Source organism: Hemitrygon akajei, chromosome 7 (genome assembly GCF_048418815.1).
Source record: "Hemitrygon akajei chromosome 7, sHemAka1.3, whole genome shotgun sequence".
In the NCBI taxonomy this organism is placed as follows: domain Eukaryota; kingdom Metazoa; phylum Chordata; class Chondrichthyes; order Myliobatiformes; family Dasyatidae; genus Hemitrygon; species Hemitrygon akajei.
The window spans coordinates 55,693,736-55,765,824 of NC_133130.1; the positions used below are offsets into that span (position 1 = coordinate 55,693,736).

Genomic DNA, 72,089 nt, shown 5'->3' on the forward strand with positions numbered 1-72,089 from the left:
GTATATAAAGTACAGCTTCTGCATTGTGGCTTTATATGAAATGTACCTAAATGGAGCAAAAACAGCAAATGATTAATTATGAGATAAACAATTCTTGGTATAAACTAATTTTTGTATTGGACAATATGGTATATATTAAATACCAACAACAAAATTTAGAGGATTGTAGAAGTTCCAGACTAATAGAACGTTATCTATTTCTGCATTTGCCTACAAAGAGGTTATCAGACACCACCAGTAATGGCCAGATGCTGGAAGACACTTAATTCTTCTGAGGGAGGAGGTGTTAAAATGCCAATCATTCCAAAATGATTTAGAATGCTTGTAATGACCAGGATTAGGAATGTTTGCTGCTGAGGTCTGGGAGCCTGTTTTGTCAAACCTCTTTATTTGGAACAGTGACGTGATGCATGACTTCCAAAAAAATGTTGTGGTGTTTGGTAAGAATATGACAGAAAGATTATGAATCTGGCAGTGCATATTTATGAAACATTGATATTTGAGGTTAAGATATTAAAGAGAGGAGGGTTGGGGAAAAGTTTTTGAGAGATCGTTCCTGACCGCAGTACACCCAAAATAGTCAACGAAAGCCAAATAAAGAGTGAACTCTAAAATTGGACAGGAATTTCAGGTTGAACCAAATCCATTGTTACCCCTATATCCTTCCTATCTCCCCTTCTTCATTTCACCAAATAAACATCATCTTCATTATATGCTGTGTCATATAACCTAGGCTATCCTGGCCTCATGACCATGATAGTTCTTGGCAAATGTTTCTGCCAAAGTGGTTTTCCATTATCTTCATCTAGGCAGCGTCTTTACAGCTGGGTGATCCCAGCCATTATCAATACTCTTCATTGTCTGCTTGGTGTCAGTGGTTGCATAGCCAGGACTTGTGATATGCAGCAGCTGCTCATACGACCATCCATCACCTGCTCCCATGGCTTCACCTGACTCTGATCGGGGAGCTAAGCAGGTGCTACACCTTGCCTGAGGGTGAGCCACAGGTTAGTGGAGGGAAAGAGTGCCTTACATGTCCGTTGGCGAAAAAGCATCTCCACCCAAATAATATGAGTGTCAGATATGATGAGGAACGGCAAAGTCCCAACTCGCGTATTGATATTCTGCTTAGAATCTGTGTAACACCAGCTGGTAATCATTATTTTGTTCTTCACATCCTGAATGATCTCAACTGAGGTTTCTATACATCAAACTTCCAATGTGGAATGTCGGTTTATCATTTCTGCTGTAAAAACAGATAATGGAAGGAACAAAGAGAATATTATTGTCATGTTTGCTGAATGACTGACTTCGCAATTCCTAAGATTAATTGTTCTCTGAGATAGAAACTGTCTTTCAAAATGTATGAGTAAGTACAATCAGCATAGAATTGAACACTCAATTTGTGAGATTCATTGTGCTTTGCAAGCAACTGAATTCTCAGCTCATGGAATTAATTGTGCCCTGTGGAAAAACTGGGTAGTTCTCAACTCTTATGATTCACTGTTGCTCAGTTTCAACTTATGGGACTCTTCTACCTATAAAGAGCTTGGCAGTTTGCAGCTGATGAAATGGAATATACAGTTGCTATTTGTAGTATACTTAAAGTGACCTGTAACCAATCCTGTGGTACCAATAAGCTCTGACTTCGAGAAGTCTCAGGAAGGCACCAGGGTTTCGGAACAAGGATGCATACTTTATTATGGACTAACGTCAACTAACATGTATGGTTATGTCATGCACATGGTGATACCAAATGACTGCAAGAAAATTTCCTTGGGCAATGGGACCCTAGTAAGGAGAGTTCAGTCTATTCCTGGGTAATAGAGTGGGGCAAATGACTGAGGTAACAGTAGGAGAGCACCTTGAGACCTGTGACCACAGTTCTATTAGTAGTGAAATAGTTATGGAAAGAGTCAGACTGGTCCATAGGTTCAAATTCTAAATTGGGGCAAAGTGAATCTTGACAGTATGAAACAAGAGCTTGTAAAAGTTGAGTGGGGATCATTGTTTGGGGAAAGGGAAGACAGGTAAGTGGGAGGATTTTTAAGGTGTGATTGTGCGAGCTCAAGGTGTGCATTCTCTTGTTAGAGTGAAGCATAAGGCTGATAGGAATAGGGAACCCTCAATGTCAAGGGATATTGAGGCCCTGGCCAGGTAAAAGCTCAAAGTACAGGCATCTAGGATCAAGTCAATTCCTGGAAGAATAGAAGGGATGTAGAAGTGTATTTCAGAAGGAAATCAGGAGGACAAAAGGTCACCTGTCATGAAGATCAATTCTACAGTCATTCTAATACCTATGTATCTAACATTAATTCACTTCTAATATTCCTCTCTGAGAACTGGAAAACTCTCATTGCCTTTCTGATAACCATCAACATAAACTCTCTAAAATGGTTGCATTGGCCATGGCAGTAGCAGGTCTGGTAAATCCCCATGACTAGATACAAAGTGTTCTAAATGCATATCAATACCTGGCTAATATTACAGGTTAATGTAGTCGGTGGAAACATAGATAATTCACAACCATTGACATTCAGCAGGGATTCACTTTAAGAGGCTGGTCTGACATGATGATATAATCAGGTAAAGTTTTGTTACCACACTTCATGTTCAGTCTTTGGAGTTCAATAAATGATATGTTACATTTTTTTCTTAAACATAAATCACCACATGTGGGGGTGGGGGTTGGCAGAGGACCATCAAGGTCCACATGAACATGGTCAAACCATCGCTCAGAGATCTCAAAAGGAGCCTGAACATGGTGGTTAAGTTTTGCCCGCTGGCTCTCCATACAGGCTGCACTCCAATCTCACAAGTCCTTTTTAAGGCCATGCCACACAAACTTTAGTGTGATTAGTTTCTGTGAGAGCCTTCGGCCACAATGCAAGAGGCCATGTATGGAGTTAAAAACAGTCCGCCTCCATTTGGTGAGCACTTTTGGACAAGGAAGACCAGTTGAGACATTGCACAGGAGAGAAACTACAGCTTACCCGAACTTAATGTCAGGCAACCACAGGCCGTGACTGCTGTTTGACAAGCTTGGACTCTGATATCCTGATGCCCTGGCACTGTCAAAGGTACAAGGCGGTTGGCACTTCCTAGCATTCGTACCAAAGCAAGCGTGGTAAAAACACAACTATGCACTGCTGCCTGGCTGGGTGTAGACAATCAGCCATTTTAGCAAGCTCCCTAAAGTTCTTCACGGATGCATTAGCAAGGGCTATGCGAACTTGATCAGGCATTTACTGCATGAAGAGTTCTTCACAAATAAAACAAGGATGGTGATATCACAGGAAAGAAAGCATGTGGTCCATTAGCTCTGATGGCTTAACATAGCTGATGCCAGGACTGGAGAGCTTAGATCCCAGTAGTCTATAAATCTATAAAAGGTGAGTTTTTAGTGATTGGTATTTATCATGTTCAGGCGGGTGCTCTAGTAGACTCACCACTCAGCCAGCCATGAAATTGTTGAGTGACGCGACCACATGGAAATATTTGATGTTGTCAGCGATGATTTCTCACAGTGCAAATTGGGCCTCGGCTTGTATAAACCAAGCAATGGCATTTTGCTCCCAAAACTCTGGCAGTTTCAAAGCGACTGCATTGGCCAACACATTCAATAACTCTGGAATCGTCCTAGAGCATCGGGGACACCAATAAGGGTTTTCGTTTGAGGAATGTTTGATGGCTCTGGGTCTGTACTCGCTGGAATTCAGAACGATGAGGGGGGATCTCATTGAAACCTTTCGAATGTTGAAAGGCCTAGATAGAGTAGATGTTGAAAGGATGTTTCCCATGGTGGGAGAGTCTAGGACAAGAGGGCACAGCCTTAGGATAGAGGGGCACCTTTTCAAAACAGAGATGCAGGGATATTTCTTTAGCCAAAGGCTGGTGCATTTGTTCCCACATGCAGCTGTGGAGGCCAGGTTGTTGGGTGTATTTAAGGCAGAGATTGATAGGTTCTTAATCGAATATGGCAGCAAAGGTTATGGGGAGAAGGCTGGGAACTGGGGTTGAGGAGAATAAAAAGGATCAGCCATGATTGAATGGGGGAGAAGACTGTTTGGGCCAAATGGACTAATTCTGCTCCTATGTCTTATCGTCTAAGTATTGGTGTGACCCTCTCCCATCAGCCCTGCTGGGGCTCAGAACAGCTCTAAAAGACGACCTACATTTGCCCGCAGCTGAGTTGGTATACAGGCAGCTGTTACAAGTGCCAGGTGATTCTACTCCTGATGCTACGACCGCATGCTAGGCCCCTCAGCAGCATTCCACCCTCCTCAGTAAATTCAATTCCTTTGCACCTATTCCTACCTTCCAACATGGCATACAGTACTCCTAGGTTCCTGTTGACCTACATTATGTCTTTTTTTTCTCGTCCGCCACGATGCACACCGACATCCTCTTAGGCCCCCTTACCATGGACCACTCTGCGTATTTGAATGGAGAGAAGAGTTTTATCATAGGTAAGAGGGGGTAAACCTGAATGTCTTATGGTCGATCGCCTGAAACCAGCCCATCAAGATTTGAAGGATTCTGCTACCTTGCCCCTGCCATCACAAAATGACAGTGAAAATGTCAGCACACCTTAGGATGAGCCAAAGGCACCTGCTGATCTTCCATCCATTGAACATAGGGCCCCAACCAGGCGGCTGGTCCAAGACTTGTACAGGCTCACAATGCTGGTTTCAGTGAATTCTGGGGTGGGGGGGGGAGGTCACTGTGTAGGGTAATGGAATTGGTGGAAACATTCAGAATTCCCAATTAGCGACACTGAGTTGGGATTCACTTTAAGAGGCTGGTCTGGCGCGATGACGATAATGTTCTGTTACCTTGCTTCATGTTCAGTTTTTAGAATTTAATAAATGTTCAATAAATGCCTCACATCATTTTATTTGCAAAAACCTACTATATAAGGAACATGCCATAATAGTTTCATGTTGAAAATAACAGATTGTTTAGTTGTGGAACTTGACTATATTGTGAATGCTCAGATTATCGTGGCACGAAGTCTCTCATTATGGTAATAAGAACACTTAAGATTGTTGTCTGATTAGCCACTAAGAAGGTTACATCAATAATAATTTATGCTTAGGAAGAGTTTCTTTTTTGAGGTGAAGAACTCAATGTGTAAGTATTAATAAGGGTTAGAACTTCAGAGGTAAGTCTTTATACTATACTCTAAGGACACATAACTATAATTTTTGTAATAGTATTCCTAGTGCTTCTAAAGTTCCTACCATACACTTCTCAAATTTGGCCTCTCAAAGGGTTTCCGGCTAATCTAATCAACCAGGGCATAGTCTTGATACAACCTTTTTCACTATATATGACATTCTGTGTTGTTTTCAAACATTAATCATACTCCTTAGATTATCATCAAAGTCATTGATAAATATTACAAACAGCATAGGTCCCAGTACCAATCCTTGCTCACCCATCCATCACTACCCTCTTCAGCCTGTCAACCAGCCAAGTTTGGATCCAGTTCACTGGCACACCACAGATGCCTTAAGGATTAATCTCTGCACCAACTGAGCATGGGGGACCTTGCCAAAAGTCTCGATAGGCAATATCATCCTGCCTTCATCAACTTTCTTGCTTAATTTCTCAAAAAACAATGATTTATGAGACATAGTCTCCCTTGCACTAAGCCAAGTTGCCTCCTAATCAGTTTTCTGCCTTTCCAAGTGAAGAAACTCCTCAGAATCTTCTCCAGGAATTCCCCCACCATTGATGTAGGACTCACCTGTCTATGGATTAAAGATTTATCCTTAGTGCTCTCTTTCTCATGGTTAAGTTTAATTCTGAAATGAATATGAATGGTAAAGTGAAGTTTATTGAAATGAACAACTTAGCTTAAGAAACCTTCTCACTAATTTAGTGAGATGTAAGTATTTTGGCTGAGAAAGAGCCATGTGGAGTTAATTAACAATATTTAAGATCAATAATGTTTCTTTTTACGGATTCTTATATTGTTAATAAACTGGAATTTAATAAATTTTTCTGAAAGAAAATTGGAACAACACTCTGCATGGAAGAAGAGCATCTGTTCATCAACGAACACTATAATAATCAAGATATATTTTTTTCTGGCACGAAGTGAGTCCATTTACTATGAATTATGACTACAGCTAGCTTGCATTTACACTTACTTGGAACAGATGTCCAGCAAGATAAATACAAGTAAGTGAACGTGAGAAAGAAAATTCCATAACATTTTAAAGCCTCTCTTTACCAGCATAGATTTGTACTCTTTCGTTAGACTATGATTAATTGAATCATTAAGCCCAAAATATTTAAGTAGATTAAAAATGAATTAGATAGTCCTAGTTTCTCTACCTCTTTAAAAGTATTCCACAGATTTACTGATCTTTTGAACTAGATTTTGTCCGCGTTTCAGATAAAACTCTTTATTTTCCTTGCCTGCAATTTTATTTCAGCATTTCACCAACTATTTCCCAACTGACAGTAATAGTTTATTTCCAGCTAGTATCTGTCCTTTTACTCTGCAATCACTTGGGCTGAATTAGACTTCAGATCCACTAATACTTGAATCACAGGACAACTTCTTCTAGTTTCTTTAATATCAGCTTTCACCCTTCAGTGGGGTCAGCCCAGATAAATATCCTTACTAACTTAAATTTTATTTTTTCCAGCACTATCCAGCATTGACTTCTTAAGCTTTGCCTCCTCCAAAACACAATCATATTGTATATATCCTCTTCCATTCCAACACCATTTTCAGCATGACATGAAATCAATTTCCTTATAAATCCTTTCACATCCCGTCCCTTTCACTCCCCTACAAATCATCTCCAGATTTTTAGCCAAGATCTTGTCCTTCAGTTTTTCAACTTTGGCTCCCATGTTCCATATCCTAATCTACTCCAATATGTAGTGGAACTTTTCAATTCACCCTGCATTGTTAGTTCCCTTTCTGTCTCTCGAAAGTAATTCTTCAACTGTCCTTTCAGAAATTTATATACAGTGGTGCTAGAAAGTTTGTGAACCCTGTAGAATTTTCTCTATTTCTGCATAAATATGACCTAAAATATGATCAGGATTTCATGCAAATCCTAAAATTAGATAAAGAGAACCCAATTAAATAAATAACACAAAATATTGTACTACTTCATTTACTTATTGAGAAATGTTACATGTATTTGTTGAAAAAAGTATGTGAACCTCTGGGGTAATGCCTGCTACAAAAGCTATTTGGAGTCGGGTGTTCCAATCAATGAGATGAGCTTGCAGGGGTGGGTTGTAGAAGTGCCCTGCCCTGTAAAAAAGACACACAAAATCAAGTTACTGACAGAGCCTGCTCTTTTCAAGAATGACCTGTTTATGTGTACCATGTCTTGATCAAAACAACCTTCACAGGACCTTAGAAGAAGAAATGTAGAGATGCATCAAGCTGGAAAAGGCTACAAAAGCATTTCTAAAGACCTGAGTGTTCATCAGTCCACAGTAAGATAAATTGTTTACAAATGGAAGAAACTCAGTACTGTTGTTACTCTCCCTAGGAGTGGGCATCCTGCAAAAATCATACCAAGAGCTCAACGTGCAATGCTGAAAGAGGTGAAAAAGAACCCAAGGGTAACAGCAAAAGACCTGCAGAAATCTCTAGAACTTGCTAAAGTCTCTGTTCATGTGTCCACTGTAAGAAAACTGCTGAAAAGGAATGGTGTTCATGGAAAGACATCACAGAGGAAACCACTGTTCTGCAAAACTAACAAACATTGCTGCGTGTCTCGAGTGCAAAAGACCACCTGGATGTTCTACAACACTTCTGGGACAATGTTCTGTAGACAGATAAGACAAAAGTTAAATTTTTTGGCAGAAATGCACATTGCTCTGTTTGGAGGGAAAAGGGCACTACACACCAACACCAAAACCTTATCTCAACTGTGAAGCATGCTGGAATAAGCGACATGGTTTGGGGCTGCTTTGTTGCCTCAGGATAGGACAGCTTGCCTTGTTGAGGGAACAATGAATTCAAAATTGTATCAAGACATTTTACAGGAGGATGTCAGGGTAGCAGTCGGTCACCTGAAGCTCAATAGAAGTTGGATAACGCAACAAGACAATGATCTGAAAGACAAGAGTAAATCAACAACAGAATGGTTTAAAAAGAAGAAAATTTGTGTTTTGGAATGGCCATCAAAGTCCTGACTGTATTCCTATAGAAATGTTGTGAGTGTAAAAAGCAGTACATGCAAAGAAGCCCAGCAACATCTCAGAGTTGAAGCAGTTTTGTAGGGAGGAAAGGCCTAAAATTCCTCCAAGCTCAATGTGCAGGACTGGTCAACAGTTACTGGAAATGTTTGGCTGAAGTTATTTCTGTATAAGGGGGTCACACCAGTTATTCAAAGCAAAGGCTCACATACATTTTTCAACAAATACATGTAATATTGCATAATTGTTCTCAATAAATGAACAAGTACATTCTGTGCTGGTTATTTAATTGGGTTCTCTTTATCTAGTTTTAGGACTTACATGAAGATCTGATCACATTTTAGGTCATATTTATGCAGAAAGAGAAAATTCTACAAGGTTCACAAACTTTCTAGCACCACTGTATTCCTCATCTGTATTTTCATATCTGAAAAATCTTTTGACAATATCAACAAAGGCAAGATGCAAATCAATGCTTTATTTGATATTTTTGACCATTTTGAATACATTTTATAAGTTGCATTAGTAACACCGTTGTGACAATATTAAAAACAAGATTAAATAGGATATGCTACTTGCAATCATTGGAATTGGTTTATTATTGTCACATGTATGGCCATATGCTGAAAAGCTCATCACACATGGTGTTCATACAGATCAAATCATTACATAGCGCACTGAGGCAGAACAAGATTAAACAACAACAATGCAAAATAAAGTATAACAGCTGTAGAACGTGCAGTGCAGGTAAACAAAGTGCGATATCATGATGAGATAGAATGTGAGGTCAAGATTCCATTTGTCATACTACAGGAATAGGTTGGAAGCTGTGTTTCAGCCTGGTGGTACGTGCTTTCAGGTTTTTGAATTTTTTGCCTGGTGGGAGACAGGAGAAGAGAAAATGTCTGGGGGTGGGGGTGCATTTGGGATTCTTTGATTATGCTGGCTGCTTTCCTGAGGCAATGAAAAGCAGACAGAGTTCATGGAGGGGAGGCTGGTTTACATGATGTGCTGAGTTGTGTCCACAAGTTACTGCCTTTTTTTGTTGGTACGTGCAGTGCAGTTACAATGTAAGTTGTTATGCATCCACAAAGGATGGACAACAATCTAAAGTTCAAAGTAAAATTTATTATCAGAGTACATACACGTTACCACAGACAATCCTGTGATGCTTTTTCTTTATGGGCATACTCAGCCATCTATAGAACAGTAACTGTAAACAGGATCAGTGAACAACAAACTGCAAATGTAAATAATTAGCAATGTAACAAAACTATGACATAACAAGATAAAGAGACCTTAAAGTATGATCATTGACTGTCAGAACACCAGAAATATAACGAATGCCATTATCCATTTCTGTTCAAGAGCCTGATGGTTGAGGGGTAGTAACTGCTGCATGGATAAACATTGATGAGGGTTGAAAGGGCTATGCCAAATTCCTTTAGTCTCTTGTGTAAGTAGAGGTATTGGTGAGCTTTCTAGGCCTTGGCACTTCTGTGGTTGGACCACGACATGTTATTGGTGACTTCCACTCTTTGGAACTTAAAGTTCTCTACCCTCTCAACCTCAACATCATTGATGTAGACAGGAGCATGTGCAGACAGTGGCTGGCCAATTTCATGAATGCGTTACCAAAATACTGCAAGCCAGTCTCCTTTCCCACCAGGGATCCCTCAGGTCATTTTTATATAACCAAAGATGCAACTGATCCTTCACTTCCTTTTTGGGAGACTACAGTCAGTCAGTATATCCTCTTTGCTCACGTTCAACACAAGCACACCTCAAAGATGCATGCTTAGTTCACCTCTCAACTCTCTCCATACTCATGACTGCTGTGTGGATAGGTACAGCTCAAACACTATCTTTAAATTTGCTGACGATACTATTTTTGTTGGCAGAACTTCAGATGGCAACAAAGTGGCATATAAGAACAAGATAGATTGGCAGATTGGTGTCACAGCAACAACCTTGCACTTAACTGCTGGCTGAGTATATAATCCCCTGTAGCCTCTTTTGATCCTTTTGAAATTGGCAAACTTTGAAGAAAGTGAGAGGTGCTGCCATACCTTCATTGTACTGGCACTTACCTGCTGGATCCAGGACAGGTCCTTCGTATTCTACTTATTTTTTAAATATAGATAATCATGATGTTGTTGCTGCTGGGCTAAATAGCTGGATAATCTTGGGATTTGCTTAGTAATTATAAATTATGAATCCACAATGCTCTGAATATATGTCAGAACAGGATGTATTGCCAACATCCTGCACAAACCCCGTAGAGGAACTAGTTGTACAGATGTCTTCCAGCAGTGGCTGCGGTAGCCAAATTCAAGAAATAAATATCACATTTTAAATGGTTTGGTTTTCTGTTTGAAACATTTAAATCAAGTCAGACCCTTCTGCTTTAAAATAAAATCACAGCTCAAAGACAATTATTGTCTTGCATATTTAATCACATTTCAAATTATATACAAGATTGTAAAGCTCCACTCTATTTCATTTTACTAGCTCTCAATGACAGAGATACTCGTGTTTTCACATAGATACTGCAGATGCCAGAAATCAGGTTAATGCACAAAAACTAACACCACGCAGCTTTCTGCTCTTTTAAAAAAAAGTTTCTTTGCAATAGTTTGTTTAAACAGTAAAGACAATCTGCTTATCTCGAAATCTCGAATTGGTTCAAATCTAGGCTAGCCAGATATGCAAAGCCCTTCTCTTTATTTATTATGGATGAAGTTTGGCTGATCTGAAACAACTCCTGTGGAAAGAAATGTAGTTTCTAACTTTTTCCATCCCTCCCAGATGTTGTCTCTTTTAATTTTGTCTCAGCAGCTCCATGTTAAACATGTCTCAAATTCTTTAGTTCTGACTAGTGGTTGTTGCTGATACCAAGATCTTGAAGTTTACTTCTGCCATGCCAACACTCGTAAACGTGATGGGACCAAGCTCTGTCAAAAATATACTGTCTATTTTTATGATGTCTGTCCCAATTACTACCATAAATAATGCAGAAACAACTTCTGGATTGCTGGCAATCATCGGCATTTATGTGATAATTTCTGAGAGCTTTTTTTTTGCAGAAAATCAACTGTCAGCATGTCTATTGTAGATTAAATAGATGTTGTAGTTACTGTGTATATTTCCGTTTTATTTTTAGTTAGTGACACAGTAGAGCAGGCCCCTCAAGCCATACTGACCGACATACCCAATTAACCCTAACCTAATCACTGGGAAAATTGACAATGACCAATTAATCTACCCCATACATCTTTGGACTGCGGAGCACCCACAGAAAACTAACATATTGAGGGGAAGAAATAGACTCTTCACAATGACCTCAGAATTCAATTCCAAACTCCAAAATGCCCCACTACACCACCAGTCAGATCTCCCACGTATCCCCTTACATCACATTGGATTTGGTCCAAGTGCAATTTATTGATAAAGGTAATTTGCATGTAATTTGTTTTTTTTTTAGTTGTAACAAAAAGAGCAAATTCATATTGATCTCTCTCCATCTGTAATCATGCCATTCCAAAACCCAGATTTCACATCAAAACTGGAGATTTCAAATGCATGTAAATTGCCTCTACAATTCTTACCACAAAGTGAAAAATCAACACCCAAAAATAATAGTTCTTCCATACTCTGTGCTATTGTTTCTGGGGATAAAGCTTGAAATAAACTTGACATTAAAAAGTCAAATTATGGCATGTTTAATCAGAGTATTGCAATGAATGAAATCTACAAGGTCTACAACTAGTGCAAGTGAAAAACAAGCAAATGTGGGTGTTCTTATCTGTTGAATTACAAGATACATATTTTAACAACTATACTGCCTTTCTTAAAATACTTGTAAACTATAATTTGTTTTGTTTTAAAACATGGTGCTATCATATTGAACTATCAGATCCAAGGAGCATCCCCAAGATATATGCAAGCAGTATCTTTCAACTCTTGGAAGCATTAAGGAAGATGCAGTAAATAATTTTTCCCCATGGAGATCATACTCCTACATTAATTTCTGTCCATTTGCATCACTTTAAATATCAGCTATTCATATGTTGTAAAAACAGCAAAAATAAATTAAAATGTTGATTTCAATGCCTTCAGAAGCATTTTGGTACAATTTCTCATAAAAACATTTTAAGCCCATATAGGCTCTCCAGTTGTAATTGCCTTTTATTGCCAATTATAATCAATTTCTTCAGATTTTTTCCCAACCCATATTGCCACATACCCTTGCACAATGACGCTCATTTTTTTGTACAATATGAATGCACCACAAATAACTCATTGTAATCAAAGAAATGGGCTGTCCTGTGGGATTAATAACCTGACATGGGAACATCCATCAACAAGTTATAAAACTCTGGAAAATGAAATAACTGTACTAATGAGAAGGTTAGAAAAATTATGGCAGATGCATTTTTTTTTTAAACTAAAATGTTGTTGATTGAGAATTGCTGTGTGGGACATGCTCTTTGGAATAAAATCTCACTGAGAGACTGCTCCTGTGCAATAGTCAACCCTTCTGCGAAACTTCATTATCTCCTCTGAATTCAATGGAAATTGAAACCAAACTGTTTCTATAACAGGCTGTCACAAGCATGGATAATAATTTAGAAATCAGCCCTTAACCTGCAATATATCAACAACAGTGCTTTTGTATGCCATACTTCCTACAAGTTCCACATTTGCAACTTAGCTCTTAATTCACATTCATATCAACATATCCCAATGACATCACTTCGGAATATTAAAACACTAATCAGGGAATCTAATCAGGAGTCTACTTCATGCTGTCAGCAGCTAAATTGTGAACACTTTGCTCAATGAATTGACCTTCTATTCTAATCCACTAGCGTTCTTAGAAAATAAATCCAGCCATCCTTCCCAGTTCACCTCATTTATGATTTCAACTCCAAGACACTTAACATCCCTAGGAAATGACCCAGTAAACTGTTTCATGTATCAAATTACTAAAAAGTAGAGATTTAAAAGAAAGTCTACACTGAATGATTCCACTTTCATTATAGTGTTGCCTTACAATCAGGGATTAATATCCTGAACTTGTAACCACAAATCACTAAGTGTTATTTTGGATCAAGCCTGTGTTAAATAGAATGACTGGCTTTGGGCACACCGTGTAGAGAAACATTGAGAAAAATTTAGTATGTACAACATGATAACACTTCTTATAACTTTCCATATTTGTTTTCCCGATGAGAGCAGTTTGATGGTTTGGCTTTATTGGGCTTGCCTTGGTTTATATGGGTCGAACATACCATAGTTTCATTTTGCTAATAATTAAGCCTATAATCCTCAATTACTTAACAAAAATATTCACCACCACAATGTTGCTAGGTTCCAAGGGTTAAAATATTAGCAAATGCATTGGTCACTTAATAAGTAATTCATTGTTTTTTGAGAACAGCACACTTTGTATGACTGAGCATCCCTTGAACAAGCTGGCCTTGATATTAATGCTACACCTCTAGCTCTAAAGTTCAAGCAGAGAAAAAAATAATTCATTTAACAGACTGTGACAAAATTCTTTAAACCATTTCTCATTCTTCTATAATCAAGGATTCCAATTATAATTTTTGCATTCTTTAATAATTTCATCCTTGTTGCCTGGCAAACTTCTGCTAAGTCCTTTAAAGTAAGTGAAAGGTCTGATACCCTGAACTACATCGATCACTTCAAATATGCAGATAGTGTCCAATCAAATATCTGCATAGCTTGTAGCAAAGAACTTCTCACTTTGTATTTTCAAGCTCTAGTTATTAAAGATAACATTCAATTAGTTAAGTGCTGACAATAAGTACTCACTTTTTAAACAACTAGTTTAGGTCAAAACTGGAGATGCTTTAATTCATTGAAGCTGCAGGACTCCCATTTCTGACTATTAAAGTAGCAGCCATTTTTCAAAATGCAGACTGATCATTTCAGAGCAGCACCAGCATTTTATTAACAAAAAAAGTCTCTCTTGTAGATTCAACATTACATTGTCGTATCATTTATAGGTATATTACAATACAAAGTTTTTAATTCCACCACATATTTAAACTTACAGCACAATATTTCCAAATACTTAGACCATTGGCACTTTTGTACAACACTGGCACCTTGAAAAATATTCAGAGTGTGCTTCAGAGTGGAAATAATCAGTGGAAAATCTCTCAGCCTTCCTACATCCATCAGCCTCCCTTCAGCATTTCCACTCCATATTATCCCTGGCTCTTTTTTTCCCCCCTTTTATTTCAGCTCCGAGAAGGATCCCAAAGAAAAACAGTTAAGTCAGTTCCAAGTGTTCTTTCCTTGGAAAAATTAGTCAAGCTTTGTTGAAATTGGAATTAAACAAAAATAATCTGACGGCCGACACAGCAGTTCTAATCAGCAGGCAGGCTTATTCAAGTCAACATCCGCTCAGCTGCCGCAGACTGTGATCTTTTACATATTGCTTCATTTTCTTCAATTTTGCTTTCTGAATTTTACGTCCCAGTTGGTATATGGTGATGAAATATTTGCAACCTGAATGGGAATCAAAAACAGCAGCAAAGCTTAGACATATTGGGTTGAGTTTAGCCACTACTGTTGAACTGTCAACACTTATTTGCTCAGCGATTCAGTGCGCGGTCATATATACGCTAGAGTCCTGAAGTTACTGACACTTTCCGGCTGGTCAGTCTGTCAGCGCGCTCCACTGTCAGACTCCGCACGAAGCTAAATGGCACAGCACATGCTTGCTGAGGTGTGTGTGTGCGTGCACATGTCTCATTCACAAAATAAAGAACCCTGCAGGTCAGGCAGCATTGGTGGGAATGATTTCACGTTCCAGGTCAAAGACCAATCAGCTCATGTTTCAGAATAATTAGTACAGTTGACCAAAAAAAACTTTAGCAACTATGAAGGGTGGGAGCCACAGGGATAAATGAAAGTTACAAGTGGGCCACGAGCAAAAGGTGGTTGCGAACCATTGGACTAGTGGATTCCAACATTACTCTGCAGTTGTGAATCTGTCACTCACCTGGGGCTACCTGCATGGCAGCAGCAAATATTCAAAGCTGCTCTACACAGTTCTCTCATTGGTTGAAGCAGCAGTCAAAACTTGACTAGTCAATTTAGGTTTGTAGCAAGCACCCCCAATAAATAAATAAATCAATCAATCACTTCCAGACAGACTATCCTAGTAAAATACAATTGGATCTTTCATTCAAAGATCTCGGCTCATTTAGTGGAATGCCTTCATTTTAAAAAAAATATCGATCTGCCTTCTGTAATATCTTTCTTCTCAAAATAAACTACTTCCTCAGACTGTTGCTATCATAAAGGGAGTACTGACTTTAAAAGAAAAACAGATTTTTAATTTTTAAAATCCCATGGTCACTCATTCAGATATCAAATAACATCAAAGTCTGTAATCTTACTGAAAAACACATTCCTGGTGATGTTGAACTCAAATATAGTGAAGTACAACAAGTTGTTGCCATTCCAAGAACAGAATCCCAAAGAATCCAGAGAAGAAAATTCCAAAGGATTAGTGTACTTCTGTTAGTTTACACATTGAACTCCCTTTAGAACACAAAAAAATGTCTATATAGGTGATGCTGTACAACTGAAAACAAATTTTCACAAAAACATATGCAATTAGACTATTACACAACTCTACATTTCGAATTGTTTTAAGTAACCTTTTAAAAAACTAACGTGGCTCAGTGAAGCTTTGATTTACCTTTGCCCATTAGGATTCCTGCAATTAGTGCTTTCCTGTAAGCATTGGTATCATTTTCTTCAAAATCCTTATGTGCACGATACTGGGTGAAATGAAAGGCAGGCCACCAATCTTGTCGTGACTCCCACTGCTCTTTAATCCAGTCTGAGTAACCCCTAAAAAAAAGCCACCTTAATTGTAACCAAAAAGCAGTACATTTAAATTATTTTAAAATTTCAGTGTTTCTTTCACAATACTAAAATGAACGAGAGCCAAAGAGAACTGCCGAAAGCAAACAACAATTCTTTTAATTTTTCCTTCAGCAAGCAACTAATGTCTGCAGATTGATAAAAATTACTAAACATTATTATTCTGAAGATTGATAGGTTATGCCTACTAGAAAGCATGAAGCCAACAGGTCTTTAGCCAAGAAACACAAAGTCAGTAAGATACTTTCAAGCTTCAACCTAACAGATGTAAATGAGAAACAGACATAACTGCAGAAAGGGTTATCTTTTCGTCTGCAAGAATATGACAAACAAGATCAATTGCCAATTATACTAACCCTTGCACAATATCGCAAGATCTTTCATATTGTTCTTTTAACAGGAAAGATTAAGTTTATTTTTCAAAGCAGCTGGCAAGTTTCACAGCACTGAAGCTGTAGAATGCACTTGGCCAAAGCTGCAACAGTAGTCACCTCAAATGTGTAATTTAATTAACACTAATAAAATGGTTACAATCATGCTCTTACTTATCTGGTCACATTTACAATAGTTAACTCTCTACAAAATTTATTCCTTGTAATAATTCATCCATCAGATTGAATGTCCTGTGTAGTTCATCTAAAATTCCTAACAATCACCCTATTTCTTTTCTGACCCTCTCCATCCACTGTTTACATAGATGTGCTGAAAGCCAAGGATTGCAACAGCATATTACACAAGGATTTCAATTTTTGATTATACAGGTTGGGTACCCCTTACTAAAATTCCAAAACTGAAAAACCTTCAAAATCTGACTTTTTTTTTTGCAAGCTGGCATGACATGACAAATAGAAAATTCCAGAAGGCACTATAGATCAGACAGTTCTGAGAAGTGACCTCACATATCTAATGAACAATAGTTACTGACAAATAGAAAAACACTGCATAAGGTGGAAAATGAAGATCTCGACTGTGTATTGAAAGAGTGGATCGTCAGCATTGGAGAAAAATAACGCTACTTAACAGTATGCTGATCATGAGACAAGCACATCTCTCGTGACAAAATGAAAATTGAAGGCAATTGTGAATATTCAGGTAGGTTGCAGAAATTGAACAAAAGGCACAGCATTAAAAAAAATTTTTAAGATTTGTGGTGATAAAGTGCCTGCTGACCATGAAGCAGCAGAGAAATTCATTGTCGAGTTTGCCAAGATCGCTGCTGATGAAAATCTAACATGCTGAAAGGCTGCATCAGTATGTATTTGTGATGAACTAGTGTAAGACAAAGTCTGCTTAACAGTAGCATGTAAATTCAGAGTCAGAAATGATGGCAATCACAAGTTATTTCATTATATATTCCAAAATGAGAAAAAATCCAAAATCCAAAACCCTTCCCAGCCCAAGCATTTCAGATAAGGGTTACTTAACCTATATAAAACTCCTTTGGATGCTGAATCCCATACTATGCTTACCCACAAATTGCACTTGATACTTAATTTGAAGTATCAGATGCTGGATACAACACGATGGAAGGTGACTCGAGAACAGAAATATATTTGACGTACAGCAAGTTTTACCACAGATGGCAGCCAGGTTTTAGGGTGGCCAGCATTGTTATTAATAATAGCATCGGAAGTTCAGGAAGGAGTGAATCGTCTCAAAGTCAGCCTTCATGTTATTACCTAAAGGACAGAATTCACCCAGCAGGATTAAGTTCAAAACACTAATGAACCATCTACAAAGATCTAGCATTTCAAGATTTCACACTTTTTAAGAAACAGATACAAGGTCATTTGCAGCAATCAGGAAGTTTGTGTTTTCGATCTAATATTACTCTCTTAAGGCTCACAGCAGTGTAATTTGTACGGCAATTTGCTAACCGAGAGAAGGCTGTTGACTGAAGTGAAAAATACTTGATGCTTTGCAAATGTACATACTGGGCTACAGCTTTCTTCATTTGCTTCAGTAAACATTTCCATGTGTTGCGGTCTTCTTTCCATGTGGGGAAATCCAGCAGACAGAAGAGCACACTGAGGGCTTCCTTATGATGACAGCTTTTTTCTGCAAAGGACAAAACTACATGAAGTAGGCTTGTGGCTGCACCCATGTTAGATTTCATTTAACAAGTCACATTTGGTATTGACCACTACTCGCTCTCTGACTCAGGTGATCAGGGGTTCAAGTCCCAGTCAGTGCAGAGCAGCACACTGGCACAGCCTCACAGATCCAACAGCCCATGCCTAATCCTGATGTCTGCTGCTGTCTTTGTGGAGTTTGCATGTTCCCCCTGTGTATTTTGCCCCAGGAACTCCAGTTTCCTTCCACTTGTCAAAGGAGTGAGTTGGTTAACAAATTGTCAACTACAAATTTGCCCTGGAATGGGTGAGTGGGACAAAATCGGGGAGCAGTTGATGGATACAAGAGAAAAAAGTAGGGCAATGGGTTGATGCGATTTCTCTGAGCCAGTATGGTCTTGATGGGCTGAATTCCTCCCTCTCCAACATCACAAGTATGAACAAGACATTAAAATTGAGCTATTTTACAAAACACTGAATTACAATATATTCAAATAAGTTTCCTTAAAATATGAATGGACATCAGGGAATCAAGAGTTATGAAAAACTGCGTAAAAGCAGAAAATTATGTTAATATGTCAAAAATCAGATTTGTCGTCTTCAAGAGGTTCTATGCACAGGTTCTCTTACTATTCCACACTTTTTGCTGGGTGCTCTGGTCGTCTCCCTTCACCCAGACAGCAGCATCTGAAGTAGGCCATCCTGCTTTTGGTTCATTTACTATTTGTGGGACCCAACTGTACAAATGCCAGTTGTTATCCCTGGTAAATAACACTGACTGCATTTGAAAAATTACCCCCTGGCTGCATAATACAATGCAGGATCTAGTGAATTTTATAAAAACAGACCATTTCTGTACACAGAACATTTGAACAGTGATCAATATTATAAGCTAAACCTAATTCCATTTGCACCATCCTGAAAAATTGCTTCAGCTAATCCCACTTTGGCAGATAATGCTCTGGTGGTGTTTATAACCATGAAGAGAGAAAAGATACGACATCTACTTACTTGACTTCAGGAGCAGTGAATTAAATTCCAACATGAGTTCATGAGAAGGAACCAGATGATGCAAAACCTGGAGAGTCAACAAAAAACATTCAGCAAACCTGTCAGTTTCGGCTTGTCATTAGGACTGAGAAATGATGAGAAATCGAACAGGTTTAGGTTGCAGGGAAGGGGAATGATGGACAAATTAAAAAGAACAAATGAATTGGTAATGGCTTTGAGAGAATAAATGATTACTTCTCAATGAACATAGAACTCTATAGTCAATACGTTTCACAGAAATGGCCAAATCCAATGAATGATCAGGAAAGACAATAAACTGCTGGCTATTCACTCAAGTAAATCATCCAGGTCCTTGGGTAAGGGATGTTCAGACAGAAAAGAAATGGAGATATTGTGGGCTGGGTCATTCCCAGTTCTGCTCACCGCCTGAACTCACCAGCACCATTATTCCCACGACAGTACTTAACTTTGTGATTCCATGGGATCAATTGCCTCTAGGCCTGGATTCCTTGGCTGCCTTGTAAAGCCGAGTGGAGGGAGAGCCACAATATGGCCTGAATCGTACAGATTCTGAGGCCTTGAGTCCAGAACCCACTGATATTTTTTTAAATTTATGGCTGGTTACCCAATTAAATGCCTTTCAGGACATCCAATCTCTCAGGATCTTTGTTGTTGTATTCAGTAATGATTCCAGTAATAGTGTTCTAAACACGACATAGATACTAGAAATCTTGAGCAATACACATGAAATGCTGGAGGAACTCAGCAAGGCAGGTAGAATAGATCGAGGGGAATAAACAACCAACATTGAGGCAGAGAGACAGGAACTGAGAGGTGTCTCTGCCACATCTGTTCTCAGGATGAGTCTTCCCATTGAAGAACACAAGATGTCCTCATTTTTTTTAATTTCCCACCACAATTGATGCTGCCCTCTCCCACATCCCTCCCATTTCCCACATATTCATCCTCACCCCATTCTCCTACTGTCACAATAAGGATAGGGTTCCCTTTTTCCTTGCCTCCCTCCCCCAGAGTCTCCACACCCAGCACATCATTCTCCATAACTTGAGCCATCTCCAATAGGATCCTACCAGCAACCACATCTTTCCTTACATGATCCAGTTTCAGTAGGGACTGTTCTCCCAGTGAATCGCTTGATCTGTCATCCCTTCCCACTGATCTCCCTCCTCACACTTATCCCAGCAAACATGACAATTGCTGCACTTGCCCCTCCCTCACCACTCCACCTCACAGTCTGTCAGGGGCATCTGATGCTAACGGTGTAACCTCCTCTATGTTGTGAGACCCAATGCATATTGGGACTCCACTTTGTTGTGCACGTTCACTCAGTCTGCTACAAAAGGAAACTACCCAATTCATTTCAACTTCCCCTCTGACATGCCTATCCACGTCTTCCTTTACTGCCATGAAAAGGCCAAACTCAGGTTGGAGGAGCAACACCTCACATTCTATCTGGATAGCCTCCAAGCTGATGGCACAAACATCAATTTCTCTAACGTCTGGTAATTTCTCCCCCTCCCTCCTTCTCTTTCCATTTCCATTCTGATTACCTTTTCACCCATTCTCTTCTCCTCACCTGCCCATCACCTCCCTCTGGTTTCCCTCTTCCTTCCCTTTCTTCCTTGATCCATATCCTCTCCAATTAGATTCATTCTTCTTCAGCTCTTTACCTCTTCCACCTATCACCTCCCAGCATTCTGGATTCTGTCTCCCCTTCTTTTCCAGTCCTAATGAAGGTCTGAGCCCGAGAAGACAACCGTTTATTCCACTCCCTAGACGCTGTCTGATCTGATGAGTTCCTCCAGTACTCTGTGTGTGTTGCCCAGCAACAGAGTTGCATAAAGGTTCTGGCATCTGACCTGCACGTTGACGCTGATCTGTAAGGTGCGACGGGTAAGCACTAAGTTTGGACATTAGTGACCAGCGCATTCTTGTTAACTGATGGTTCTTTAAGGAACTGCCAACTACATCCTGGCCCAATTAATCCAGCTGGCTTCAAATGCTGGCCTTCTAACACTGGCATAAGGAGACACAATAGTAAACCTCCAAAACTGAACAGGTGAACTATTTTAAATAAATCCTAATTGTTAAAACAAAGGTAGCTTTACTGACCTGTTTTAACTTGTATGCACAAGTACATTCAGTCAGTGCTTGCAGTCTAAATTGGTCTAGTGTCAATCTAAACCATTAAGTGGAGACCCCCACCAATTCACAATCCTAGGACTTAAATTTTGCAGAATTTCTTGTTCTGCATAAATTTATCATTCCACATAACAAGAGTAAAGAACTACAAATAATTATCTCTGTCCTGTCCTCTACTGCTGAAGGGATGTAGTGGCCAGTAGCTCTGAATGCACGCAGAAGAGGCTAAAGACAGTGCTTAAATGTTCACAGGCAAGTTCTGTACATGGATGAACAAGAGACAGCAAGTACATCAGCACGACTCAACACAAAACCTGTGACAAACAGAAAGCATTGTTTCTATGCCAGAAGAGAACAAGCTCAGAGTATAATCTAGGAGGTAAATCACTGCTAATATTGAATTACAGCAAAGAGCTTGGATACACGATTCTTACCCTCAGTACTTTCATCAGCTTCTTAGGTGAGCTATTGTGTCTCTTCAGGAACTCGTATAAATATACATGAGCATTTGGATTTGGAGGGAACCTGCTGTCATAAGCATAATCATTCAGCACTTTCAGGGCTTCCTCAAATCCATCATAGAAGTCAAGCAGCTGAAATAGAAAGCAACATGTTATTGAGTGTTTATGAATAATGCAGTTTCTGTAGATATTCAATTCCAAGTAAAGATACATCAGCTAAATGTCAGCTCATGAACATTTCAAAATTGTTCTTGACAAGGTAACATTCACCTAACCAGTTGAATAATCTGCTTCTGCTTGTGATGTAAAAGTGTTGCATATTTGGAAGGGAGACAGTCTACACTGAATATTCGATATCTCATATGATAAGAACGATCAAGGTTGGCAATCTGTTAAAAAGATGGAGAGCACAGACTCACCAGAATGTTCAAATGAATATTGCAAAATCAGGGATACTTTTTTTCATGATTTTCAAACACTTCAACAAAACTAAATTACTCTTGGTTAGTGCAAACATTTGTCTACCCGAAGTGGTGCTGCAGTAGTTGGTTAAATGTGATCAGCTTTCTGAACTTGGCATCCAAAGGGCTCATCAGCCCAGTGGAAGGTACACGGTCCGTCAGATCACAATGAAGCTGGCCAAACACCTGCCGGCGTTGCACTTATTGTCACGTGTACGCACAGGTGCAATGAGAAAAATTAATCTCAGCAGCATCACAGGCACAACATCAGATACACAACAATCACAAGAATAAGCCGAAGTTATGCACACATTTTTTTTTACAAGAAACAATTAGAATAAATAAACATAATATCTATTGTACTGAAAAGTAAACATCATGTTGCTGTACTGAGATAGTGATTAAGGTTGTGCAGATTGAACCAAATAATTCAATGGAAATGGTTAATTAGAAGTCAGTCAATATGGCTTGTTCTTTGGCTCAACAGTACACTAAAACAAAACAAAAATGTCTTTAAAAACGCAAACACGAGGAAATCTGCAGATGCTGGAAATTCAAGCAACACACACAAAATGCTGGTGGAGCACAGCAGGCCAGGCAGCATCTATAGGAAGAACAACAGTTGACGTTTCTGGCTGAGACATCGACTGTACTTCTTCCTATAGATGCTGCCTGGCCTGCTGCGTTCCACCAGCATTTTGCGTGTGTTACAAAAATGTCTTCCCCATTTTCTATTTTGCTAATCTGACATAGAAGAAAGATGGACAAATTTATTGATAATGAAAATCTAAAACAACTACAGTCGGCCCACCTTATCTGCAGGGGACTGGTTCCGGGACCCCCGCGGAAACCAAAAAACGCGGATGCTCAAGTCCCTTAGTTAACCTGTCTCAGCACGGGTGAACTTTAGGATGCGGGGAGCTCCGGACCTGCTGCCCACGGCTGCTGCTGAATCTGCAGTGTTTCCGTTGACGGAAAATGATTACGATTGAAAATAAAGTGGAAATGATAAAGGGATCAGAAAAAGGTGAAACGCCATCGGTCATTGGAAAAGCGTTAGGCTACAGTCAGTGAACAATTTTAAAGGATAAAGTGAGAATAATGGAGCATGTGAAACACCCTGCCCAATAAAAGCTGCAATTATTACTAAGCAACACAGTGGTTTAATTATTGAAATACCTACGTTTCTTAAGTGTTTTATATGCACAGAAAGGTAAAATATATACTATATACTAAGACAAATGTTTGACTGACGCTAAATAATACTGGATATACCTGTTCCAACTTACATATAAATCCGACTTAAAGACTGCCTGTACTTTAAATCATCTTTAGATTACTTATAGTACCTAATACAATGTAAATGCTATGGAAATAGTTGTTATACTGTATTCTTTTGGGAAAATTGACAAGAAAAAAAAGTCTGTACATGCTCAAACAACGAGTGCTGGAGAGAGAACTTCCGGGTTTTCCCGATCCGCGGTTGGTTGAATCTGTGCATGCGGAACCCACAGATAAGGAGGGCCGACTGTATAGATGCTGGAAATCCAAATTAAAACCAGAATGCTGCGAAGACTCAGCAATCACAGAGCTTCTTTAAAAAAGAAACAGTTAATGTTACAGGTCCAAGACCCTTCATCAATTCAAGAGAGAATTCAGGGAGTTAGGTAGGAAACTGAAAAGCAGGACCTTTAGGGTAGTAATCGGAGGATTGCTGCTTGTGCCACATGCTAGCGAGTGCAAGAATAGCATGATCAGGTGTATTAACGTGTGGCTGAGAGACTGGTGTAGGGGGCAGGGTTTCAGATTCCTAAATCATTGAGGCCTCTTCTGGGGGAGGTACGACCTGTACAAAAAGGATGGGTTACACCTGAACCCAAAAGGGTCCAATATCCTAGTGGGCACATTTAATAGAGCTGTTAGGGAGGGTTTAAAATAATTTGGTGGGGTATGGGAACCAGAGTGATAGGGTTGAGGAAGGGGAAAAAAAGAAATAAATCAAAGATAGCGTGCAACAGAGATTATAGAAAGAACAGGCAGGATATGAGGCTTAAAAAACAAAGCAGTGGGATGAGTTACAGGCCAATAGAGGCATGGTGCAGTTAAAACAGAAAGCAACAAATACTGGACAGAGTGTTGTATCTGAATGCATGCAGCATAAGGAATAAAATGGACGATTTTGAAATTCAGCTGCAGATTGGCAAATATGATGTTGTGGCCATCTCTGAAACTTGGCTAAAGGACGGCTGCCATTAGGAGCTGAACATCCAAAGATATATGGTGTATCAGAAAGATGAGTTAGTAGGCAGACGGGGCAGTGTGGCCCTGTGTATAAGAAATTATATTAAATCATTGGAAAGTGATGACATACGATTGCAAGGTGTAGAGTCTCTATGGGTTGAGTTAAGAAATGACAAGGGTAAAAGGACCCTAATGGCAGTTGTATACAGGCCTCCAAACAGCAGCCAGGATGTGGATTACAAATTACCGCAGGATATAGAAAAGGCATATCAGAAAGGCAACGTCATGATAATCATTGGGGATTTTAACATGGAAGTGGATTGGGAAAACCAGGCCAGAACTGGACCTCAAGAGAGAGGATCTGTAGAACGTCTAAGGGATGGGTTTTTAGAACAGCTGATTGCTGAGACCACTAGGGGATTGGCTATGCAGGATTGGGTGTTGGGCAGTGATCTGGAGGTGATAAGGGAGCTTAAGTTTAAGGAACCCTTAGGGAACAGTGATCACAATATGTTTGAGTTCACTTTGAAATTTGAGAAGGGAAACAGTAAAATCTAATGTGTTAGTATTTCAGTGGAATAAAGGAAATTACAATGGCATGAGGGGAACTGGCCGAAGTTAACTGGGCAGCAGAACAGCAATGGCTGGAATTTCTGAGAAAAATGAGGGAAGTGCTTGACAGATATATTCCAAATACGAAGAAATTTTCAAAGGGAAGAAGGACACTACCGTGGCTGACAAGTGAAGTCAGAGTCAAAGTAAAAACAAAAGAGAGGGCATACAAGGAAGCCAGAGCTAGTGCAAAGACAGAGGATTGGGAAGCTTTTAAAAACTTGCAGGAGGAAACTAAGAAGGTCATTAGGAAGGAAAACATGAATTATGAAAGGAAGCTGGTGACTAATATCAAAGAAGAAACTAAAAACCTTTGGAAGTATATAAAGGGTAAAATAGAGTTGAGGGTAGATATAGGACCAATAGAAAATGATGCTGGAGATATTATAATGGGAGACGCAGAGATGGCAGAGGAACTGAATGCATATTTTGCATCAGTCTTCACAGTGGAAGACATCTGCAGTACACTGGACATTTAAGAGTGTCAGGGAAGTGAAGTCCGTGCAGTGAAAATTACGACTGAGAAGGTGGTCAGGAGGGTTAATGTCTGAAGGTGGATAAATCTCCTGTACCTGATGGAATGCACCCTCGGGTTCTGAAGGAAGTAGCTGGAGAGACTGAGGAGGCATTAACAATGATCTTTCAAGAATTGACAGATTCTGGCATTGTACCGAATGACTGGAAAATTGCAAATGTTACTCCGCTATTTAAGAAGGATGGGAGGCAGCAGAAAGGAAACTATAGCCCTGTTGGCCTGACATCAGTGGTTGGAAAGTTGTTGGAATCGATTGCTGGGGATGAGATTACGGAATACCTGGAGGCACATGACAAGATAGGCCAAAGCCAGCATGGTTTCCTGAAAGGAAAATCCTGCCTGACTAACCTACTGCAATTCTTTGAGGAAATTACTAGCAGGGTAGACAAGGGAGATGCAGTAGACATGGTGTGCTTGGATTTTCACAAGGCCTTTGACAAGGTGCCACACATGAGGCTGCTTAGCAAGATAACAGCCCATGGAATGACAGGGAAGTTACTAGCACGGGTGGAGCATTGGCTGGTCGGCAGCAAACAGAGAGTGGGAATAAAGGGATCCTATTCTGGCTGGCTGCCAGTTACCAGTGGAGTTCAACAGGGGTCAGTGTTGGGACTGCTGCTTTTTACCATGTATGTCAATGATTTGGACTTTGGGATTAATGGATTTGTGGCTAAATTTGCCGATGATACAAAGATAGGTAGTGGAGCTAGTAGTGTCGAGGAAACAGAGCCTGCAGAGAGACTTAGATAGTTTAAGGGAATGGGCAAAGAAGCAGCAAATGAAATACAATGTTGGAAAGTGTATGGTTATGCACTTCGGTGAAAGAAATAAATGGGCAGACTATTTAGATGGGGAGAGAATTCACAATGCAGAGATGCAAAGGGAATTGGGAGTCCTGGTGCAAAATAGCACAAAGGTTAACCTCAGGTTGAGTCAGTTGTGAAGAAGACGAATGCACTGTTGGTATTTATTTCTGGAGGTATAGAACATAAGAGCAGGGATGTGATGTTGAGGCTCTATAAGGCACTCATGAGACCACATTTGGGAGTATTGTGTGCAGCTTTGGGCTCCTTATTTTATAAAGGATATACTGACATCGGAGAGAATTCAGAGAAGGTTCACAAGAATGATTCCAGGAATGAAAGGGTTACCGTATGAGGAACATCTGGCAGCTCTTGAGCTGTATTCCCTGGAGTTCAGGAGAATTGGGGGGTGGGGGGGGAAATCGCATAGAAACATTCCGAACGTTCAAAGGCCTGAACAGATTAGATATGGCAAAGTTATTTCCCATGGTATCAGAGTTTAGGATGAGAGGGCATGATTTCAGGATTGAAGGACGTCCATTTAGAACTGAGATGCAGAGAAATTACTTCAGTCAGAGGGTGGTAAATCTGTGGAATTAGTTGCCATGAGTGGCTGTGGAGACCAAGTCATTGGGTGCATTTAAGGCAGAGATAGATAGGTTCTTGATTAGCCAGGGCATCAAAGGGTAGGGGGTGAAGGCAGGGGAGTGGGGATGACTGGAAGAATTGGATCAGCCCACATTTGAATGGCGGAGCAGACTCAATGGGCTAAATAGCCTACTTCTGCTCCTACATCTTATGGTCTATGGAAGAAAAAAATCAGAAAAATCACTTGGCTTTCGAAGGTTTCACACTTGACTGTTTTAGCATATGGCAGGAGCGCCATCTGGTGGTCACACGCCAAAGTTTGTGTTCAAAAATTGAGTCAACATTCAAATTGCTCTCCTTCAATTTAACTAAATTTAATTGATACAGATTCACATTTTGTCCTATCCTTGTACCTACATTCACTTTATTTCAAGTGGTGTCAGTAAAACATTTTTATTAAGCACCAGTAAGTTGACTAGTATATGGCTGAAGCCAAAAACATACTTGCATTTATTTAAGCAACACACACAAAATGCTGGTGGAACACAGCACGCCAGGCAGCATCTATAGGAAGAAGTTCAGTCGACGTTTCGGGCCGAGACCCTTCGTCAGGACTAACTGAAATAAAAGATAGCAAGTGATTTGAAAGTAGGAGGGGGAGGGGGAAATCCAAAATGATAGGAGAAGACTGGAGGGGTGGGGTGAAGCCAAGAGCTGGAAAGGTGATTGGCAAAAGGGATACAGAGCTGGAGAAGGGAAAAGATCATGGGATGGGAGGCCACTGAGAAGTTTAAATTTTCTCTTCGACGGGAGTTCAGTGAAACCCTCTCTTGCTGCTCCCCATCTATAATTTCTTCGGCCCTTCAACTTTTCTTCCTATAGATGCTGCCTGACCTGCTGCATTCCACCAGCATTTTGTGTGTGTTGCTTGAATTTTCAGCATCTGCAGATTTCCTCATGCTTGCATTTATTTAACACATTTTCTGACCCCAGGATGGCTCAAAAGATTTCACACTGACACTTTCTTTTTGTGACCTATAGAAATGTGATAGCCAATTTGCACACAGCAATACCCAAAACATTCAAAATGTTTGGTGTCTAACAGAACCAAGCTACTTAGAACAGACTGTCTGCTGGAGGAACTCAGTGGACTGAGCAGCATCAGTTGGAGAGGGAGAGGAGTGGGAACAATTTTTAATGTTTTAGATCAAAATTCATCAGATTGTTTGCTACAACAGACTCTACCATTTACCATCTCATGTGTCTCCAAGTTTATTCATTTCAAAATTTGTATTGAACCTTGATAGAAAGCAACACTGAGAAAATAGTAAAATCCTTACAATATTGTTAAGATTTTATGAAGTTATGGCTACAACATGCTGAAACTTACATTGATGTAGCTGAGTATAAAGGGATCCCACACACCAGGGCTTTGGACAGCATCATGCAGGCCGATTGAAGCTTGTCGGAAATACTTGTGCATTTCTTGAGCTGTACTTGAATCAACTGCATCATTAGCTAGGTTCAGAGTAGACAAAATTATTTATTGGGCTGGGGAGGAGGGAGTGAACAACTAGGATTTATATAGCACTTTAAACGCAAACATTACTTTCCAGATAAAACACACTGGGCCTTTGGATGAGGTGCACATGTTTGAGGAAAGGAGAAGCATTTAGAGATGGATACCTATGCAACTCAGTGAGAATGGTGTGAGGATGGGAGAAGGCATTAGTACAAATCTTAATAGACAAGTGTAAATGAGCTGTACAAAAAGACCTAGGAGGAGAGCACGGTCAATGCGTCAGAGTTGAGGAACGGACAAGCAAGATGTTGAGTTGTTATTAAATATTACCCGTAACACTGATCAGGACTGGTACACTACACTGACAAGTATGGGTTATTTCACTTCCAGTGAACAACATAATACCATAAACACATCAGAAGAAAGACAAGACATTTTGTTTCAGGTGGTAAAATTCAAAATTCTCAAATGGGGCAGGCAACATTTTCTCATTTAAGTAATCACAAGAGCCAGTGAGCCTTATGGGACTCCAGAATTTAACTCAGTTTTGCGTTATTTGCTAACTGACATGCAAGAACCGTTGACTGCAGCAAGCAACAGCCTCTGCAGTGCTGCTCTAGAACCAGGGAAACAGCAACTGTCCCACCTCTGGTTCAGGCCATGTATAAGCGATTGCTAAATCCCTAGATTGGTTTATTATTGTCACATGTACTGAAATGCAGTGAAAAGCTTGTACGATGTTCACCTTGTATCCTCTGCGTGATGGGAGGTGGGGGAGGGGGGTAGGGGAAGAAGAGGTGGATTTTTATTATTATACTGGGTGCTTTGCCAAGGTAGCTAAAGCTAGAGTTATAGACAGAGCCTGGGTGTGGAGAGGGGTGCGTTTTCCATGACAGGTTTAGCGGTGTCCACCAATTTGCAGTTTGTTTCAGTCACAGGCCGGGCTGTTGCATTGCAAGCTGGTGCACTGAACAGAGTTCGTGAGGCTCCAAGGTGGACATGCAAAGTTTCCTTGGCCTCCTGAGGAAGTAGAGGCATTGAGAAGTTTTCTTGGCCATGACCAGGCCAGGCTACTGGTGATGTTGACTCCAATGATCATGGAGTTCTCAGCCTTCTCAAGTTCAGCACTGTTGATGTAAACAGGAGCAAGTGCACTGCCCCATTCCTGACGTCAAAGATGAACTCTTTTGCTTTGCTGACATTGAGGGAAAGGTTGTTGTCATGATACCTTGTCACTAGATCCCCATCTTCCTCCTGCACTCTGACTCAGTAATTGAGATATGGCCACTACAGTGGTGTTATCTGCAAACTTAATTGCCAACCAGCATTCAACCTGGATAGCTACAGTACCTACAAGCAACCAGAATTCTAGGATTAGAGCACAAAACTGCACACTTAATTCTCTCAAACATGAATGTTTGTAAAAATTCAATGGCTAGGCAGATATAGAAACGTAGAAAACATAGAAAATAGGTGCAGGAGTAGGCCATTTGGCCCTTCGAGCCTGCACCGCCATTCAGCATGATCATGGCTGATCATCCAACTCAGAACCCTGTACCTGCTTTCTCTCCATACCCCCTGATCCCTTTAGCCACAAGGGCCATATCTAACTTCCTCTTAAATATAGCCAATGAACCGGCCTCAACTGTTTCCTGTGGCAGAGAATTCCACAGATTCACCACTCTCTGTGTGAAGAAGTTTTTCCTCATCTCGGTCCTAAAAGGCTTCCCCTTTATCCTTAAATTGTGACCCCTCGTTCTGGGCTTCCCCAACATCGGAAACAATCTTCCTGCATCTAGCCTGTCCAATCCCTTTAGAATTTTATACGTTTCAATAAGATCCCCCCTCAATCTTCTAAATTCCACTGAGTATAAGCCTAGTCGATCCAGTCTTTCTTCATATGAAAGTCCTGCCATCCCAGGAATCAATCTGGTGAACCTTCTCTGTACTCCCTCTATGGCAAGAATGTCTTTCCTCAGATTAGGGGACCAAAACTGCACACAATACTCCAGGTGTGGTCTCACCAAGGCCATGTACAACTGAAGCCTTGTACAAATATGTATTTGTTGCCAATGCAAACTTCAACTACAGGATGTCTTGTTACCCCATTATATCCAAACAGAACAAAGCAGGGCCCGCAATCATCACTTACCCCTTTCATGAACAACACGATTCTTTTTAGCCCATGTGTAGTAATCAAGCAAGGCCCTGTAGCCTTGGATGAGCTTAAGTATTTCTTGCTGAGTTGCTGATTTTTCTCCATATCGCCATGTTTCAGCGACAGACAATTCCCTGTAGGCTTCATCCATCTTTCCGTTACACAGCAGGTGAATTGCATGCTCCAAGCAGGCCTTAGAACAGAATGTAAAGGAGCATTTACAGATGGTAAAGCAGGACAGGCTTGTCACCCAAATACACACCAATGTATTGGATGTCTCAATGCAGTCCATCCCAGCCAAACCAGGTTCATTTAATGCCCAAGTATAGATTTAGTTAATGCTCACATTAAATAAATACAACTGAAATAAGTCTCAAAAGATAGTGTCCATGAGTCTAATTCCCAAAAAAAGACATCAAGAAAGACTTCTCCCATGCACTGTAAAAATACTAAACAAAAACATTTGTATGAAGCAAAACCATTTTGTGGCACATACCATATAGGAAATAGTGTGCCAGGGGGTCTAATGATTTCATATTCACAGACACAACTATAACAGCAGTATTTGTGCAACCAAGAAATATGTTGTATTAATCTGAATGTTCTTGTTACCTTTAAGTAATATTTCACTCCAATGATTTTCATTTTCTTAGTGAATGATTCAATGTCGCCCCCAGAGCTGTTTGGATGATGCTGAAGGATTGTGGCTCCCATCCTCCAAATTGCCTAAAATATCATCAGGGAGTACTTCAATTACATACAAGCCTACAAATAAAATTCTCACTTAACACGACAATCTTAATTTCAAAAACCAAAATCTTTAACAATAGGAATTTCAAAAGACTGTCAGTGTAACGCGCTGTAATGGCTTCTCTGTAATGTTTCACTGCTAAGGCTAATGAAATGGCTTCTCTGTGATGTTCACTGCTGAGGTAACGGTTTCTCTGTATCAGCAATGTTTGGGTTATGGCTGGAGATAACAGGACTGTGGTATGCATGTTTGCCAATCAGGATCCTGTTGCCCTGTCTTGCGAATGCGGAAGGAGATCTTTCCTGGGCTTTTGCCAGGGAGAGATGAGGAGAGAAGACGTGAATGGAGAGATCTGGTAGACCACCGGATGGGGTGGACTTGGAGCGAGGGTCCAAAGGGCAGTGACAAGCGGAGGAGGTCGATGGTGAACGATCGACTTATCGGTGAGCTCCAACTTCGCGCAACAGACTGTTTAATAAGATTGGGCCCTTTTTTTCCCTTTCTTTTCATTTCTTTACTAACCATCTAGTCAAAGTAAGAGTTATAAAGCTTAATCATTTAATCACATATTGCGTACTATTTATTATTTCGGGGTACTGATTTGTAATGGGGCACATCATACAGCATCCACCCCAACAAGATTTCTTAAGGTTTGGCCGGGCTGGGCCAGGGGTTATCACCCCCTATACTAAGCCGCTTGCCAAAGCCAGAGTTTCATCAGTGTAAGACAGAACAGTACTACAGGCCCTTCAGCCGACAAAGTCCACACCAGCCTTGTCTTGTGCCTAGTCCCATCTATCTGTACCCAGGCTACAGCTCTCTATATTTCTCTCTTCTCCATATATCTATCCAAACTTCTCTCAAAAGTTACAACTGAATGTTACCAATCCCACCGGCAGTTTGCTCCATGCTCACACCATCCTCTGAGTGAAATTCCCCAGAACTATTTCACCAGATTGCAATTTCAAATTCCTGCTTGATTTATTTTTTTATATAAACACAGACCAGGTAGAACACCAGCTTACATTTTATTGAAATATTAAACTGCATAAACAATACTTTGTATCAACCATAAATTAGTATAGGTATGAATGGTCAATCATCATTTCCAATCATCATCAATAGAACAAAAATTTCAAAAAGATTCCCCATTAGTAAGACTACTTTCAATCCACAAGATGAACACATTACAGAAGGGGTGCAAGTTAGAAAACTAATACAGAGTGCCAGATTATCAATTTTCCTTGAGATCAGTATGGTTACCATACCCTAATGTGATTTTCCCACAGAAATGCTCATCACAATTGTCATCAAGAGGCATGAACTGCAAATCATATGCAAAAATAATCTTAGTCACCTCGGCACCACTACACCACACTACATATCCCATCTTATAATCAAAGTCAAATCAAGCCAGATTTGCAGCAAACATCGATAGAATGGTGCTGTGCCACTCTACTGACAATCCAGCAATGCATGAATGTCTAATCTTATCCGAGAACATGAACTTACTATTTTTTTAATAATTTAAAATTAACTCAAAGGGGCCAAGAGATTGTTGGATTGCAGCAAAAATCCTACTAACTTGCCAGTGATCATTCCAGAAAGAAAATGACTGCCCTAACTTCGCAAACACGAGGAAATCTGCAGATGCTGGAAATTCAAGCCACACACACAAAATGCTGGTGGAACGCAGCAGGCCAGGCAGCATCTATAGGGAGAAACACTGTTGACGTTTTGGGCCGAGACCCTTTGACAGGACTAACTGAAAGAAAAGATAGTAAGAGATTTGAAAGTAAGAGGGGGAGGGGGAAATCCAAAATGATAGAAGACAGGAGGGGGTGGGGTGAAGCTAACAGCTGGAAAGGTGATTGGCGAAAGGCATACAGAGCTGGAGAAGGGGAAGGATCACACATTTTAATTCCATGTCCCATTCCCATTCTGATATGTCAATCCATGGCCTCCTCTACTGTCAAGATGAAGCCCACACTCAGGTTGGAGGAACAACACCTTATATTCTGACTGGGTAGCCTCCAACCTAATAGAGGCCGATAATGAACACTGACTTCTCTAACTTCTGTTACTGCCTTTCTCACCGTCTTACCCCATCCCTGATTTATTTATTCTCCCCCCCCACCTTTTTTTTGCTCTCTCTGCCTGTTCTCCATCTCCCTCTGGTGCTCCCCTCCCCCCTTTCTTTCTCCCTAGGCCTCCCGTCCCATGATCCTTTCCCTTCGCCAGCTCTGTATCCCTTTTGCCAATCACCTTTCCAGCTCTTAGCTTCACCCCACCCCCTCCAGTCTTCTCCTATCATTTTGGATTTCCCCCTCCACCTCCTACTTTCAAATCTTTTAGTACTTTTTTCTTTCAGTTAGTCCTGACGAAGGGTCTTGGCTCGAAACGTCGACAGTACTTCTCCCTATAGATGCTGCCTGGCCTGCTGCATTCCACCAACATTTTGTGTGTGTTGACCGCTCAAACTTTTCTGCTTTACACGTGACTTTAGACCATCACTTATGCCTTAAATTGTTTGGTAAGCTGTTCAATTACAGGAGGCAGACAACAACACTTTGAAATGGCTGTAGCTAATTGGGTTGTGCACGTTCCACAATGTCCCTGGTGCTCTTTACCTTACAAGCAGATCGTTGATTTCTAGGAGAGGTGTCCTCTAACATCTGGAAGTAGTTGGTCATCAGTTCTGCCGCCGTCTGCCAGTCATGATGCGATACAGCTTTGTGAATCCGTCTCAGACAGATTCTGGCTGTTCTTTGGAAGCCACTTTGTTTTCCATCTTTGATATCTATATGTTGGACATTTAGTTTTAAAAACTGTAGCATCCTTGTGAAAGGTTAACACAGAGCTTAGAACAGCAGGGCCACATTATTTTATTGCAGGAACAAACAATATTCTTCCAGCTACTATCAAATATATTTTATAAAGTAGCTTATTACAAAAAGCTGTTATTTATCGCAGTTATTTCTTTTTAGGTCTCCAGATACTTCTGACATGTTCTGTCTTAACTATAGTTTGCATTCAGAATTGAAAAGGTAAAACACCACTGCACAGAGATCATACAATAACCCTTTTGTTGCGTTAGCCCCTCATCTTTTACACAGAAAACAGAACAACTCTGACCACAAAAAGCAATCACATCTGTTAAGTGTTAGAACTGTGGCATTCACTTGCTTAGAATATTTTCAGTCACATCGTATTAAATATGGAAAACAGAAAACATCTTTCATTGCAGCTCCTCCCCAGGTTAGTAACGGCTGACTTATGTGCAACCCATACGTTACAAGAATGATTGGGCACCTGCGGGATGGATTTGCTGACTTCTGCAATTTCTGCCTTATAGCAATACTGTTCTACTGAGAAATTGGAAAGGCTGAGTTAAACATCTTGGCAACAGGTTGCTAAACCTTGGGCTGGCCTCTGCATTTAAACAAATTTTCAGGAGTTGCATACGCTACTTATGAACTATTTGGAAGTCTGCTGTAAAATGCAGACAAAAAGCCTGGTTGATGATCTTCACCAAAATGTTGGAAATTTTCCAAGTTTTTAACCTTATACTACCTACTTACTTTATTGGTTAGCAAAGCAGTTTGTGGTTTTTACCTAGCTGGTCAGCTAAACGATAACTAATATAGGTTGTCCTCAAGATTGTTTAGATTTTTTCCATAGATGCTGCCTGGCCAGCTGAGTTCCTCCAGCATTCTGTGTGTGTTGCTTAAATTTCCAGCATCTGCAGATTTTCTCATGTTTCCAATTCTTGGAGCTGCATTCATTCAAGCAAGCAAAGAGAATTCCATCAGACTCCCGACTCGAGCCTTGCACATGGTAAGCAACTTTAGGAAATCAGTGAGAGGCTTTGTCACTGAAAAATCATAGAGGATTCAGGTCTGTTTTGTGAACCACAGACACCATTTGCCCCTATCAAAAGCAGCCCATGTCTAGCAAAGTTTGCATTATTTATACTTCAAAATGTCTATCATGGAAAAACTAGTTTATCACATTCAGAAAATTGTTTTGAACAATTTTTCCATATCCCTTTAATCACAGGTACTGATGTTTACTGATACTCCTACGCATAGCCCCTTCTACTTAAGTGGACATGTAATAAAATTATTAAGAGACAATATATAAATAGCTTACTGAGATGGTCATACTTTGAAATTGAAGTACACTTGTCGGCAGGTGCAAACGGATTTCTGGAAGGCAAATGCTAGTCCAAGCTTGTTCCACATTAAGGGGATGATCATTTTCTGCCATTAACTGTTCTATCTCATCATCCATCTTCAAGTTATCAATGTGAAGCTAAAATAACCTGGAAATTAGACGCAGTATTTAAGGAGGCAAGACCTCAATGTCATAATATAAAGACAATAATATTCAGCATAAAGCAGGATTAAATTTTTTCCTGAATTCACATTCAAATGACCCAGTGGAATATTTACTGTAACATAAACAAATGTTCATATCGATTAGTCTATAGATTGAGATCAGTTTTGGGAGGAAGAAAACACTATGCAAAAATGTACATAACTATTTAAGTTAGTATGCATCACTGAAACCTCAACACCCTCACACTTCTCCCAAATATGATGTTCAATCCAAAAGTGCCCCTTACGGTGGCATTCTGGCTTGTGTGCTGAGGACTCCCCACACCCAATGAATAGCAAGGCCGTACTACTAAATGCAAATCAAAAGCCTAGCTGTTCTAGCAGTGTTACTTGGGCTCCTAGGTAGCATCAGATACCTAGAAGGGTATTCCTGGAAGGGCAGGAAGACCTGCTTATCCAAGCTCTTCAATTCATTGAGTGTCTACCCGCAAGTCCAAGTTAGGGGCTGATAATGAATGCTGGCATTGTTTACAGAATAGTGGTGCAACTGGCGAAGAATTAATAATTCTGGGTTCACAGCTTATTCAATAAAACAGCAACAAAATATTTGCATGGTTATTTAGAATGAAAATTAAATGAGAAGAGCAAAAACTGCCCTTCAGTTTTGTTCCATTTCCTTTTGTGCTTCCAGTGAGCTGAAGGGAAGCACCAATGACTAATGGTGTTCCGCTTGGTACTGGGACCACTTCTTTTCACGTTATATAATGTCAGCAACAGAATTGACGGCTTTGTGGCCAAGTGTTGAAGAAGCAGGACTTAGACAAACTTAGTGGGCGAGTCTAGGATCAGAGGGCACAGCCTCAAAGTAAAGGGACGTGCATTTAGAACAGAGTTGAGGAGTAATTTCTTTAGCCAGAGGATGCCGAATCTGTGGAATTCATCGTCACAGACAGCTGTGGAGCCACATCATTGAGTCCCTGTTACAGTCCACAAGAGGGGTCGAGCAGAGCAATGCCTTCCACACGAGAGAGCCTGCTGGAAATGTAAAACCAGTTCCCTGGGTACAAATTGAACCTACTAACTTCAAAATAGGCTGAAACCATCAGGTACCACAACGCAAATGCAAAAACACTGCAAGTAGTAATGTAATCCATCAATAGACTTGAAAAAAGATCGTCACCCTAAAGGTTAACTTGGTTCTTCTCAGATTGCCCCTTTATTTTTGTTTGGGAAAGGAATATTACGTACTCAAAAAGAGTGGGAGGACAGTTACGTGAAGCTAAAACGCCGACGTTAACTAAACGTCCAGGCGCTGTTAATTTGTAAAGAACTTTCACAACCTCAAGTTAACCCAAAGCGTCACACAACCGCTGTATTAACAAATATCTTTCCATTTAACACTTTGCAGAGCGCTATTTGCAAAAGATTCAGAATAAAAGCGAAATCTCAACTGTACTTTCCAATGGGTTAACCTAAGTAAATGCTCGAAGAACTTACCGTATGTTAAAGCAGCGCTGAATCGAAGAGGATGTTTTGTAATCTACGAATTCCTCGCTAACTCGAGAATAACTAGACCGAAATGTTCTCTCCTCTCTAGCCTGCAGAGTTCCGACGCAAGTCGCGATTACTTCCGGGATCACGGTGCGCACTCGATTGTTGCTCTAAACTTTAGCGAGCATTTGGACCCAAAATCCTTTTCTTTGCTCATTAAGTAAAGCTAATGGTAACGCTAGCATTCATTCAATTATTTTACCGCCCCCCCCAGTTCGTTACCTCCAAAGAGTAAACGAATTATGGGATCAGGGTTTATTTAAGGTTTTGCCTTTTCGTACTTTGGCTGCATTGTCGCCATCTCATGTCTAAAGCATGTATCATAGCTCTTACAGGGATAAAGACACGTCCTGATAAAGGATCTCGGCCCGAAAAGTCGACTGTTTATTTCCCTACAGAGATACTGCCGAGTTCCCCAGCATTTTGTTTGTGTTGCTAAAGATTAGACTTATTTATTAGGCAGAGATTCGACCAGAAATGTTAACAACATCTTTCCTCTCGTAGATACTCTCATCAGTTGAGTTCCTCCAACAGTTAGGTGCTGAAGATTAGGCAGTCGTGAGAAAGGGGTATTTTAAATTGCACCAAAGAAAAGCCCCATGAAACACACGGGATGGATCCTGGCTTATTTACAAGAAAGAAAAACAGAATTTCTCTAAAAAAAAGTAAGGTTATTTTAAAGGTTTTTCACTTATATAGCAGCTAGTATGAAAATGTCCTTCATTCAGTGCAATTCTTTCGAAGTGCAGTGACTACTACAACACTTAGCAAAGGCAAACAACTGATTGTGCAACTCCCCATCAGTACCATCCCTTTCTTCCCTTCCACTGCTCTTGTATACCCCATAAACTCTTTGGAGAAACCCAAAAGTATTTATTGCTTCCAAATCTTGCTTCCAGTTTGCCATCATAGAAAGCTTACCATTTCTCTCAGTGCACTCATCTCCAATAAGTCCACCTCTGATTTCTTGTATTCTTCATTAAAACCTCTCCAGACTTTCTACTTCTGTCTACAAATCTGGAAAGAAAACTTTCTCACAACTCAGTTATAGGACACATTAGATTTTCTGAATGGCAAGTCTCAAATATCATGAGGAATTGTTGCTGTTCTTTCACCTTTATTTCTTGACCCTGGTGAAATATGTAATCTCTAACCTTCAGCATTCCTCTTACAGTAATCTCCATCTTCATTTCCTTAAATCCAAGGGATGCAATATCCTTTGCTGTTTTCTCCTCTATACCACTGCAGTGGAAAGTAACATGCCTGGTGAAATGACTTTCCCTAAGCTCTGTTAATCCTCCCTCCCTCTTTAATCCATAGAGTCACACAGCACTTGAAACAAGCACTTTGGTTCAACTGGTCCATACTAACCACTGTGCCCATCCAAGATGGTCCTATTTGTCAGTATACCCAGTCCTATATGCTAAGAGAGACAGATTATTTTTGGCAACTCTATCCAGGTTCCTCATACTTCTTTACCACTTAATTATTACAGTGTAGAAATTTGTCAATAAGACAAGTGAGAGTCATTTCAGGCAACACACACAAAATGCTGGTGGAACGCAGCAGGCCAGGCAGCATCTATAGGGAGAAGCGCTGTCGACGTTTCAGGCCGAGACCCTGACAATATTTAATTAATGTATTTTACTTTGTTTATTTATGCATAATTCATCTGTAGATTTTATCCTTACTTTCCTATGTTAGTGTATGTTATATGTGTGGTATGTGTACTACTGTGCTGGTTCGGAGAAACTTTGTCTCATTTGAGGATGTACGTGTATATCATTAAATGTCAATAAACTTGACTTGACCCAAAGTCCTTTGCGTCGACAAGCCAGCAGTTCTTCAGATCTACTAGCATTCCGTTGGCGCTCAGGAGATCTGTGCCAAGTAGAACTCTAGCAACTTCAGTCAAGACAACATCCCAAGTGTAGCGTCATCCCCTGAAACAGAGAGTCACACGCCATGCCCCAGAAGTCCAGATCCTGCCGCTGTGGGTGGTCCTGAGTGAGGGCCCATCACTCTCTGCCTTCCAATCAATCGGCGATCCTGATAGCGCCTATGTCACCCAAGGAATCATCACCCACTGGGTGTTCGTAATGAAAAATAGACGACCCTGGCAGCTGGAACCCATGGTGTTCACAGACCTCCGATGTCCTGAAGTACTGGGACTGCTGAAGCTGCAAGGCAGTTGGCACTTCTTGGTGATCATGTCAAAGAGTGCACAGTAAAAGCGTAGATCCAGCATTGTCTGGTTTGCAGCCGCAGGTGTGAGTCGGCTGGAGGCTCTGCTGGAGGGCTTACTGAGAGGGAAAGGAAGAGGAACGATGCACCTCCACCTGGCTGACTGTAGACTATCGGCTATTTTAGCAAGCTCCCTATAGTCTTTCATTGGTGTATTAGCAGGGGTTATATGAACTTGATCAGGCATTTGTTGTATAAATAACTCATTAACAATAAAACAACAATGGTGATTTCCCAGGACAGATAACATGTGGTCCGTTAGTAGTGAAGGCCTAGTGTCATCCAGGCTGGGCAAGGAGAGCAAATGTCTGGCATGCTCAGACTCAGACAGTCCAAAATTCTGTAATAGGCGAGCTTTCACAGTGACATATTTATCACATGCAGGCAGGTCTTATCACATCACACGAAGACTCGCCTCTCTGGCTGAAGTGGAACTACTTAGCGATGCTACGACACAGTAACACTTGGAATTGTCTGTGGCGATTTCTCGCAGCGTGAACTCGGATTCTGCCTATGCAAACCATGCAGTAGGTAACATAGGAAAGTAAGGATAAAATCTACATGCAGTAGCTTCTCTCAAAACTCTGGCAGCATCAAAGAAACTGCGTTGGTCAACATGACATTGACTAAATCTAGAATCATCTGAGAGCTTTGGGTCACCAGTGTAGGACTTTGTGAATCAAACATGTGAGAGTCATTATACGTGCTTAACAAAAACCACAATCCTTTACTTCCATAACAAACGGTCACCTTACACTGACATCACTATGTCGGACACCATCTCTTAAAGTGAACACAACAACTCAATGTTGATGTTTGGGAATATGTTGAACAGTTTCTGTAATGAACAATCCACACCAAATTTCAATCAGGGCGGTGATCAAGATTTTGAAGGTAGAGTTTCACGGCAGTTTTTCTGGTTTGAGGAGCGACCAATCAGCAAGAGGCAGTATGTAAAAAGGGCTACCTTTCAGTTAGGTCCACATCCAAGATTTAAAAAGCAGAACTTCAAACCAGTTTGCTCTGAGTTGGACAATCCACACCAGGGTGCGTGAAAAGAACTACCGGTAATTTTTAATCAGGGCAGTAATCAAGATTTTGAAGCCAGAGTTTTGCAGCAGATTTTCTGATTTAAGGAGCAACCAATCAGCAAGAGGGATTCATTAGAAAGGGCTAATAAGAAAATTGAACTGGAAGTAGAGTGGCCGTTCATTTGGAGTGTACCAGTCTTTAGAGTGGCTTTAACTCATCAGGCTTAGGTGAGATCAAGTTTAGGTGAGGTAGTTACTCTTGTTCTGTTCTTACTTGCTCATTCCTCATCAGTTACTAATAGTATAGTGAGAGTGGCTCCAGATGCTGTGTTTTGTACTGTGTGAGGGATGTGGTAGTCCGGGAGACCTCCAGTCTCCCAGATATATACATCTGCACCAAGTGCACTGGGCTGCAGCTCCTGAGAGAACCTATTAAGGAACTGGAGCTGCAGCTTGATGACCTTTGACTCATAAGGGAGAATGAGGAGATGATAGACAGGAGCTACAAGGAGGTAGTTACCCCTTGATTGTAGGAGACGGGTAATTGGTGACTGTTAGGAGAAAGAGGGGAAATGCACAGTCAATGCAGAGTACACCTGCGACCATTCCCCTCAATAATAAATATACAACCTTAGGTATTATTGAGGGGGTCATCCTACCAGAAGGGTGCCACTGTGACCAGGTCTCTGCAACTGGGTCTGGTGCTGTAGCTCAGAGGAGCAGAGAAGTGAAGACCACTGCAGTGTTGATAAGAGATTCCATTGTCAGAGGAATAGAGACGAGGTTCTGTGAGCATCATGTTGCCTCCCTGGAGCCAGGATCAGGAATGTCTCGGATCAGGTTCATCGCATTCTCAGGGGTGAGGGTGAGTAGCCAGATGTCGGTACACATTGGCACCAATCACATAGGTAGACAAGATGAGGAGGTTTTAGAGAGCTGGGTAGAAAGCTGAGAAACAGGACCTCCAGGGTAAAAATCTCTGGATTGCTGCCTGTGCTACGTGCCAGTGATGGTAAGAATAGGATGATTTATGGATCATTGGGATCTTTCCTGGGGAAGGTATGACCTGTACAAAAGGGATGAGTATAAATCCGAGGGAGTCCAATATCCTTGCAGACAAGTTGGCTAGAGTTGCTCTGATGGGCTTAACCTAATTTTGCAGGAAGATGGGAAATGGACTAATCATGTTGAAGATGAGCTAGTTGGTTTACAAACAGGCAATGTGAAGTGAGACTCCTAGCAAGGAGAGGTTGATGATAGGGCAAAATTGCAGTCAACAGGATGATTTGCAATGTAAAATCAAAAAGGGTGAATACAGACCGAAGGTTTTGTATCTGAATGCGCGCAGTATACAGAATAAGGCCAATGAACTTGCAGCACAGTTGCAGATTGGCAGGTACGATGTTATAGGCATCACTGAATCATGGCTGAAAGATTATTGCTGGGACCTTCATGTCCAAGAATACACCTTGAATCAAAAGGGAAGGCAGAAGGGGTACAAAATGCATGCCAAAGGGCAATGTTACAATAGTCGTGGAGGATTTCAGTATGCAGGTGGATTGGGAAAATCTGTTTGCTGCTGGATTCCAAGAGGGTGATTTTCTAGAATGTCTATAAGATGGTTTTTTAGAACAGCCAGTGGTTGGGCCCACTAGGGGATTAGCTGTTCTGGATTTGGTGCTGTGCAATCATCTGGAATTGATTAGAGAGCTTAAGGTAAAAGAACCCTTAGGGGCAAATGATCATAATGTGATCAAATTCACCCTGAAATTTGAGAAGGAGAAACTAAAGTCAGATCTATCAGCATTACAATGGAGTAAAGGGAATTACAGAGGCATGAGAGAGGAATTGGTCAGAATTGATTGGGAAAGAACACTGGCAGGGATGACGGCAGAGCAGCAATGGCTGAAATTTGTGGAAGCAATTCGGAAGGCACAGGATATTAATATACCATAAAGAATTCTAAAGGCAAAGTGACACTACAATGGCTAACAAGCAAAGTCAAAGCCAACATAAAAGCTAAAGATAGAGCAAAAATTAGTAGGAAGTTAAAGGATTGGAAAGCTTTCAAATACCAACAGATGGCAACTGAAAAGGTCAATAAGAAGGTAAAGATGGTAAAGGTGGGATACAAAAGTAAGCTAGCCAATAATATTGAAGAGAATACCAAAAGTTTCTTTAGATACATAAAGTGTAAAAGAGAGGTGAGAATGGATATTGGACCTGTGGCAAGCAATGCTGAAGAGGTAGTAATGTGGTACAAGGAAATGGCAGGCCAACTGGATTTTCAGAAGGCCTTTGACAAGGTGTCACACATGAGGCTGCTTAACAAATTATGAGGCCATGGTATTACAGGAAAACTTCTATCATGGAAAAAGCAATGACTGATTGGCAGGAGGCAAAGAGTGGGAATAAAGGGAGCCTTTGCTGGTTGGCTGCTGGAGATTAGTGGTGTTCCGCTGTGTTGGGACCGATTCTTTTTACGTTTTATGTTAATAAATTGGATGATGGAATTGATAGTTTTTTTTTTGCAAAGTTTGTAGAAGAAAAGAAGATATAAGTGGAGAGGCAGATAGTTTTGAGGAAGTAAAGAGGTACAGAAAGACCTAGACAGTTTAGGAGAAAGGTTAAAGAAGTGGAAGATACAGTGTTGGGAAGTGAATGATCATGCACTTTGGTAAAAGAAATGAAATGGTTGACTATTTTCTTAATGGAGAGAAAATGCAAAAAACTGAGTTGCAAAGTGACTTGAAAGTACTTGTGCAGGATTCCCTAAAAATTAATTTGCAGGTTGAGTATGTAGTGAGGAAGGCAAATGTGATGTTAGTTTTCATTTCAAGAGGACTAGAATATTAAAGCAAAGATATAATTTTGAGGGTTTATAAAACACTGGTGAGACTTCACTTTGGAGTATTATGAGCAGTTTTGGGCCCTTTATCTCAGAAAGGATGAGCTGAAACTGAAAGGGGTTTAGAGGAGTTTCACAAATTATTCCAGATTTGAACAGCTTGTTATATGAAGACTGTTTGATGGTTCTGGGCCTGTATTCACTGGAATTCAGAAGAAGGTGGGGTGTCCTCATTGAAACCTATTGAATGGTGAAAGGCCTTGATAGAGTGGATGTAACGAGGATATTTCTTATGGGGGGAGAGTCTAAGACCAGAGGACACAGCCTCAGAATAGATGGACATTCCTTTAGATTGGAGATGAAGAGGAATTTCTTCAGCCAGAGAGTGGTGAATCTGTGCAATTCATTGCCACAGACAGCTGTATGTATATTTAAAGCAGAGTCTGATAGATTCTTGATTGGTCATGGCATGAAGGGATACAGGGAGAAGGCAGGTGACTGGGGCTAAGAGGGAAAAATGGATCAGACCTGATGAAATGGCAGAGCAGAGTTGATGGCCAAATGGCCTAATTCTGCTCTTATGGTCTTATGTATCATCAGTCACCCATTGCCTTATGCAACAATAATTATCTTCAGACTCTCTGTTCCAAAGAAAATAACAACAATTTAACCTATCATTCTTCATAATTGTTTGACATTTGGCAACATCCTCAGAAATATGAAGCAATATACTGACCAGAACTACATGCAGTGTTCAAGCTGTGGCCTAACAAATACTTCTGATTTAATCTCATTGCATTAAATAGTTGTTATCAGACCACCCTAATCATGTTACTTCTCAGTACAATAACATTTGAAATGCTTCAACTTCAAGCGTATACTCTTTGGTTTTATCTTTATCTATTATCTTTTATCTATTCCAGAGCTATGTTAAATCTAACTGAATTATGATTATTAGCATAAAACTGATTTTCCTTATATTTAAAACATATACCAAGATTGCATCCCTCTATTTATGAACTGAATCTTAGAAAGTCAATGTCTCCCACAGGTTTCATTAAAACCTGTGTGGATGTGGGTGTGCTTGTGTGAACTTACTGCACATACCCAAAGTAAAAGCCATGGAATAACCAGGAGGTTCGTAGTCTGCTTATGGCTAGATCTGTGGCATTCAAGTCAGGTGACCCAGATCTGTACAGGAAAACCTGGTACGATTTGTGGTGGACTATTTCAAGAGCCGAGGAATAATTCTGAAAGAAGTTGGAGGCAAAATCAGATGCTCATCAACTCTGGCAGGGCTTGCAGGCCATTACTTTCTACAAAGCAAAACTTAGCATCATGAATTGCCGTGGTGATCTTTGATCTTTGCCATGACCTTTGAATCCTCTTTGGCTACAGGGGAAGTTCCGGAAGACCGGAGAATGGCAAATGTAGTTCCCTTGTTTAAAAAAGGTAATAGGGAGAAACCTGGGAACTATAGACAGGTGAGTCTTATGTCGGTGGTCTGCAAACTACTGGAAAGGATTCTTAAAGATAGGATCTACAAGCATTTGGAGAAGTACAGTCTACTCTTGGATAGGCAGCATGGCTTTATGAAGGGAAGATCGTGCTTCATGAGCCTGATTGAGTTTTTTGAAGAGGTAACAAAATAAATTGATGAAGGTAGGGCAGTGGATGTGGTCTACGTAGACTTTAGCAAGGCATTTGACAAGGGGAGACATCAGGGGTAAGTTTTTTACATAGAGGGTTGTGAGTGCCTGGAATGACTTGCCAGGGATAGTGGTGGAGGCTAAAACATTAGGGGTATTTAAGAGCCTCTTGGACAGGCACATTGATGAAAGAAAAATAGAGGGTTATGGGGTAGTGTGGGTTTAGTACATTTTTTTAAGTATTATATGAGTCGGCACAACATGGAGGGCTGAAGGACCTGTACTGTGCTGTAGTGTTCTATAGTTCTATGGTGCTTCACTCCCAGATGAGCTCAATGCCTTTATGCTCGCTTTAAAAGGGAGAATAAAAATACAGCTACGTGGATCCCTGCAGCACCTGGTGACTCTATGATCTCTGTCTCAGATGCCAATGTTAGGCGGCCTTTCAGGAGGGTGAACCCTCACAAGGCAACACGCCTCAATGAAGTATCCGGTAGGGTTCTGAAGACCTGTGTCAACCAACAGGGTGGGGTGCTCAAAGACTTTTCCTATCCCTCATTTCTACAGATGGAATTTCCCACCTGTTTCAAAAGGGCAACAATTATACCAGTACCCAAAAAGAGGAGGGTGAGTTCCTTATTGACTGTCCAGTGGCACTTATACCTTGTAGGACAATACAAATACCTATGTCAGCATGGCCATTTATTGACTACAGCTCAACATTTAATACAATCTTTTCTACAATTCCAATCGAAAAGCTCCAGAACCTGGGCCTCTGTAACTGGATCCTCAGCTTCCTAACCGGAAGACCACAATCTCTACCGATTGGAAACAACATCTCCACCTCACTGACAATCAACACTGGCACACCTCAGGAATGTGTGTTTAGCCCACTGCTCTACTCTCTCTACACCCATGACTGTGTGGCTAGGCACAGCTCAAATGCCATCTATAAATTTGCTGATGACACAACTATTGTTGGAAGAGTTTCAGAAGATGACGAGAGGGCATACAGGAATGACAAATATCAGCTAGTTGAGTGGTGCTGCAGCAACGTCAGTAAGACCCAAGAACTGATTGTGGATGAGGAGACACACACCAGTCATCACAGAGGGATCAGACGTGGAAAGAGTGAGAAATTTCAAATTCCTGGATGTCAATATCTCTGATGATCTAATCTCAACCCAACATATCAATGCAGCTACAAAGAAGGCACAACAGCAGCTATATTTCATTTAAAGTTTGAAAACATTTTGTATGTCACCAAAAACACTTGAAAATTTTTACACATGTACTGTGGAGAGAATTCTAACTGGTTACTGCACAGGATTGAAGTAAGCCGCAGAGAGGTGTAAATTTAGTCAGCTCCATCATGGGTACTAGGCTCCATTGTATCCAGGGCATCTTCAAGGAGTGATGCCTCAAAAAAACAGTGTCCGTCCATACCAAAAAGGCAGCCTGTTACCCAGGTCATGCCTTGTTCTCATTGTTACCATCAGGAAGGAGGTACAGAAGCCTGAAGGCACAAACTCAACAATTCAGGAACAGCTTTTTCCCCTCTGCCATCCAATTTCTGAATGGACATTGAATGCATGAAAGTTACCTCACTACAATACACGCAAAATGCTGGTGGAACGCAGCAGACCAGGAAGCATCTATAGGAAGAAGCACAGTCGACGTTTCGGGCCGAGACCCTTCGTTAGGACTAACTGAAAGAAGAGATAGTAAGAGATTTGAAAGTAGGAGGGGGAGGGGGAGATCCGGAATGATAGGGGAAGACCGGAAAGGGTGGTGGATGAAGCTAAGAGCTGGAAAGTTGATTGGTAAAAGGGATATGCAGCTGGAGAAGGGAAAGGATCATGGGACAGGAGGCCTAGCGAGAAAGAAAGGGGGAGGGGAGCACCAGAGGGAGATGGAGAGCAGGCAAGGAGTGATTGTGAGAGGGACAGAGAGAGAAAAAAGAGAGAGAGAAAAGAAGAAGAAAAAAAACCCCACTCAGCCTGTTCAACGCTTTAGGCGAGTAAAGGTGCCCCGCAGCCCCATTCGTTCCGATATTTCATGGCGGAGTTAAGGAGGCCTTTTGATCTTTCAGTACGGGGTCAGGAGGCTGCCTACCGACTCCTGGACCCCCGCCAAGGCAGAGGAACGGTGAGAGCCATTTATGGATGGATAGATAAATAAATAAATAAATAAATAAATAAATAAGGGATGGGGTAAGATGGGGAGGGGGGCATTAACGGAAGTTAGAAAAATCAATGTTCATGTCATCAAGTTGGAGGCTACCTAGACGGAATATAAGGTGTTGTTCCTCCAACCTGTGTGTGGCTTCATCTTGACAGTAGAGGAGGCCATGGATAGACATATCAGAATGGGAATGGGAAGTGGAATTAAAATGTGTGACCACTGGGAGATCCTGCTTTCTCTGGTGGACAGAGTGTAGGTGTTCAGTGGAAAAATCTCCCAGGCTCTGTCGTGTCTCACCAATATATAGAAGGCCGCACCAGGAGCACCGGACGCAGTATATCACACCAAACGGCCCGAAACGTCGACTGTACTTCTCCCTATAGATGCTGCCTGGCCTACTGCGTTCCGCCAACATTTTGTGTGTGTTGTTTGAATTGCCAGCATCTGCAGATTTCCTCGTGTTTGCGTCATTACTGCACTACTTTTTAATTTCTACTTATGCACTACTTATTTAATTTAACTATTTAATAAATATATGCTTACTGTAAATCACAGTCTTTTGCTCTCCGTTATTATGTATTTCATTGTATTTCTGCTGCACAGTCAACAAGTTTCATGACATATGCTGGTTCTGATTCTGATATATACACACAATATACTATACAATACAACTACTTTATAGATGTTCACAGCATAGTATTGGGCGTATCTAGTCTGGTGGTATTTATACTTCCGTAGGCCATCCCTCCTGATTTGCTAAGTCCTCATCCAATCAGGTTTCTGCTCTCCCACCATGTTTTCAATTGAATTCCGTTTCTTACCTAGAGTGAGACCTTATTTCTTGTTAAAATTCTTTTTGTCTAGTTTTATTTCAACAGCTTCTTTTACCAGACGGCTCCAAAAGCCATTGGTGTGGCACAGAGATTTTGTGCCATCAAAGTCAACCCTATAGCTATTATGAAAGCAATGCTTTGCTACCACCAATTTCTCTGGCTATCCCCAATGGATACACCTCCTGTGTTTCTTGATATGGGTTTCCATCCTACGTCCAATGTATGGCCAATGTATGGCCAATGTATGCTGCTCCGCATTCACAGGAAATCCTGTAAACACCAACCATCCTGAGTCTCGGGTCGTCTTTGAAACCACATAAGCTGTGACTTAAGCTTCCTTACAGGTTTGTAGATGGTATTAATTCCATATTTCTTCAGGATTCAGTTGATAGTTCCAGAAACCATGGAAATATAGGAAAGATGGGCGGTAGCAACAGGTTCCTCCTCGTTGTTACGTTTCCTGGTTTTCCTGTCAGCCCTTTTAAGGGCCCTATTGAATTCCTTCACATTGAAGCCATTCTGTAGGAATGTCGTGCATGATAATCTTATTTCCTCGAGGATACTCTCTGGGACTGAAATAGTTTTTGCATTGTTAATCAAAGTCGTCAGAACTTCTCTTCATTGGGAGACTTGATGGTAACTGTAGTTGTTGGGGTATAAGTCGGTGTGAGTGGGTTTCTGATAAACACCATGTCTGAGGTTACCATCCAGTTTGCATCATATTAGAATGTCCGGGAACAGGAGGCAACCATTCTTCTTCATTTCCATCGTATATTGAATGTTTGGGTATACAGTATACTGTTCAGCTGGTTGGAGTGCCCTGAGTCCATGAGGCCACACTATGAAGGTATCATCGACGTATCTGAAGAAGCATTGGGGTGAAAGGGCGATAAACTCTGAGCTCTCTCCTCAAAGTCTTCCATGTAGAAATTAGCAATAGCTGGTGATCCTATGGCCACTTTGTACGTCGATGTAAGGGTGTGTTAAAAAAGCTCATTGGTACCCTTACCAAATTGTGTCTGCAGAAGGACCAAGTTGTCCTAAATAGGAACTCCTGTGCACAGGGACACCACGTCGAAATTGACTATTATGCCTTTTCCGTCAAATTCGTGATGTGATGCTCACAGCCCCCAACAAATGAGACAATGTGGTGTCTTTCCTCATTTCCCTTTGGATCATCTCTGCTGTAGTAGGGAGACTTTTCTTTTCTAAATTTTTCAGGTACTTCAATGGTAAACGGAAAAAATCATCAGCATTTACATGATTAGTCGCCCTCTTGAATTCAATCATGTGATTGTGTTCTCCAAGAGACAGAGCCCGTCTCTGCATTCGTGCTGCTGCTGTTAGTGAAACACCTGCTTGTGGATTGAAAATAGTGGTTGATGATAAGTAATGAGAGTAAAGATTCTCCCATACAAGTACTGGTTGAAATGTTCCACACACCAAACCAGACTCAAGGACATTCTGTCAGTTTGTGCATAATTTTTCCATGCAGAGCTATGGAAACGTAATGTAAAAACTATGGGGCGCTCTCTTCCATCAGTCATAACATCTAACATGGCTGCACTTATACCATAAAGTGAGGTGTCTCAGGCAAGTTTTTCTGGATGACGTGAAACATAGTGTGTGAGTAGAGTGTCTGACATCACCATTTTATTGATCTTTTGGAAAGCCATCTCACACTGCTTTGCCCGTTGTCATTTCTTCCTGATCTGTAGGAATGAGTTCAAGGGGTGGAGCACAGTAGTCAGTTTTGGCAGGAACCTGCTATAGTAGTTGACAAATCCTATAAGGAACACAGGTGTGACAAGTCCTTTGGCCTTGGGACATCCACCACTGCTTGAATTTTCTCAGCACATTTGTGTAATCCTTGTGTGTGAATGGTGTAAGTTTAAAATAGTCACATTTGTTGCATTGTACTCTGTCCATAATCTTCTAGCGTTTTTAACACTGCCTTTAGAGTTTTGGAGTTGTTCATTGTTATCCTTACTGATAACAATGATGTCATCTATATAACACTGAGTACTTGGACAGCATTGCAGCACCTGGTCCATAGCTTTCTGTCGGAGTGCAGGAGCAGATGCTACTCCAAAAATAAGTTTATTTTAGTGACAAAGCTCTTTGTGAGTGTTTATGTTGAGAAACTCTTTGGACTCTTCTTCCATCTCTACCTGTAGGTAGGCATCAGCTAAGTCCATTTTGCTGAAGTGTTTCCCTCCAAAAAGGTATGCTCAGATATCCTCTATCCTGGGCAGAGGGTATTGATCTACTTTCAGTATTGTGTTGATAGTGACCTTAAAATGACCACAGATACTGACAGATCCATTCTTCTTGTTTACTGGGATCACTGGCATTGCCCATGGACTCCACTCAACCTTGGAAAGAATTCCTTTAGTTGCCATGTGATCTAGCTCTCCTGCTTCCTTGTCATGTATGATACAACTAAGTGGGTAGGCTTTGTAAAACCTGGGTGTGGCATTTTCATTTAACACTATTTTATCCTTGATATGTTTGAGTTTTCCAATGCCATCCTTGAACACTGCTGAGACATCATCCAGTAACTTTCATAATTCACTTCCAGTTGACTCTATTGCAGATGATGTGGCATGTAACTGGTGGATGGATCTCCAGTCAAGTTGTAGTTGTCTCAGCCCATCTCAGCCCCACAGTGCTGGCCCTCCTGTTTTATCCACGTACAAGCCCGATGTGGTTTGTTGGATGTTGTATTTCACTGTGATGAATGTCATTCCCACAGGAACTTTAAAACTTATTCATCATGATTGTTACGTTCTGTAACTCCATATCAAAAGAAAAACATGGAAGACCAGGATAAATGTATACCCTTCATTTTTTACTGCAGTGGGGCACACAAACATGACATAGTGGCATAATGGTGCTTGCTATTCACACACTTTTACATATAACCTGTAATGAATTACTGTATGTGAACAACAAAAAACCTTAATCAATCAATATATTTGCTAATATTTGAATAGTCAAATATTACTGAAATAATAAATACACAAAAAATAGCATATATGAAAAATCACACACAGCAAAGACCAACAAACATACGACCAACATCTGACATTGCACAGCTTACTGACCCTTCTAGTGTTATCATCCACTCCCACAACTGGGATTGTTTCTCAAACATCACTGTTACAATTTTTTATCTTCTGTTTTGTATTAAAACACTGACTAGGAACATTAAGGTGCAATTCATTTTTAAGCAAGTTTCCATGTTAATTGTAATATTATAATTACGAGTCTGTTAGTGCTTGCAGCTCACCTGCTTTATGCACTGCAATTCAGGTATTTAGCTTATTTATCATCAAATAAATGCGGACTTATTTTCTGACTATTACCCAAACTTTGTGAAATCCTCTCACTAGTCCTGCATTTTCTAATTGGCTTTCCTTCTTTCTGAGTGTTTGCTCCATATCTTACCCCATGGTTAAATTAGTTTAAAACCTCCCAATTATAATATTTAGTTGGTTCTAGCCCTTTTGAGGTGCCACTCTTCTCAGTTGCATAGACTCCCCTTCTGCAGAATTGATCCCAGTGGACTCGACCAAGAATCTAAATCCTTGCAGTATTTCTCCAGCCACATGTTCATCTATGTTGTCCTTGTGTTTCAGTACTTCTAGGTGCACAGGGCTGGGAGTGGTCCAGCAATACCAATTCTGCAGTCCTGGTTTTCACCTTTCCATTTAGTAAGCAAGTTAGGTTTTTCATATGCTATTTTTTGGTGCATGTGACAATAATAAACCAATGCTAATACTCCTTCAATCCTGCCTGTAGTTCCTCATCCCATTTTCTATCCATGTCATGGGCATTAATATGGACAGTGACCTTGGTTGTTTATTTTCTCAGTTGCATCATTAATCCTGGTAGCACATATGATCTAGAAATACAGTGATGTCTTTCTGTCTCTCAAACTAGACAATCACCTGTAGTTATTTCTTTCTTGAACTTTCTGTACACCTGAGATCCTATGTGTGCAGCTTCACTCCACAGAAGAGCCTTTTCCCATCCACTTTCAGTACTGAACACTACTTAGAAAGAAATCAACTCTTAGAGGATTCATGAAGCAATCACCTGTCTTTTGACTATGACTGCGTGGCAGTTATCCAGTCCCCATATGTTTTTGGTTTCTTTTGACCACCCCCTACAAAAAGCTAGCCACAAGATTTTGGCCTCATGAGTACACCAGTTGTGTCAACTGATGCTCATGTTCCAAAACCTGGAGTTCAAGCTTCCGCCATCAAACCACGTCCTGTTCTTGAGTTTGCCCAGCACAAGGGCAGTGCAAGGTAAAGATTTTATGTATCTTTCCATACCTCTATTTTTTAGATTAATTTGCTTAACAGATAAACACAAGACTTAATCTAGTCTTATTATTAAATTACTGACAAGTTTAATCAACTTTTATATTAATTATTTATCTCCTTATCTAGACTTGCTTTAACTCACCAAGCCTGTTTTCCCACACTGTAAACTCTCTAATCTGACTGGTTGGCTGTACACTTCTGACTGACTATATGAAAATCTACAGGAACATGGTTCACACCAGCTTTATAATTCTGATATACAGCAGTTTATATCGGAAATATTTTTGGAATTGCAAAAAATAACAGAAATGTAAAATTTTAAATTCCATCTGGTTCATTATTCAAATTAAAGAAGTGTTGTGTGATTATATACATAACAGATGTCAATGTATCTTTAATTAAAATAAGATCTGGATTTCATTTGACAGGTGGAATTTTATAGTTATTAATAACATAATTTTGCAATATGAAAATGAAGTAGTTTAATCAGAATCTGGAAATTGCTTGCAACTGTTCACAATTATTAATGTCACATTAAAGGAAATGTGTTGCATTCATAGGAAATGACTTTTAGAATTGCCTAAAGTAGAGACAAACTATTCTGCTGCAGGGCATGAGTCAAATAAACTGTGATAAAATGTGCGTCAGTATTGCAGTATGTCACCGCAATCTGCAACATTTACAAAATACACCATGTACTGAAAGGGTACAATTTGTCAACTGGTAGATATTTGAATTTCTCTTAATGAGTTCTAATGGCATTTAAGAAGAAAGCACTAGCTTAAACTAGAAAGTGTCACCATTGGGGCAGGTTTACTGTCGTTTTCAGACAATTGAAAGATTTTTATTATTCAGTTAGCTCTCTTTATTGTAAATTGGATTCTTTCATTTTCAAAGTCAATGGCTAACTTAAAGGGTAAAGACTAAACTTTTTTAAGTGAAGCCTGAAGGCACACACTCAGTGATTCTGGAACAGCTTCTTCCCCTGTGCCATCTGATTTCTAAATGGGCATTGAACCCACAAACACTCCCTCACTACTTTACTAACTTCTGTTTTTTTCACTACTTACCTTAATTTAACTATTTAATATACACTTTTATACTTACAGTTATTCAGTTTTATTTTGTTTATTTATCAGTTATTGCAATGTACTGCTGATGCAAAGTTAACAAATTTCACGACATATGCCGGTGACATTAGACCTGATTCTGATTCTGATAACATATTGAGAAATTGAAGATTACAGTTTTTAGAATATCAAGCACATTGTGAAGGTATTGATTAAATGGAGAATACCTGATAAACTCTGTTAAACTTCATAACGTCTATTAGATTAAATCTATAAAAATAACTCTTTTACAGTTAAATGATGGACAGTGGTTTTATCAAGAAGTTTGGTTATGCATGATTGTTCTATCTGGTTGATTTTGAAAATATTTTCAGCTAAGTCAGATATTTGCTGAAGCAGGGGATGGGATCTACAAACCATGATCATTGTGCACTTGTTGAATGCAGTGCAGGCAGCCTGGCATCATGGACCTGCCAGCTTATTAGTATAATTCTGTGCGCAGCCAACACTGACCGTGTTATCATTAGCATAAGCAGGTGGTTCAAAATCATATCTTGTTAAAATATCTTGCTTAGCCTTTACACCTCAGAGGGACATGAAAGTGGATGTTGGAATTGTTAATGACACTGTGACATTTGGAGTAGTGCTGTATAATGAAGAGTAATCAGGAGAGTAGGAGCAGACACCAAGATTTCACAATGCTTCTTAGGTGTTCACAGTAGAAATGAGAAGTGGGCTGAATCCACAGAGAACCATAATCTCTAACAAAGGGGGCAGTGGATATAGGCAGCTGAAGAGTTCATTGATGGACCAGCAGCCTAGTGACCTGGATGCCGTATTCTAAGAAGCATGATGACTTGCAGGTTGAGTCTGTGATGAGGAAGGCAAATGTGATGTTAGCATTCCTTTCAAGAGACCTAGAATATAAAAGCAAGGATGTAATGTTGAGACTTTATAAAACACTGGTGAGGCCTCACTTGGAGTATTGTGAGCAGTTTTGGGCCCCTATCTTAGAAAGGATGTGCTGAAACTGAAGAAGTTTCTCAAAAGATTCAAGAAAATGATTTGAGGATTGAATGGTTTGCCATATGAATTGCTTTTGATGGTTCTGGCCCGGTATTCACAAGAAGTCATAAGAATGAAGGGTGACCTCATTGAAACCAATCGAATGGTGAAAGACCTTGGCAGAGTAGATGTGAGAGGATGTTTCCAATGATGGAAGAGGATGTTTTCAATGATGGGAGAATTTAAGACCAGAGGACACAGCCTCAGAATAGAGGGGCATCCTTCTAGAATGGAGATGAGGAGGAATTTCTTTAGCCAGAGAATAGTGAATATACGGAATTCTTTGCCACAGGCAGCCGTGGAGGCCAAGTCTTTATGTATATTTAAGGCAGAGGTTGATAGATACTTGATTAGTCAGGGCATGATGTGGGGAGAAAGCAGGAGATTGCAGCTGAGAGGAAAATTGGATCAGTCGCGATGAAATGGTGGAGCAGACTTGATGGGTCAAATAACCATATAACCATATAACAATCACAGCACGGAAACAGGCCATTCCGGCCCTCCTAGTCCGTGCCGAACTCTTAATCTCACCTAGTCCCACCTACCCGCACTCAGCCCATAACCCTCCACTCCTTTCCTGTCCATATACCTATCCAATTTTACCTTAAATGACACAACTGAACTGGCCTCTACTACTTCTACAGGAAGCTCATTCCACACAGCTATCACTCTCTGAGTAAAGAAATACCCCCTCGTGTTTCCCTTAAACTTTTGCCCCCTAACTCTCAAATCATGTCCTCTCGTTTGAATCTCCCCTACTCTCAATGGAAACAGCCTATTCACGTCAACTCTATCTATCTCTCTCAACATTTTAAATACCTCGATCAAATCCCCCCTCAACCTTCTACGCTCCAATGAATAGAGACCTAACTTGTTCAAACTTTCTCTGTAACTTAAGTGCTGAAACCCAGGTAACATCCTAGTAAATCGTCTCTGCACTCTCTCTAATTTATTGATATCTTTCCTATAATTCGGTGACCAGAACTGTACACAATATTCCAAATTTGGCCTTACCAATGCCTTGTACAATTTTAACATTACATCCCAACTTCTGTACTCAATGCTCTGATTTATAAAGGCTAGCGTTCCAAAAGCCTTCTTCACCACCCTATCTACATGAGACTCCACCTTCAGGGAACTATGCACTGTTATTCCTAGATCTCTCTGTTCCACTGCATTCCTCAATGCCCTACCATTTACCCTGTATGTTCTATTTGGATTATTCCTGCCAAAATGTAGAACCTCACACTTCTCAGCATTAAACTCCATCTGCCAACGTTCAGCCCATTCTTCTAACCGGCATAAATCTCCCTGCAAGCTTTGAAAACCCACCTCATTATCCACAACACCTCCTACCTTAGTATCATCAGCATACTTACTAATCCAATTTACCACCCCATCATCCAGATCATTTATGTATATTACAAACAACATTGGGCCCAAAACAGATCCCTGAGGCACCCCGCTAGTCACCGGCCTCCATCCCGATAAACAATTATCCACCACTACTCTCTGGCATCTCCCATCTAGTCACTGTTGAATCCATTTTATTACTCCAGCAGTAATACCTAACGACTGAACCTTCTTAACTAACCTTCGATGTGGAACTTTGTCAAAGGCCTTGCTGAAGTCCATATAGACTACATCCACTGCCTTACCCTCGTCAACATTCCTCGTAACTACTTCAAAAAATTCAATAAGGTTTGTCAAACATGACCTTCCACGCACAAATCCATGCTGGCTACTCCTAATCAGATCCTGTCTATCCAGATAATTATAAATACTATCTCTAAGAATACTTTCCATTAATTTACCCACCACTGATGTCAAACTGACAGGTCTATAATTGCCAGGCTTACTTCTAGAACCCTTTTTAAACAATGGAACCACATGAGCAATACGCCAATCCTCCGGCACAATCCCCGTTTCTAATGACATCTGAAAGATCTCCGTCAGAGCTCCTGCTATCTCTACACAAACTTCCCTCAAGGTCCTGGGGAATATCCGGTCAGGACCCGGAGATTTATCCACTTTTAAATTTCTTAAAAGCGCCAGTACTTCCACCTCTTTAATTGTCATAGGTTCCATAACTTCCTTACTTGTTTCCCACACCTTACACCTTTCAATATCCTTCTCCTTAGTGAATACCGAAGAGAAGAAATCGTTCAAAATCTCTCCCATCTCCCTCGGCTCCACACATAGCTGACCACCCTGATTCTCTAAGGGACCAATTTTATCCCTCACTATCCTCTTGCTTTTAATATAACTGTAGAAGCCTTTCGGATTTACTTCCACCTTATTTGCCAAACCAAACTCGTAACTTCTTTTAGCTTTTCTAATCTCTTTCTTAAGTTTCCTTTTACATTCTTTATATTCCTCGAGCAATTCCTTTACTCCATGCTGCCTATATCTATTGTAGACATCCCTCTTTTTTCGAACCAAGTTTCTAATATCCCTTGAAAACCATGGCGCTTTCAAACCTTTAACCTTTCCTTTCAACCGAACAGGAACATAAAGATTCTGTACCCTCATAATTTCACCCTTAAATGACCTCCATTTCTCTATTACATCCTTCCCATAAAACAACTTGACCCAATCCACTCTCTCTAAATCCCTGCGCATCTCCTCAAAGTTAGCCTTTCTCCAATCAAAAATCTCAACTCTAGGTCCAGTCCTGTCCTTCTCCATAATTATATTGAAGCTAATGCTATTGTGATCACTGGACCCGAAGTGCTCCCCAACGCATACATCTGTCAGCTGACCTATCGCATTCCCTAACAGGAGATCCAACACTGCCCCATCTCTAGTTGGTACTTCTATGTATTGTTGCAAAAAGCTATCCTGCACACATTTCACAAACTTTAAACCATCCAGCCCTTTTACAGAATGAGCTTCCCAATCTATGTGTGGAAAACTAAAATCTCCCACAATCACCACCTTGTGTTTACTACAAATATCTGCTATCTCCTTACACATTTGCTCTTCCAACTCACACTCCCCATTAGGTGGCCTATAATACACTCCTATCAGTGTTACTACACCTTTCCCATTCCTCAATTCCACCCAAATAGCCTCCCTAGAGGAGCTCTGTAATCTATCCTTCCAAAGCACCGCCATAAGATTTTCTCGGACAAGCAATGCAACACCTCCTCCTCTGGCCCCTCCTACTCTATCACACCTGAAGCAACTAAATCCAGGAATATTTAGTTGCCAATCACACCCTTCCTGCAACCATGTTTCACTAATAGCTACAACATCATAATTCCAGGTATCAATCCTAGTTCTTCTCCAAGTCTTATGGTCTCGTGGACTAGATGAGTGAATTTTCTTTCCATTTAACTACGTTGCTATCCAGACAAGCAAAATGTACTCACTGATCCCAATACCGAGAGTCTCAACTTATCATAGTCCATAAATCTGTTTCAGTTCTTCCTCAAATACTTAATATTTTTGCAAGCCTGACATTTAGTACGTACTGGCATCTGTTGAACTATGACAGCTGCATTTCCAAATGATTACATAATATCACCAACCTCTTCCCTTTCTCAGGCAGAAGGTGATGCAACTTGAACAAAACTTCAGATGAAAACTTGATCTCCTTTCCTTTCCTCCATCATTTAAATGCCTGATCTGCTCTGCACAATCTCGGATCTTTTTCACTGACATGTTAGGTTCCAGGGGTAGTGATGTGTGTGCATCCAAACCTGGGAGTATTTGATTTCTATATAAGTTTTAAAGTTTGGAAAAAAGGTTCTCAAGCACTTGCAACACAATTGCCTGCAAATCTTTGGAACTTGAAACTGGAAAGCAACAAAAACATGTGGAACTGCACCAAATTTGGCAGCATGTAGCAACCAATCCCTTTAAAATATACTATTGTTGGGACGTATGTCTGTAAGGGAGAGGGTGAAGCAATACTCCATGAAATTAGAGGTTTAAGGCAAGGAGCAGACTGGAGAGTAAGGTCTGAACTGGCAACACTGGTGTCAGTTCAGCTGGCTCATTGACATAATCAGGTGCATTTGCTCTCAGAAACTCACTACAGTGATGTACTATGCACTTACCATCAATTGTATGGGTAAACATTACAGTGACCAATGCGACTCATAATTGTGCTATGTTCCATTGGGTTTACAGGGAGATATATTTAAGAACCAATTTATCCTTTATGGATTAACTGCAGGCCACTGAACTAACAAAAAAAAAGCAGGAAGACCTAGTGCATGATAACTATTTCTGGACAGGCCCTGAACTGTATAATATGTTCCCCCCATTAACATATTCTAGTCCAATGATTGTTTAGGTATCAAATGGTTTACCTGAATACAGTGCAGTATGAGCTTATGTTTATTTGAGATCTTTGGCGTTGAGGAGGCAGCACTGAAAAAATAGCACAAATGCTCATGTTCTGTCTCCGTAAACAGAGAGTGTCCTTTACTGTCCAGGCTTGACAACTTAGTTTCAATGTTAAAAATCACCACACTGATTTTACATATTCTCTCGCAACATACAGTTGGATTGCTGTTTCATCTCAATATTTTTTCCCTCCAGGGATAGTGTTCAATTGTCTTTCATCGTAATGCAGCATTGTGGCTCCCAGAATCATTACTTTTTCTCCCTTTTGAACCTGATCTCATACATCAATGTCAGTTTGAAAGCAAACTCTCTTAAATCTCATTCAATCTTCCAAATGTGGCTTTCCAAGTAAAATTACAAAGGATTAAACTGACCTGCCTCGGCTTATAATCAAGGGCATTTGAGATGCATTCCAACACTTGATTAAACTTTCCCACTAGACCACTATTGATTCACGTACCGAATAAAGTACAAAATGCACTTGTAGCATCCCTGAAAATCATTCATTGGCATTATATACCTAGAATGTCTTTTTTCTTTAAATAGGATGGGCTGCCGTACAATTTTTCCCAATATTTTCCACTTTTGTAATCCCTGACATTATTCACCATCTGCTCACACAATATGTTAAATTAAGCAAAAAGTTAATGGTATAAAGCAAATAGGCAAGATAATGGAATCAGTTGGGAAACATAAGATGAATCTAAAGGATTTAGGGATCTGAGAAGAAAATTGGATTAGTTCTGGTCTTCTCTTCACTAAAATTTCCATTTGTGGCTTTCATCTGAGACAGATTAACAACAATATAGGGAGAAGATTTAGATGCGCAGCTTATGGCAAGGTCTGCACACCATCGTAGACCTCACAGATGAGCTAGATCTTTTTTACGCTCGATTCAATGTTGCCAACACTGGAGACCTACAGCTGCTGTGATCTGCAGCTTGGTCATCTCTGAGGCTGAAGTACACAGACGTTTCCAATGAGTGGACAGTCGCAAGACTGCGGGACTGAACGGCATCCCAGGGCAGATACTCAGAGTGTGCATGGCACAACTGGAAGGTGTGTTTACAGACATTTTTAACCTCTCCCAGTGTAGAGTGCCCTTCTGCTTCAAAACATCTACCATTGTTCCTGTACCAAAGACTAAGGTGGCATGTCTGAATGACTGGTGTCCTGTTGCACTCACCTCCGTAATAAGCAAATACTTTGAGAGGCTGGTCAAGGACTACATCTGCAGCAATTTACCACCCAAACTGGACCTCCTACAATTCTACCAACATAACTGACCAACAGATGATGCAATAACCACAGTTCTACACACTGTCCTTACACATCTGAAAAAGAAAAATGCTTATGTGAGAATGCTGTTCTTGGACTACAGCTTAGCATTCAACACCATAATTCCCTCCAGGCTCGACAAGAAGCTCAGAGACCTCAGCCTTTGCCCTGCCTTGAGTAACTGGATCCTGGACAGATCACTGGCATGTGGTAGGAGTGGACTCCCTCATCTTTGCCTCTCTGACCCTCAACACAGTTGCCTGTCAGGGCTGTGTACTAAGCACCCTCTTTTACTCTCTGTATACGTATGACTGTGTTGCCACCCACAGCTCCAATCTGCTAATTAAATTTGCTGATGACACTACACTGATTAGCCTAATCTCAAATAATAATGAGGCAGCCTACAGAGAAGAAGTCATCACCATGACACAGTAGTGTCAAAAAAACAACCTCTCCCTCAATGTCACAAAAACAAGGGAGCTGGTTGTGGACCACAGGAGGAATGGAGACAGGCTAACCCCTATTGACATCAATGGATCTGGGATTGAGAGGGTGAACAGCTTTAAATTCCTCAGCATAAACATCATCGAGGACCTCACGTGGTCTGTACATAGTGGCTGTGTGGTGAAAAAGGCACAACAGTGCCTCTTTCATCTCAGATGGATGAAGAAGTTTGGTATGGGCTCCCAAATCCTCAGAACTTTCTACAGGGGTAAAACTGAGAGCATCCTGACTGGCTGAGTCACTGCCTGGTATGAGAACTGTACCTCCCTTAATCTCAGGATTCTGCAGAAAGTGGTGTGGACAGCCCAGCACATCTGTAGGTGTGAAGTTCCCACTATTCAGGACATTTACAAAGACAGGTGTGTAAAAAGGGCCTGAAGGATCATTGGGGATCTGAGTCATCCCAACCACAATCTATTCCAGCTGCCACAATCTGGGAAGTGGTACCACAGCATAAAAGCCAAGACCAACAGGCTCCAGGACGGCTTCTTCCACCAGGCTATCAGACTGATGAACTCACACTGATACAACTGTATTTCTGTGCTATATTGACTGTCCTGTTGTACCTACAATTTATTATAGATTTCTATAAATTTCACATTGCACATTTAGACAGACACATAACAAAACATTTTACTCCTCATGTATATAAAGGACATAAGTAATAAAGTCAACTCAATTCAATCTAGTTTTTCATTGCTTTTGTGCTTCATGTTGTCTTTGCTGGTTTTAGCTATATAACTATATAACCATTAGTAACCAAATAGTTAAAGGAAATTTGTGTTCAATAGGCATAGGTTTCAAACTAAAAAACAAACTCTGGACACCAGTAATGAGAAAATTAGTTGCTTCTGTGAACATCTTAAAATTGGCTCATGATAGTGTGCTTAGAGAAACTGTATGGCTTATCTCAGCTTAACTTTCCTGAAAGCTGTTTCCACACCATTATCCAGTTGGTTGAAGAATAATCTTAAAGCTTATTCGAGCTAATGTTTGACTCCATTTCACTGATTAAAGCTTCCATTGGTTGCCAATTAAAGTGATGAGGAAGACTGGGACGAATGGGAGAGGTGAGCACCAATTGCCAGCCTTGTGGTCGCTGGTGGGATCGCTCTGCTGTCAGAGAAGGGAGCCTGTGTGGCCTGCCAGTGGTTGTTACCAAAGTTTTCTGCATTTATGGATATGGATATGATTTTGGATTATGGACTATGGGCTTAGTTTAGTCTTATAGTCTTTTATATTCTGTTTTCACCTGTTGTATTTTGCTTTTTTGTGCAGGGGAGAGGGATTTAGGGGTCGATGTTCTTGTTGCATTTTTTTGTGCTAGGAGAGCGGGATTTGGAGGCGGATGCTTTTTTTGCATTTCATGTGGGGAGGAGGTTTGGGGCTTGGTGTTCTTGTTGCAATTTTCTTTGTTTTTTTGTGCAGAGAAAAGGGTATTTGGGGGCTGATATTATTGCTGCATTTTGTGCAAGGGAGAGGGGTCTGGGGGGGTTGAAGATTATGTTGCCATTCTTTTTCTTTCCTGGTTTTGTGGCTATCTGCAGAAGAAGAATCTCAGAGTTGTATACTCTGATAATAAGTGAACTTTTGTATCCTTTGAAGATATTAAAATTATCTAACAATAACTCACTCTCACCTTCCATGGTGTTTCAACCACTTCTGACCAAACCAATATTGTTATTAAATCAGTCAATGCAGATAATGACTGTTGTTTAGGGAAATGACCTCTGTCTTACACAGGTCAAATACTAGGTCTCCTGTTCTATTGAAGAGCGTGATCATGCCTTTGGTAGAAAGAATAACGGTGTTGACTATTTTATAAATGGGGAGAAAATTCAAAAATCTGAGGTGCAAAGGGAATTTGGAGTCCTCGTGCATTGATCAGTCACAGAAAATGAGTGCAGTAGATGAGAAATACATCAAACTGATGTTCCTTCTAAGTTGGAAGAAGTCCAGCATCGCTATCAGCTCTAAACTTGGAGAAACCACTGGAACCTAAGCACACCCATCTACAGTCTGAAGAAGTCTTGCCAGAAGTGGTCTTTATAGAAGAGTTCCTGCCAAAAAGACATTCCTCCAAAATGGAAACAATGCCAAGAGACTCACCTACATACACATACTCTCAAACACAAGGACTGGGGTGCTGAACAATGGCAGCAAATTCCCCAGACTGACGAGTCAAAATTGAAATTTTTGGGTGAAAGAGAAGGCAAGTTATCCATAGAAGAGATGAAGAGTGCTACATGGATGAGCGGCTGCAACCAAATGTGAAGCGCGATGGAGGTTCCCTGCAGGTTTGGGGTTGCATTTCTGCAAATGGTTTTGGTGATCTGGTCAGAATTAGTGGAATCATCAATGCTAAGAGAGACAAGTCCCAATCCCATTCTGCAGCATGACAATGACCTCAAACACACAACCAAGGTCATAAAGAACTACCTTCAATAAGAAGAAGAACCAGGAGTTCTGCAACAGATGGTATGGCTTCCACAGAACCCTGATCTCAATATCATCGAGGCTGTCTGGGATTATCTGGAGAGACAGAAGCATGCAAGGCATCCAACGTTTGCACAGCTGTGGCAAGTTCTCCAAGATGCTTGGAACAACCTACCAGCCAATTTTCCTAAGAGAAATGATGTAGTTTTAAAAGGCAATGGGTAGCACACCAAGTATTATTTGATTTAGTTTATTGTTCATAATTGTATTTTTTGATATTTAGAAACTTCTTTCATTTTGTTTCAAAGCATCTTCAATTTATTGACTTTTCTACATATGCCTAAGGCTTTTACATTGTATTTCTGGAAAAAATCTTCTGTATTCTTCCTTTATATTATTGGCTAGCTTACCTTTGCATTTCAATTTTTCTTTGTATGGTTTTTTTTAGTGGTCTTCTGTTGCTTTTTAAAAAGCTTCCCAATCCTCTACCTTCCCATTAAATTTTTGCAATATGAAATGCTCCCTATTTTGCTTTTATACTACCTTTGACTTTCCTTGTCAGCCATGATTGTCTTATCCTCCTTTTGGAATGCTTCCTCATCTTTGGAATGTATCTTTCCTGCACCTTCTGAATTGCTGCCAGAAACTCCAGCCACTGCTGTTTTGCCATCATCCCTGCTAGTGACCCCTTCCAGTCACCTTTTGTCAGCTCCTCTCTCATGCCTGTGTAATTCCCTTTACTCAAATGTAATACTGATACATCCGATTTTAGCTTCTCCTTCTCAAACATTCTTAGTTCTAGTGAAAGGTAAGACCTTAATTTGGTTCCTCATAAATCTGAGACTTATCTACGGACATGCCTTATCATAGAACATTCTTATTACTTCTGTAAATGATCCTCCTCTATATCTTTTATAGGTTAGATGGTCCCAATTTACTTAAACTTCACAGATAATTTTACAAGAGTTTGATCTACACTGGTTTGGAAAGCTCAAGTCTTGAATTTCCCTGGACAAGGGGTAGCATAGCTGAAGCACTACACTTTTCCACCTTATGTCCTCTGACTCATTGAAGACTGCTTTTGCTTTGAGTGTTCATCTGGTACCTGATGGTGGCTGATTGATACAGGCTGAGGACAACTAGGCTCCTGTGATCTTACTGCCTCAGTAAACAGCATTCAAGATTAAGCACAAACATTTTACTTTGGGGCAATGAACTGGAGTCTTTCTGAAAGCCAGCTTGTGTCCCCGCCTGCACCACAGCTGAAGAAGAGAACGAAAATAATCAGAAGGGGGAAATATTTCAGTATTGCATTATTTCACATACAAGACCATTATTTAGTTAAAACTATGCATTCACATTGATGCATAATCTATCTACTTACAGATATGGATGAATTTACAGTAGGGTAATGACTGGTTATACTTTTAGGATTTTAAACAATTTCTTTTAGTATTCAGGTCAGCTTGAGGTTGTCTTTCTCATTGACTGTCTTGGTGTTTGAATTCTAGGTGGTTATTGAATACCCAGAATGTCCCAATGAACTACTCAAGTTTCAACCAATTGGTCATGCCATGATTGAAATTAATCAATTTCTGTGCATCTCTCAGTTAGTATCTCCAGAATATCTTTAAGACATATATTATTTTTGTTTCCCTTCTTTTCAAGCTGCAGGACTACTGCCTAGTTCTAGTAAGCAACACATTCCATGTCTTTGGATTTAATGCCACAAGCAATTAGAGGCTCAGAGAATAAGAAAACACACATGAAATCTACTTCATGCAATAGTCCATCCCTTTCAATCTGGTTTTATGAATCTATTTCAGGGCAACATTCCTCACACCAGACATGTAGTACAGTGCAAAAGTCTTAGGCACATGTGAAAAAATTTGTAAAGTGAAGATGCTTTCAAAAATAATGAAATGAAGTATTTCCGGATATCTAAAAAAATTACTACAAAGAGCACTAACCAGTAAAGAACAACATCAAATCAATATTTGGTGTGACCACCCTTTGCCTTTAAAACTGCATCAGTTTTCTTGGGTGTACTGTCATGCAGTTTTATAAGAAAATTGGCTGGTAGATTGTTCCAGTCATCTTAGAGAACTACAGTTCCTCTGCAGATTTTGTATGTCTCGCTTGCTTCTGTCTCTCCGGGTAATCCGAGACAGCTTCAATGGTGTTGAGATCAGGGCTCTGTGGTGGGTATACCATCTGTTGCAGAATTGCTTGTACTTTTTGCAGGGTAATTCTTTATGACCATGGCCATGTGTTTGGGGTCATTGTCCTGGTGCAGAATGAAGTTGGGATGATTAGTTGCCTCCCTGATGGTATTGTGTAATGGATGAGAATCTACTTGTACTTCTCAGCATTGAGTATTACATTAATTCTGACCAGATCACCAACTCCATTTGCAGCAATGCAACACCAGGCCTGCAGGAAACCTTTGATATGCTTCACTTTTGTCTGCAGATGATCATCCATAGAGCAATCTCCAGAACTTCAACAGACAAACTACCTCCTGTTTGATTAAAAAAAAATTCTATTTTTGACCCATCCAGGCCAGAGCACTTGCTACCATTGTTCAGCACCCCAGTCCTTGTGTTTTTGTGCAAAGGTTTTGGCTTTGTTTCCACTTTGGAGGAATGGCTTTTTGGCAGCAGCTCTTCCATGAACACCACTTCTGAGAAGACGTCTCAAGACCATAGAGGGTTATACTGGGGTTCCAGAGGTTCCCTTGAGTTCAGAGCTGATAGCAATGCCATACTTCTGATTTAGAAGGGACTTCCACTTGATGTATCTCTCGCCTGCTGCACTCAGTTTCAGTGAGCAACTAATGCGTTTGTGGTCTTCAATCTTGCCAGTTTCTTTTTTTTACTTCTTCAGAAGAGCTTGGACAGCATATCTTATAACTCCTGTCTGTTGTGAAATTTCTGCTTGGGATAGACCTTGCTGAAGCAGGATGACTACCTTGTCTCTTGTTGCTATGCTACTTTTGCCATGGTATAGACATCGATCATTTGAAGGTTAAGCTGTCATGTTTGCCATACCCTCTCCTTTTAGTTTGGTTGGTCTTTGCCGAGTTTGATTCCTTACCCACCTGTTTCTGGTTCAGTTCATTATGTCCTTTATCATTAGCACTGTTTGTTATCTTTGTTTAATTATGCATTGGGCTATATAGCTACAAAGCAATCAAGATTTTATGTGAAAAGTGGTCTATTACTTAATAGAAGATAGAAATCTACAGCACATTATGGGTCTTTCTGCAGACAATATTGTGCTGACCATGTAACCTACTCTCAAAACTGCCTAGAATTTCCCTCTGTTTTTCTAAGCTCCATATAATTATCTAACAATCTCTTAAAAGACCCTATTATATCCACCTCTACCGCCATCGCAGGCAGTGCATTCCATGCACCCACCACACACTGTGTGAAAGACTTACCTCTGTCATCCCCTCTGTACCTTCTTCCAAGCACCTTAAAATATGCCCCCCATTTCAGCCCTGGGAAAAATCCTCTGACTATCCACACAATCAATGCCTCTCATCATCTTATACACCTCTGTCAGGTCACCTCTCATCCTCTGTCACTCCAAGGAGAAAAGGCTAAGTACACTTAACCTATTCTCATAAGGCATGCTCCCCAATCCAGGTAACATCTTGTAAAACTCCTCTATACTCTCTCTATAATATCCACATCCTTCCTGTTGTGAGGTGACCGGAACAGAACACAGCAATCCAAGTGGGGCGTAACTAAGGTCTTAAATAGCTTTAACATTACCTCACGGTTCTTGAACTCAATCCCACAGTTGATGAATGCCATCATGCCATATGCCCACTGTCAACCTGTGCAGTAGCTTTGAGTGTCCTATGGACACAGACCCTAAGATCTCACTTATCTTCCACACTACCAAGAGGCTTACAATTTATAATATATTCTGTCTTCCAACTGGATCTACCAAAATGAACCATTTCACACTTACCTGGGTTGAAGTCCATCTGCCACTTCTCAACCCAGTTCTGCAACCTATCGATGTCCTGCTGTAACATTTGACAACCCTCCAGACTATCCACAAAACACCCAACTTTTGTGTCATCAGCAAACTTACTAATCCACCCTTCTACTTCTTCATCCGGACATTTATAAAATTTATAAAGAGGAGGGGTCTCTGAACAGATCCCTGTGGAACCCCACTGGTCACTGCCCTCCATGCAGAATACGAACCATCTACAACCATCCTTTGCCTTCTGTGGGCAAGCCAATTCTGGATCCACAAAGCAAGGTCTCCTTGAATCCTATGCCACCTTACTTTCTGAAGAAGCCTTGCATAGGGAACCTTATCAAATACCTTACAGAAATCAATATACACTACATCCACTGCTCTATCTTCATCAATGTGTTTTGTTCCATCCTCAAAGAATTCAATCAGGATCATAAGGCATGAACTGCCCTTGACAAAGCCATGCTGACTATTGCTAATCAGGTTATGTCTTTCCAAATGCTCATAAATCCTACCTCTCAGGATCTTCACTAACAACTTAGTAATATATGACTTCCTCGCATGATGGTGAACATGGTGGTATTTTTTTTCAGGCTCGTGTCTCTTCTTTCCAATGGAAGATGGGAAAATATCCAGGGTGTGTGGGACTTTGATTATGCTGGCTACTTTACTGAGGCAGCAAGAAGTTTAGACTGAGTCCATGGATAGGAGGCTGGTTTCTGTTATGTGCTCTCCGCAGTTTCTTGCAGTCATGGTTAGAGTAGTTGCCACACCAAGCCATGATGTAGATGGATAGGATACTTTCAATAATCCCTTGAGTTAAAATTGCTGGAGTTTAAAGGGGCAGGCTAAATTTCTTTAGCCTCCTGAGAAAGTAGGGACATTGTTGAGCTTTCTTTGCTGTGGTGTAAGAGTGGTTGGATCAGGGCAAGCTATTGGTGATGTTCACACCTAGGAACTTGAAACTCTCAGCCCTCTTAACCTCAGCACCATTGATGTAAACAGGTGCATATGCACATTCCCCTTCCTGAAGTCAATATGGAACCACTATGATGGTACCATTTGCAATGCTGTAGATGGAGTTGGAGCAGAATCTGGCCACGCAATCATGAGGGTATGCGGTGTAGGGTAGGGAGATAAGGCTGAAGCTTGTGGGACACATGCTGAGATTAATGTGGCAATTATACCTCAATGTCACAGATATATTTCAAGAATTTGTTGACATCTATGCAGAATCAGTAAAAGTCCAGAAGTCCTACCCTTCCTCAGCAATTACAATATTGAAATTGACAACTAGCCTCTTCTTAGAAGCAGAAGGCAATCTGTGACTTCCACATCTAACTCAAAAGTACGACTTGCCATCCAGTTTCCGGCACAGTATAACTTTAGCATACTTAATTTCCCACCAGTTCTCCCAGAAACCACCCACGTATTTGAGTATAGCATTTCATTCATTCCTGGCAATAAAACTAGGAACATTTTTCCCTTGCACCTACTGACTGATAAAAAGAAGATGAAATAAATCTAATAGCCTGAGTTGATTTTAATGCAAACTGCATAAGATACTTTGACATATGTTATTGAGGTGGGCTATATTAGTTTTTACATGTGCAAAAACAGCCTCCTAAGGATTTCGGAAATAATTAAGAGTCTTTTGGAAGGAAAACATAATAGACCTAGTCTCTCTCATTTGTATCACGTGTTTGGAAAAATCACGAACAAAGGTATAAAGTTCTCTTTTGCTACAGAGAGCTTGGTATTGTAGAGCTCTGAGTAGATCCTGATCTGTTGTGGAGTCCCAGTTGCATAACAGTAGCACAATAATAGTTGTTAACTGTGATGTTAACACAAGCCTATTATTTCTTGTTACAATCCTGAATTATAGCTGGATGTGAGCATTGCAAACTCAAACACAAATACATAAGATGTTACCAGTTACCTTCCATGCAGTAATTATCTCTTGTTTAATCTTGAAGATTTGGATAAAATACAATAGGCTCTGCAATTTCAAGCGATAACATAACTGTTAGTATAGCCAGGGATTTAGTTACTTATGGTGAGCACCTGGCAATGGGAGTGAAAACTAGCATGTAACTTCAATGGAAATGAATGTGGCTAAAACTGGTCAGCAACACTCACATACCTAGTTATATGGAGACTTTAAGCAAAATTCTTCTTTATTTCTTGTTTTTAAAAGCCATAAGTAACTGATACTCATACTCTCTTTTGAAGATGTTGGAGGATCTTCAAGAAACTGATGGGGAAATTGCTGCCATCAGACCAGACACAACAGAGTTGGAAGAATGAAAACCTTATAGGTAGCTAAGAGGAAGGGATGTAACTGAGAAAGCTGTGCAAGTTATTAAACTAATAATGTATATTAGTCACTAACCAGTTCCCTGAGGCGTAGGCAGAGATATCATGAGAAGTAAGGGAAGAATCAGATATGGATCTTGTGAAAGTGAGTGTAGGATGGAAATTGACAGCAAAAGTAATGAAAATTACAAGTACAACCCATTACCATCACCCATGTAATGGAAAAGGAGCTGTGAAACTTGACCTGAATAAAGTCAAAGTCATAGTTGAGTTTGTTGTCCTATGCATGCATAATGAAAAACATGCAGTAGCACCACTGGGACATAGCATCCTAAGGTGTATTCCCAATAAAAATAAAAATTAAGCATTCATTATACACAATCAGAACAAAAAAGTTAATTTTAGTGCAAAGTGATCAGAGTGAAGTAAGAGGAAACTAACAGATTGATTTATAGTTGTGCTTGTTAAAACACTGATTGGTGAACACCTCTTCAATGATTTGAACAACTTGAAGGACATTCACCTGAAGCCTTCCTATTGCATTTTCATTGCTTCATCTCTGAAGCAGTAATCCAGAGTAAATAATAATCCTTTTTCCCGAGCTGAAAACAAACTGAACATTTTCAGCCAAATTACTAGTGATAAAAGAACCCTGGGTTAATAGTTTAAGTGCCTTATGGTAATTAGCTTTTAACAATGACATTCTTTTGTTTATTTCTCCTTACTAAAAGCTTTATTGCATTTCTGTACCTGTATATGTTCTTGGTTAGCAAATCAGAATATATTATGTTAAAAGCAGAAAAGCTTCTGATTACATTTTTCTTCAACATGTTGTGCTTAATGTAGTGGCTTGTTTATTTCAGACTTTAATTTCCATAACACCAATAAAAAGGTCTTAAAAAGATTAGATAGCATATGTTCATCACTTTCATCATGTCTGTATGTTTTATGTCAATTCCCACTTGTTTTGTACATGACTGTACATTGTTACATTAATGTATGTTGTAAAGTCTGGTAACTTCAGTATAAATTGCCAAGATGGTGATAGAAAACAGAATGAATCTCAGTGCAAATCAGATTGAAGAACTGATAGGTGTATTCTGTTATGTGTGAAGCCAAGCAGAGCTGCAGAACGGACGCTGCTAATAAGAGAGCGATAACGAGACAGAGACACATAATTCAGTATCTTGGTGTCTGCGCTGATACTGCCATGGACATTTGCTTTGAACCTGAACTGCTCGTTAGCACTCCTGCTGAGACAACAGGAAGTGGTGAAGTTTGATGGACAGGTGATACATCGGGGGGGGGGATAAAATAGCGGGTTTGCTAAGACACAGGGAGACACGCCACGAGACCCTGGAGAGAGCATTGTGCCCCCACAAGTTGGTGGGAGTTTGGAGGACAGATTCGCAGGAATCGGCCAGAGGCTCACAGGGTGTAAAGGTACGACCGGTGGGGATCTGTTGTGTGTCCACCCTTGGCTGGGTGACGGATTCACCACGGAAGAACTGTCGCATCTGGAACAGAGGGGTCACAGTCAGTGACCACAACGGGACAAGAAGACAACGGTAGGTTTGCCTGAAATTTCAGCTGTATCTCTCAGTCTATCTCTCTCTCCAATGGTACCACAACAATTACCTCGAACTCTGCTAAATTGAACTGAACTCTGCTTCACTTGAAGATTGATCATTTACCCCTAGACTTCAATAGAGCTTGGCTGATTCCTATTCCCATATTTCTGTGTATATGTGTATATTATCATTGCTAACCTGTTACATTTATATCCTTGCATTTAGTGTACTGTATTACTTAATTTGCTAATAAACTTTATTAGTTTCTAGTAATTACAGACTCCAACAAGTATTCCATTTCTGCTGGTTTGACAACCCTGTTACGGGGTACATATCAATTCAAAGACATTTTCAATCTCTCATTGCTACAGTCGGAAGTTCACACCTGCTTCAAAAGAACAACAATCATTACAATGCCCAAGAAGAGCAGCATGAGCTGCCTTAATGACTATCATCTAGAGGAACTCAGGTCTATGATAATGAAGTGCTTTGAGAGGTTAATTAGAACTAGAATTAACTTCTCTCTCAGCAAGGACCTGGACCCACTGCTATTTGCCTATCACCACAATAGGTCTACAGAGGTTGCAATCCCATTGGCTCTTTACACAGCCATGCATCACCTGGACAATAATAATACTTACGTATGTTAGGATGCTGTTTATTGACTACAGCTCAGCATTTAATACAATCATTCCTATAGTTCTGATCGCAAAGCTCCAAAACCTAGGCCTTTGTACTTCCCTCTGCAACTGGATCCTCGATTCCTTGCCAGAAGGCCACAATCAGTGCGGATCAGAAATAACATCTCCAGCGGACAATCAATACTGGTGCACCTCGGGGGCATGTGCTTAGCCCACTGCTTTACCCTCTCTACACCCATGATTGTGTGGCTAGGCGTAGCTCAAAAGATATCTATAAATTTTCTGATGACACAACTATTGTTGGCAGAATTGCAGATGGTGATGAAAGGGCGTAGAGGAGAAAGA

General features: G+C 40.5%; 1 protein-coding gene across 3 annotated transcripts; it reads right to left on the minus strand.

The window, feature by feature from the left end:
- Window positions 1-14,113: 14,113 nt before the first annotated feature.
- On the minus strand, window positions 14,114-37,444 carry taf1a (TATA box binding protein (TBP)-associated factor, RNA polymerase I, A). Of its 3 annotated transcripts, none has more exons than XM_073050919.1 (11): window positions 37,329-37,444; window positions 35,658-35,815; window positions 34,122-34,291; window positions 31,353-31,466; window positions 30,735-30,933; window positions 28,451-28,578; window positions 21,794-21,952; window positions 19,197-19,263; window positions 18,048-18,171; window positions 15,926-16,080; window positions 14,114-14,724 (listed from the first exon to the last, which is right to left on the minus strand). In XM_073050919.1, the coding sequence occupies exons 2-11, from the start codon at window positions 35,782-35,784 to the stop codon at window positions 14,609-14,611; spliced, it is 1,359 nt and encodes a 452-aa protein (XP_072907020.1). In that variant the 5' UTR covers window positions 35,785-35,815; window positions 37,329-37,444; the 3' UTR covers window positions 14,114-14,608. The 3 variants fall into 3 exon arrangements, with proteins under 3 accessions (XP_072907020.1, XP_072907019.1, XP_072907021.1); XM_073050918.1 differs by having other exon boundaries at window positions 17,991-18,171; XM_073050920.1 differs by lacking the exon at window positions 37,329-37,444 and having other exon boundaries at window positions 17,991-18,171; window positions 35,644-35,752.
- Window positions 37,445-72,089: the final 34,645 nt, after the last annotated feature.

What these genes read in the sequence shown, in the direction of transcription:
- taf1a (XM_073050918.1), bottom strand. Translation starts at nt 35,784, where the DNA reads ATGGATGATGAGATAGAACAGTTAATGGCAGAAAATGATCATCCCCTT. An exon ending in GAGTGAAATATTACTTAAAG is followed by an intron (nt 30,934 to 31,352) that starts GTAACAAGAACA and finishes TTCTGTTCTAAG; the next exon opens with GCCTGCTTGGAGCATGCAAT. An exon ending in CAGTCAACAGCCTTCTCTCG is followed by an intron (nt 16,081 to 17,990) that starts GTTAGCAAATTG and finishes GCTTTTTTTTAG; the next exon opens with GGGTTACTCAGACTGGATTA.